At 44.2% G+C, this 71,015-nt stretch overlaps 2 protein-coding genes across 2 annotated transcripts; one reads left to right on the top strand and one right to left on the bottom strand.

Annotated features, from left to right (window-relative positions):
* The first annotated feature begins 784 nt into the window (after window positions 1-784).
* SHFL (shiftless antiviral inhibitor of ribosomal frameshifting) lies at window positions 785-33,260 on the top strand. The gene is made up of 9 exons (XM_087710943.1): window positions 785-954; window positions 13,382-13,523; window positions 14,926-14,975; window positions 18,044-18,088; window positions 19,352-19,384; window positions 23,283-23,432; window positions 27,620-27,723; window positions 30,247-30,398; window positions 32,547-33,260. The coding sequence occupies exons 1-9, from the start codon at window positions 922-924 to the stop codon at window positions 32,759-32,761; spliced, it is 924 nt and encodes a 307-aa protein (XP_087567069.1). The 5' UTR covers window positions 785-921; the 3' UTR covers window positions 32,762-33,260.
* Window positions 33,261-33,360: 100 nt separating this feature from the next.
* Window positions 33,361-59,624, bottom strand: ANGPTL6 (angiopoietin like 6). Its single transcript, XM_087710942.1, has 7 exons — window positions 59,220-59,624; window positions 48,894-49,536; window positions 43,834-44,020; window positions 41,863-42,053; window positions 40,158-40,428; window positions 34,945-36,481; window positions 33,361-34,903 (listed from the first exon to the last, which is right to left on the bottom strand). Exons 2-6 carry the CDS (start codon window positions 49,467-49,469, stop codon window positions 36,288-36,290), a joined length of 1,419 nt encoding a protein of 472 aa, XP_087567068.1. The 5' UTR covers window positions 49,470-49,536; window positions 59,220-59,624; the 3' UTR covers window positions 33,361-34,903; window positions 34,945-36,287.
* Between the last annotated feature and the right edge of the window lie 11,391 nt (window positions 59,625-71,015).

The raw sequence follows: 71,015 nt of genomic DNA on the forward strand, positions 1-71,015 counted from the left end.
GCAGCTATTCTGTCTTTTAAAACACGTTTCTTATACTTTTCACATCCAGAGAAATATGCTGCCTTTTCAATATTTCCTAGGATATTTCATTTTTTTCTGGGAGAGGGCTGGGTGATAACTTCCTACAGTAGTTAAGGAGAATTAACACACATATATGTATCCAAGTAGTTTAAATTTACTAGAGGTAACCAGACAATATAGCAGACAGAGGAGTAAGATAAGAAGGGTTAATAATGGTGAAATACAAATGAAATATAATAGAAGGGGAAACGACATAAGGTGAGCGATATCGATTGGCAATTGCTATTAGAAAGAGCAGGAGGCTCCTGTTCGCATTGCATTGTGTAAATGTGGTGTACGTTTAAGTTTTGTTTGTGTGTATTTTACATGTTTGTAAATTAAAAAAAGGCGATTGCACCGAAACACCCTCGCACGTCAAAACACAGTGACACGCACGGAGATCCGCTCTCCGAGTTAACGGGACAAACGCCAATCCAGGTTTTTCTAAGCGTAAAGTTTCCGCAGAGCCAGGTGGAGAGAGGGAGCACCTGCTGAATTCAATCCCCAATGCAAAAATTGCAAACGGCAAGCAAATAATGGGGGGGAAAAAAAACCTGTTTATTTGGGGGGAGGAGGAGGGGCGGTTTCCGATTGAAAAGTGACTTTCCGAACCTGGTGGCTACCCAAGCCGCCGCTAGGACGAATGGTCTCGCCGGAAAGAAGAAGGAAGTCCGGTGAAACGAAACATCCCCTTGTTTTGAGCGGATTGAAAGTGAAAGCAGCGGTGGCAGGCTGGGTTGGGTTGGGCTGGGCTGGGCTGGGCTTGGTTTTGAGGGCTTCCTGGGCCGCCCTCCGTTGCCCGAGTGGGACGGAGCACCGACCTAAAGCTGGAGAAGGAACCGACCCTCAGCCTTCAGCACCATGTACCGGAGGGAGAAGCAGGACGAGGTGGAGGTAGGCGCGACCCTCTTCGCGGCAGCGAGAGGGCAAAATCTTATTTTAAAGAAAGGGTCTGCAGGAATTGGCAGTATTTTGGCCGATGCCTGCCAAGGAGTTTCCTCCTTGGTTGCAAGAGATTGCAACGCCCTTCATCTGTAATCAACATCAGGTGGTTGATTAAATGGTTGCATCGTTTCCCTGTACGATCTAGAGCAGTGTTTCTCAACCTTAGCAACTTGAAGATGTCTGGACTTCAACACCCAGAATTCCCCAGCCAGTCAGTGTTTCTCAACCTTGGCAACTTGAAGATGTCCGGACTTCAACACCCAGAATTCCCCAGCCAGCGAATGCTGGCTGGGGAATTCTGGGAGTTGAAGTCCGGACATCTTCAAGTTGCCAAGGTTGGGAAACACTGATCTAGACTATGACATGTCCGAGGAAGGCTGTTTCTTGGGTAATACAGTAACTCTTTGGCGAGAAAATACTCGCCTGCAAATCCCTGGAGGGGCACGAGAGGGCAGTAAAGAGGGAACCCACGGATCATTCGGATTTGTGCAGCTACAGTTCTAGGGGCAGGTGATTTTGATAGCAATGTTAATAAAAGTCCTCAGTGTCAAATCAACAGGTCTTATGATTCAGTATCCTGTTTCCCCCCCCAAAATGATAACCAGAACTCTCCGGTTCTGTGTTTGAGTTTATTGGTCTTGTATGCCGCCCACTCCCGAAGGACTCCGGGCGGCTTACAATAAACAAGGGAAGGGGATAAATAAACAAAACAACACTTTAAAATATACAACATTCACAATTGGTTGTGTCCTATCTATAGTATTTGATATTCAGTGTTAAACTGTCTGAGAAATAGATCACTCTATTATTCTGTTAGAATTTCCTTGTTCCTCATTTCTACCTATCGGTAACTTCCCTTCTGCTCCATGGGCCTTACACTAAAGTTTCAATACTGGGGCCACGTTGAAGAAATAATTATTGCTAAAGATTGTAAAATGTTAAAGCTGAAGAGAAACCATCAGAGAAGAACAACAGGACAAAGGAAGAAAGAGCAATAGAAATAAGGCATTCGGGAAGTAGTGAATATTGTATGTTGCACAGAAAGAAAATTTGGTTTTATTTACTTAAGCTGCCATCCTTTGAAACCTGTGTTTGCCCAACCGAGGACAAAGAAAACGCAAGACCAAGTATAACATTTCAATAAAAGACAAACAGAAAAGAGAAGAGCAATTGCATCAGGGGAATAGTCTCAGATTTTTACTATTGCTGCAGAGTGAGGTACAGGAAATAACAGGGTATAGAATTTTATATGTGAGTGGATAGTCCAGGTTTTAACCCAGAATATTTGTAGCCACAGACTGTCAATTATTGGAGAGTTCCTGACTCTACCAGTATAGATGCCTGAATATTCACAGAATTAAATTAAAAATTTATAATTTATAACAATAATTTAATGATATATAGGGATATCAAAAGATATCCTAGAAAGGGCCACCAAACATATCACTCTTTTCCTATAGCTACTCAAAATCATTTCTATGTAGCTCAGGCTACATTTTTCTAAAATATTTAACATAGCTTGGAGAGAATTTTGCCAGCCAGGGACAACTGCTTTCGTTAAAGAAGTTTGTGCAAAACACTAAATTCGAAGTGTCCCCTTCTGATCCATATCTAAGAGGTCTGCTTCAATCATTTTGAGAATGTGTTCAGCTCAAACCAGAGCTGCTTCACATTTGACACATTAGGAAAGTGATTGGCATCGTCTGGGTCTAACGCAAAACAGCTGTGTTCTCCTTGAAACAATTGTTTGGGGCTCAAAATGGCATGTTTTAATACGAAACAGTTTACACGTAGAATGTTTTGCACACTACTGGATATAAATATGTTCCATCAAGGGCAGCGCTGTATGCTTTGTAAATATGCAGTTCCCAGCCATGGGTTTGCTAATGAATATAGGAGAGACAGTTTAGAATCCTCCTGTATATTCCCCCGGATGCTCCCAATTTTCAGCAAATTGGGCCTCTTCCTTCCCTTTATCTTCTCTGTCAGTGGCCTGGAGTTTATCCGAGGGGAAAATATGTTTGCCCCAAGTATTAATAGAACTGCAATATGCGTGCACACTCTCATTCCCTAGAGAAGGAAGTGTACGGTTAAACATAAACTTTTTTAAAAATGTGCAAAAGCTGTTTGTATCCTATGGCCACCTGGCCTTGAAAATGATTTTAAACATAGGGAAATGCTACAGTGAAGAAGGTAGAGGGTCACACAATCATAGTATGTTTGTATGTTTGTATGTTTATTTCATTTATATGCCGCCCTTTCCCCCCGAAGGGGGACTCAGGGCGGCTCACAACTCATACCAGGGAAGGGGGGATACAGACAAATTAACAACAACACAAAAACAATACATGATTTAAAAATGCACAGCAATCATACCATTCGAGACGGGGGGGCAACGGCTCTTTAGCCCCAGGCCTGTCAGAACAGCCAGGTTTTAAGGGCTTTGCGGAAGGCCTGGAGGGTGGTGAGGGTTCGAATCTCCACGGGGAGTTCGTTCCAGAGGGTCGGAGCAGCCACAGAGAAGGCCCTCCTCCGGGTAGTCGCCAGTCGACACTGGCCGGCGGATGGAATTCGGAGGAGGCCTAGTCTGTGGGATCTAATGGGCACCTAGTCTGTGGGCACTGAAATAAAGAAAAGTCTTGTTTTGCAGAATAAATACTGGATGAAGGTGATAATGTTCCCTCTGCCAAGGAAACAGAATATTGCGGTCTCTCTATAGATTACTGTCTGTGAGCTACAGTAGATGTTTATGGAGATTCTCAGTCATCCAGGTTATGCTTGTCCAAGAGATGCTTTTCCAAAGGCAGCAGGATTTTCTTTATCTGTTGAAGACATTTTGCTTCTCATCCCAAGAAGCTTCTTCATTTCTTGTATGAGAAGTAACGTGTCTTTAAGGAAAAACAAAGGAAGTCCAGTTGCTTTTGGAAAAGCACCTTTGGGTCCGTGGCCTAGCTTTGCTCTTTTCTAATGCACAGGCTAAATAGTATCCAAACTCCTAACTTAAAGTTAAATTTAATTATTGCAAATTACAGGCTCCCACTTGGCCTCCAATCCGTTTCATTAGCATTGAAACTTCAAAAACACCAGGCACAAGCACAACCAATATTTTGTAGAAATAGAGGAATCAATTCTTAGCAGATGCACAGACACCAAACACTGATTTTTTTCAGCTCAGTGGATGGATTTGTATTCAGCTGTTGTCAACTAGTTTTGTGTTTATCTTGAGTTAATTGTTCTGGGCTGGGAGGGAGCAAAGGTACAGAAAAATAATCCCTGATGTAACACTGATGCAATCTGTAAATATTGTTCCTTCTTACCAGAAGTGCCAGAGGACAGTGGCACAACAAATATCACAAGCCAAGTGGTCTGTTTATTGTTGGCATCTTATCTTTTTACTCCGGCTAAGTTTCCTCTAGCTATTTGCTTCAGAAAAACCTTTGAAAAATCGGGGAGGACCAGGGACATCAACGGGCAACTGGGTTAATGGGCTTTCCTCTAGTGTTTAAGTTATCAAAAAAAAGGATTCTGGCAGAGACAGCATCTGGGGTTTTCATTTTAGTTGGCTCTATTTAAAGGCATAGTTGGGGGATTCCTCCTCAGCTTCATTTCCCCTTCCCACTGAACATCACAAATTGTTGGATGGAACAGCCTCCGATTGCTCTCCTTAATGTAGTGTTGGGTTAGTGTGGGACAGTGGTGGGTTTCAAAAATTGTCCGAACCTACTCTGTGGGCGTGGCCTCCTTTGTGGGAGTGGCTCGCCGCCCATGTGACCCAATGGGAGTGGCTTGCCACCCATGTGACCGGATATGAAGATGCCGACGACACTTGTCAGAACCACCTTAAATTGCATCACACACAGCACTGGCCTGCATAAGAATAGGATGTAAACTTGTTTTTTTTAAAGGCATCTTTGGTTTGCGTTAAAACAACTTCAACACACGCAATGTTCTGATTGCACCACAAACGCAGTTGTCATTCTTACCTTTCACAGAGGCACTGAGTTTTATAAATATGAGCATGATGGTGTAGAACAGTGTTTCCCAAACTTGGCAACTTTAAGACTTGTGGACTTCAACTCCCAGAATTCTCCAGCTAGCTCTTCTGGCTGGAGAACTCTGGGAGTTGAAGTCCACAAGTCTTAAAGTTGCCAAGTTTGGGAAACACTGGTGTAGAATAATCATATCCAAGGACCAGTGGTGGGTTTCAAAAATTTTTGGAACCTCTTCTGTAGGTGTGGCCTGCTTTCCGGGTCCACTGGTGGAACCTCTTCTAACCGGTTCGGTAGATTTTGACAAACCGGTTCTACCGAATAGGTGCGAACTGGTAGGAACCCACCTCTGGTGTGGGTCGTTATCTGGGATGGAGATTTTAACCAGTTTTCCTTTGCATGAAAAACAGGTTATTGGCATGGAGTTTATCCCCTGTTGGTGATTTGTCACCTGGGCTATTTCTGAATATGTGTGTGGTGCTCTTACGTTCCAAAATATCCTGGGTATAGGAAGGGTGCAGGATGAAGCAGAAGTAGCTCTGTTGTTCATTGGGATAACTTTCATCTAATTTACCCTCACATCCTTCCCCTACTTTGCCAACAGGGGAAGCTCAGCAGCTTAAAAGAACACTAGAAGCTGGGCAGATCCCCTCTGTCCCTGTCATCACCAACCTCATCAGATATTGTTCTGCATCAGGAAAAGCTAAAAACCAATTTAGTATCTAAGCCTCCATGACAGGCCTTAGATGACACAAAGGAGATATCACGAAGACATGACCTTTGAAGAGGATTAGCAAGACTAGTTCAGACCTGGTAAAATTGCATTTCATGCACAAGCCTGTAGCCCCTTGCAACACTTTCAGGAACAAGCGTGGCTTGAAATACCTAGAACAACATAATTAAAAATAAGTTCATGGATCTTTTTAAGATGTAGCAAAGGCCTTTGACAATTCGAACTGGACTTTCGTATTTAAAAATTTGGAAGATATGGGATTCAAAGAGGATTATATTAACTGGGTAAAATCAATTTCTACCTCACAAGAGGCACAGATCATTATAGATGGAGAATTAACGAAACTTTGTGAGATACAGAAAGGGACAAAACAAGAATGTCTCCTGTCATCACTGTTCTTCAAAGTAGTTTCAGATGCATTGAATAGCAGTAAAAGGGAAAATGACAGAATTATTGGAGTCACAATTAAAATAGAAACATAAATTGAAGGTGTTTGCTTTATGAAGTGCCTTTAGGAGGAATAGAAATATTGATAGAAAAACTAAAGGATTTTGGTGTATTATCTGAGTTTAAAATTAATAACCAAAACATGTTAACGAAGAATATAAAAATGGAAAATCAAATGAAACTGATGGGGGGCAAAAACTAACTTTTAGACTAAAAAAGTAAAATTATTGGTTATTACTATGACTAATATGAATTGTACGATGTTTCAGAATAATTTATGTTAAATCATGAAATAAAATTAAGAAGGACATGTTCAGATGGGTGAAATTACAACTGTCATTTTTGGGGAGAATCTCCATGATAAAAATGAATGTATTGGCTGGAATGATGTTTTTGTTTCAAACAACACATATTTTGACAACCGATACATCCTTTACATATATAAATAATGGCAAGGAAAAAAGCCAAGGGTTAAAGCCCTCCAATATGCAAAAGAATGAGGAGAATTGGAATTGCCTGATTTAAAATTGTATTTTGCAACTTCCTTTTTTGATTTGGGGGAAAGACAAAGTGCTTCTGAGAAATAAAAGAATTTTAGCATTAGGCAGAATCTCAGATTTGGATGGCATGATTTTTGATGGCACAATAGAACCAGGCCTGAAAACGCCAGTGTGGGTTTCAGCACAGATAACATTTTATAAGAAAGAAACAGCAGTTAGAGAGAAATGGTTAATCTATCGATATAAGAATATAACATGAAATCAAGAGAACAACTGGTTGCAGAAGGATTTACTTCTCAATGTTTTTTGTATGCACAGTTGAAAAATTCAAGGCAGATAACAGGACATTTGGAATTGAGGAACAGAAGACAGAAGTTGAATTATGTACAAATTATGAGCGTGTAATTGTCAGAATGTATAAACTTGCTGAAATTTGAAATGGAGAACAAGAGAAAGTGTGTATGATAAAATGGGCTAAATTTCCAGGGAAGGCATGGCAAACTGCAGGCGTCTCTTCAAAAGCAGAGCCAATGAATGCATCAAAGACCAAAGAGATACTTAGTAGACCAGTTATTTTGGAACCTTTCCAGATAAGGATGGGAGACCATTCACATGTACTTCAGATGGCTGCTTTTCATGAGGATGTCACAGGACAGCAGTCTTCAGAGGGTTTGAGCGCCAACATACAAAGGGGTTAGTCATCTTGTTCGCACCTTTAGTGGGGCATTTTAAAACAAAGGTTCCCCCCCCCACCCCACCCCCAGGCAGCACCCTGGAACTGGGCTGGGCTGGGATATGTTTGGAATTGGGCTGCACAAGGGCTGGATGATAACTTCCCACAAAAAGACACTTCCATTTGCAACCACCACTTTCTAATCTCTTTCAGAAATTATTAACTTCAGAACAATAAGTGTGCAAAGTTACTGGGTGAGTTTACTTCAAGTCTGAACAACAAAAAAAAACCCCCAATAATTATAAGTTTAAGAACTTAAAAAAATTGAAAGAAACAGCAAAAAGCCAATCAGCGGTCTCACCTTACCTGAAGGGCTTTAAACTAAAGTTGGAGGGAAAGGGAGACAAATTTTAGCAGCTACCGGTAATTCAAAGAAGGGGAACTCAGATACAAATGCAGAGTTAGCCAAAAAGGCCTCAGATGCCTATGCAATAATACTTAAAAGTATGAGGAACAAACAGGGTAAACTTGAAGTCCTAGTACATCAGAGCAAACATGACATTGTTGCCATTACCAAAACATGGGTGGGATGAAACCCATGCTTGGAATGCTAGGAGGATTTTAAATTCTTCAAAAGAAACTGAGTTAACAAAAGACGAGGTGGAGTTGCATTGTATGTAAAAAATGACTACACCTCCATAGAAATGCGGGGGAAAAAAAACACCAATCCAAGGAAGAAAACCTCCTGGCATTGCAATAGGTGTGTCACCAGCCAATCAAATAGATGACCTTTTTCTAACCAGGTGTGCAGGAAGCACACTGCAACAGTAGCTGGGGACTTTAACTACTGTTCTGATCTAGGCTTCCCAAGAGTATGAAGAAAACTCCTTGTCCCGACAAAAAAAACACCTTTTATTAATTTACTGTGAATTCCGCTCATTCACGCTCATTCACGTACAACAACGTCTTTCAAGGGAGGATTTACAGTCACAGACCTTATCTGGCTTGGAGAGCTGACAGGCCAATATCTGCAAAACTTGGCAAGGAGTCTCGGAGAGTCACAAACCAATGAAGTGAACTAATGGTCTCCTGCAAACTCCACTCCCCTTTCGCTCCTCTTTTATTTCCTTTGGGAGGGGCCATTCATCATCCACCTGTGCCCTTACTCCCAAGTCAACCCCTATTCTTTAGCTGTTCCTTTTGTCTGGCAACTCTGTATCTGCACACTGGGAACAGGCTCCAGCTGTTCTTCTGCCTCACTGATGTCCAACTCCGAAGGCAGCTGATAACTGGCATACGGCTCTGGCCCCCTCTCTGCCTCCGACACAGAGTCCTCTTCAGAGTCTTCCCCAGACTCCAGGACTGGCCCATCTTCCTCCCCAACCTCCTCACTGTCCGAATCTGCCGCCGGCTCTGGTGGCGGGCCACAAAAACTACCCTGATATCAACTGGGAGACAAACTCTTCATCAAGTGGTAGGTCAAACAGGTTCCTGACAAACCCAGTAGACAACTTTGCCACCCAAAATATAGAAGAGGGAACTAGAAGGTCAGCTATACCGGACTTGCTAACAAAGATGAAATAATAAAACATTTCTTTTAAATATGTATATAAAACATGTATATAAGCATGTATAAAGCATGTGATCAAAATTCGGATGTTGGGCAACAGTTACAATTTATATTTGTAAATTGTAGTTACGTTGAAATAAAAAAAAACCATTACAATACTATTTTTGCGTTGTATGAAAATTTTTGTTGCTCCGTATAAAATTTTTAATCAACCCCCCCCCCCCGGTCAAAGGTGTCCCTCTTTACCAATCTGAAAATCTGGTCACCTTATTCTTGCCCCTTAGTTACAACCTCAGATTCTTATCCCCCAGTTCCCTCTTCTTCTGATGAACTGCCCCGTGGAACCATTGTGTTCTGACCTAGGTTCCCTGTGAAAGCATAAATGACACTCCTAGTTCCCCAAACCCTCTTTCATTTCATTTTCATTTTCATTTTATTTGTCTTGTATGCCGCCCACTCCCGGAGGACTCCAGGCAGCTCACAATAGACAAGGGAAAGGGGATAAATAGACAAAGACAACACTTTTTGTTTTGTCTCACAACAAAAAAGACGCAACATTCACAATTTCCGTGGGGCTGGATGTTTCACAAGCCCCCCGGCCTGCTGGAGCAGCCAGGACTTGGTGGCTTTGCGGAAGGCCAGGAGGGTAGTAAGGGTCCGGATCTCCACGGGGAGGTCATTCCAGAGGGCTGGAGCTGCAACAGAGAAGGCTCTCCCCCGGGGAGAGCCTTTCATTTGTATGGTTGTGAATTATGGTCATTCACAGCCCATAATGATTCCCAAACAGTCTGTGAAGAGTCCGACAGATGTCTGCTCGAGTTGCCATGGTCTTTCAGGGCAATGTTGATAATAAGCACCCGCCTTTATCTCCCTTGAAACGCTGCCAGAGAAGAGACCTCATTGCCAATTAGTTTTACAAGACCAAAGGCAGCACCAAGTCCGAATTTCTCAGAGCTTGAACGGACCAGATGAACTAATTGCTTCCTGCAAAGGATCACGTCTCCTTCGCTCCTCTTTTGTGTCTTATGGGAGGGGCCAATCATCTCCAAGCCTTACTCCCAAGTTGCCCCTTAGATCTTAACTGCTCTTGCCTTCTGGCAGCTCTGCGCATGCGCACACTGGGAACAGGCTCCAGCTGTTCTTCTGCCCCACTGATGCCTGACTGAAGGCAGCTGATAACTGGCATATGGCTCTGGCCCCCTCTCTGCCTCTGACACAGAGCCCTTACCAGATCCGGTTCCACCACAAATCCGCGAAGCCCTTCTGCGCGGAGACATAAGCACATAGACTAAATCGCGCCGTTCTAAGCGCTAGGGAAAAACGCGACCCTACAGTGATGACATAATCGCGGAGGGCAAAATCGCGCATTCCCAAGCACTCACTACCCTAAACCTAACCCTAAACCTAACCCTAAATCTAACCCTAAACCTAAACCTAACCCTAAAACAAACCCCTAAACCTAATCCTAACACTTACCTTAAATGAAGTCGGCTTTCTGCTGCGGCGCCGTTTTAAAGTGCCCTTATGTTGCCGCGCTGTTGTTGCGGCGGTGATGACACGCGGTGATGACATCGCGGCTTTATCGCCGCGATTTTATCGCCGCGATTTTGACCAGCGCGGTTTTGTCGTGCCACGACCAGATCCTTCCCCAGACTCCAGGACTGGCCCAGGTTCCTCCCCAACCTCCTCACTGTCCGAATCTCCTGACAGCTCCGCAGGCCGCTGGCGGGCCACAACACATTTATCTCTCTCTCTCTCACACACACACACACCAAAGCAAACACCAAGAGCTGGAAACCACTCTGGAGACCAAACCAAAACAAATCCATCCATATTTTAGGACTGGACCATGCGAGGAAAATTACCTCCCAGGCTGGTTCCTGCTAAGCCTCACAGGTGAGGCCACAGTTCCTCTTAGCGTTAGTTGTTACTTCTGCCTCTTCTCTACTTTCAAGCCTTAAATCTCTTGCAGGGAGCCTCCACCTGCCTCTCCCGGAATTAATTTCTATTGCATGCTGAGAATGGGGATCTATTTTGGCCATTAAGATGTCCGATGCAATTCTTATGAACTGCCAAAAAGTGACTGATGACCATTTTTCACTTAGCGACCATTTTCACACTTAGCAACCGTTGCAGCATCCTCATGGTCACGCGATCAAAATTTTGATGTTTGGCAACAGATTCGTATTTATGATGGTTTGTGTCCTGGGGTCATATAATCACCTTTTGACAAAGTCAAATGGGGAAACCAGATTCACTTATGTTACTAACTTATCAGCTGCAGTTATTCACTTAAGAACTGTGGCAAGAAAGGTGGTATAATGGGCTTAGTGACCAAAGTTACAATGGCATTGAAAAAAGTGACTGATGACCATTTTTCACACTTAGCGACCATTGAAGCATCCTCATGGTCACGTGATCAAAATTCGGATGTTTGGCAACAGTTACAATTTATATTTGTAAATTGTAGTTATGTTGAAATAAAAAAAAAATATTACAATACTATTTTTGCGTTGTATGAAAATTTTTGTTGCTCCGTATAAAAATTTTAATCAAACCCCCCCACCCCACCCCCCCGGTCAAAGGTGTCCCTCTTTACCAATCTGAAAATCTGGTCACCTTAATCTAATAGGTCTGTTGGAGGTAATTGGCAGCAGGCGGTCTCTCAAGTACCCAGGTCCAATACCATGAAGGGCTTTATAAGTGACGACTAGCAATCCATGAAAATATGTAGCATCGAGAGAACCACATCTCCAGCATGACCAGGTGGATTATATTGCAGGATTATATAAAGGAGCTGGGGGGGGGGGCATGCTCTCAAAACAGTTCCACCACAAAACCGCGTTCGACTAAAGCGCGCTCGACAAAACCGCGTAGCGGACGTCATCACAGGGCGACAACAGCGCGGAGACAGAAGCACGCTGTAAACGCTAAACCTAAAATTAACCCCTAAACCTAAACCTAACCCCCCTAAACCTAATCCTAAACCTAACCCTAAACCTAACCCTTAACCTAACCCTAACCCTAACCCTAAACCTAACCCTTAACCTAACCCTAAACCTAATCCTAATCCTAATCCTAACCCTTAACCTAACCCTAAACCTAACCCTAACCCTTAACCTAACCCTTAACCTAACCCTTAACCTAACCCTAACCCTAACCCTAAACCTAACCCTTACCTTAACTTGAATCGGCTTGCTTTCAAAGCGCTATTTAAAGCACCCTTCTTTCTCCGCGCTCGCTGTTGTCGCCCTGTTGATGACGTCAGCGACACGGTTTAATCGGGCGCGCTTTAGTCGAGCGCGGTTTTGTCGTGCCACGTCTGAAAACCACTGAATCATATCTTTCAGTGTTCTGGAGCACTGGGGAACTCCCAGAGGACTAGAAAAGAGCTGATGTGGTTCCCATCATCAAAAAAAAAGGGGGGGGGAAATGGATCCAAGATACTACATATCAATCAGTTAGACATTAGTACCTTGGAAGATCCTGGAAAAGATAATCAAATAATTGATCTGCAAACACATAGAAACAAGCAAAACTGTTACTAAAACCAACATGGTTTGTCAAAAACAGATCATGCCAAACAAACATTATATTCTTTGACAAAGTGACTAAATTAGTGGACCAACAAAATGCTGTAGATGTATTTTACATAGAATTCACTAAAGCGTTTGACAAAGTAAACCACAGCCTACTTCTTGCTAAGATAGAAAGATGTGGGATAGATAGCATCACCAGCAGATGGATTCGTAACTGGCTTACAAAGCATGCAGTGGGGTACCCCAAGGTTCTGTCTTAGGCCCAGTATTTTTCAACATCTCCATAGGGGATAGAATGAGAACTTATAATATTTGCAGATGACACCCACCTGGGCGGAATAGCCAACATCTTAAATGATAGATTCAAGATTTAGAAGGATCTTGGCAGAGTTGAAAACTGGGCCCTATCCAACAAAGTGCAATTCAATGGTGAGAAAAGTAAGGTCACATTTAAAAACCAAAAACCAGTGGTGGGATTCAAATAATTTATCAACCAGTTCTCTGCCCTAATGACCAGCTGGGTAGGAGGGGCTCAGTGGTCATGTGATCATGTGGGCATGGCCAAGTCAATGTCACTCAGGTCGATGGGCACTTCGCCTTAGTTGTTACAATGGTAGTAAGGGTTAACTGGAGAGGCAGTTTCTGTAAGCAGGGCAATAAAGATGAGGCTAGAAACAACACCAGAATGTTTCCTTCCTGCCTTCCTTACAGGATTAGCCCTGTAAAGTGGAAAAAAAACAAAAGATTTCTTCCCAAAACCGGTTCTCCGAACTGCTTAGAAAGTTAACAACCGGTTCTCCCGAATAGGTGCGAACTGGCTGAATCCCACCACTGGTTGGCACTAAGAGGAATTCTGCCCTAAAAGAAAATAGGTCAGGTCTCTGAAAATTTTACATTTTAAATTGCTTTCATATTTTCAACGCAGCTAGAAAAAAGTGTCCGCCGACTACGGGAGAAATTCCATGGAAAAGTGAGCATCGTGGACGCGGTGATTCTGATGCGGACGTTCCTCAACGATCATGACATCGTCTGCAAGTACATCATCCTTGATATAAAACAAACAGAAGGTGAATGCTGAACTCTTAGACGGTGTGGGAGCATGGAGAGTTTGCATTGAAATATTTTGGGCCGTTCATGGTGGTTAGGGAGATACATCCACAGAGGAGGGAACAAGCAGAAGGAAGGAAGAAGCTGAGGGATTTCCATAGCCTGGTTGAAGATTCAGACAGTACCTTCTGTATTATAGTTTTTTCTGATGTTTTCAGTCTATTATAATTCTGAAATATCCTTATTCTTCCTGCTTGCAGGTCCAGACACAGGGTTGTTATTATTAATCATATTTGTTTTTATATTTTTACTTCTGCAGCCTGTCCTGCCTCATAGGGCCTGGAGCTGTAGGTATCTTCTCTTTGTCATAAGTGCTGGGGAGAAAAAAGTTTAAAAAATTCTTTCTTAAAAAAAAAAATTGCTTAACCGATCTAAAACGCACATTGCCCAAGTCAGACTAATGATTGGAGTGTGTATTTTCCATTCAACACGTGCCTTGCCTTGCTTCCTTGAGTTTTTTGGATCCTTTTATTAACATATTAACAAAAAGAGCCGAGGTGGCACGGTGGTTAAATGCAGCACTGCAGGCTACTTCAGCTGACTGCTAGATCAGCAGTTCAGCGGTTCAAATCTCACCGGCTCAGGGTTGACTCAGCCTTCCATCCTTCCGAGGTGGGTAAAATGAGGACCCGGATTGTTGTTGGGGGCAATATGCTGACTCTGTAAACCGCTTAGAGAGGGCTGAAAGCCCTATGAAGCGGTATATAAGTCTAACTGCTATTGCTATTGCTATATTCATTGCACCCAACAGGTTTGCAAATATGTGCATGTAGATATTTATTTCTTCTATTTGTTTTGTTTTGCTTTATTTATTATTTGTAAAATGCATTAGCTGCCCAGTTTACTACAAGGCAAATCTGGGCAGTTCACAATATTAAAATTTATATTTATGGCTTCCTCCGGTATCCGAATTGGCAATCTTGGGAGCTGTTGAACCCTATTGGCATAGTTTCCCCCCTTTTTGCGGAGGGAAATCGATAGAAAGTCTTGCATAGATGAGATGAGAGGAAGGAAGGATTACATTCTCTCCATTCCTTAGTCTCACCTAAAGGTTGCCTATTCATGTTGCAATAAAAATGCAGTTGCTTGATTTTAAAGGAATCTAATGTATGGAAAACCACAGAAATGATAACATTTGCAGAGATAATGCTGAGAAAGGATAATCCACGAGCATTAAACGTAGACATCAATTCAAATGATGCCAAGTTGCTTATTTTGTCTTGGCCGTCATCCTCGGTCAACTGTTGCATGTCACATGGATTTCCATAAAGTATGCATTTCCCAAATTCCTAACTAGAAATCTTCATGTTGGCTGTTTGTTTCTTTTAAATCTAACCTGCTCTATGTATTGTTGGTCTTTAGGCGTAGAGCCAGAAGATGGAGAGAAGCTCAGCGGTGATCCGATAGCATTGGTAATAATGATCTGTTTAATTTAGATGCTCTTTTTCATTTAGGCAATGCGAAAGGCCACATTGAAAGGGATACGATGGGCACTAAATTGGGAAAGGGAGTACAAAGAATCAAACTAGTTTAATTTTAGAAGGGAAACCAGCTGCCATTCTACAGATTATCATGCTGTATAGTATTCCAGATGCTTCCCCACCTCCTCTCTTCCTGTTATTTTCTCAGTATAAGGTAAAATTAACTGTTTTAGAAACAATAAGGGTCGTATAGCCCTTATGACTGTTATCCTTAGGTGCTCTGATGTGACTCGGCAGTTCTTGTTTTAATTATTCCACCTCTCCATTGAAGTCAAAAGGAAGGAAATATTTACCCCAGATTTGAAGTTGGCCATTCATGATTAAAGATGTAAGGAGGGGGTAACCCCAGGCAGAGCCGGATTTTCCTATAGGCTAACTAGGCTTCAGCCTAGGGCCTCAAGATCAAGAGGGGCCTACATTCAAATTGTTAGCAAAATTAAAATTACACTATTCTAAAAACAGTGAACACTAAAACACTGAACCGAAAATAAGGAGAAATTCTATGCATATGACTAATAAACAAGCATAAAAATGTATTGGTTAAGATCGTTCCAGTGCCGCGGCAGTTGGGGAGCCCGCCCACGTTCCCGGCACCGGCGGTCGGGCAAGAGGCGCGGCTGCTCCCAGTAGCCGCCCCATCGACGCGGAGCCCACCAGCAGCCAGGCAGGTGAGGGCGAGGGGGCCGAACCAGGCAGCTGAGCGCAGCAAGGGAGGTGGCTGGCCTCGCTGCCTTTGCCGCAGAGCAGAGCCGCCCTCCATCAGGAGGCCAGCTATATATATTGATATATTGATATATATCACAGTAATGATGTATTTTATTTTCTCTCATGCAATTTACAAATTTAAAAATGGGAGGTGAAAGGGTTCCACCACAAAACCGCGTTCGACTAAAGGGCGCTCGACGAAACCGCATAGCTGACGTCATCACAGCGCGACAACAGTGCGGAGAAAAAAGCACGCTGTAAACGCTAAACCTAAAATTAACCCCTAAACCTAAACCTAACCCCCCTAAACCTAATCCTAAACCTAACCCTAAACCTAACCCTTAACCTAACCCTAAACCTAACCCTAAACGTAACCCTTAACTTAACGCTAAACCTAATCCTAACCCTTAACCTAACCCTTAACCTAACCCTAAATGTAACCCTTAACTTAACGCTAAACCTAATCCTAACCCTAAACCTAACCCTTACCTTAACTTGAATCGGCTTGCTTTCAAAGCGCTATTTAAACCGCCCTTCTTTCTCCGCACTCGCTGTTGTCGCCCTGTTGATGATGTCAGCGACGTGGTTTAATCGGGCGCGCTTTAGTCGAGTGCGGTTTTGTCGTGCCATGAGGTGAAAGGGCCTCATAAGTGGAATAGCCTAGGGCCTCTTTTCATCTAAATCTGGCCCTGACCCCAGGTGTGCCTTTCACCTAAGTTGCCCATGCCTTATCCAGAACTCTTCCCCAAAATCTTTTCCCCCCCTCTTTGGAATATACATTTTTTTATATTTAAAATAATATATATTTATAAAATAGTTAAGGGATAGTGATGATATAAATTCAAATACACAAATTTAAAAGAATATAAAAATGTTATACATATAGAAAACTAAAGATAAAGGGTAAATATGAGTGGATAACCAACCAATGTTAAATATGGCATGATTATACCGGTAATATATGCTAATACATCGTTAGAAGTTTTTAATACTTAAGGTATTTTTATACCGTTTTCTAATCAAAACATCTCTATTAAACTTTGCAGGTACCTGATTAACATAGTTCAAATCATTAAAACCAAAGAGTAAGAGAGAAGTTACAGGTGATAGTTGATCTAAGATCGCACAGGATGGGCCTTCTCCAGGTGCCATTAGCTGGACAATGCCGGCTGGCGACGCCTCGGAGTAGGGCCTTCTCTGTTGACCTCTCGATTGAGGTCCAGCCCCACTTAGATTGGGTGCATGTTGTGTTTTTTTTTTAATTTGTCGTGTTTTTATCTGTTTTTAATTTCCTTTAATTTCTGTTTCTGTAAGCCGCCCGGAGTCCTCCGGGATTGGGCGGCCTATAAATCTAATAAACAGTTAAACAGTTAAACAGATACATTAAGACAATACTTTAATATTTTTTTAACTTTTGTATTATGTGTTTCTTTTAATGTTGTATGCCGCCCTGAGTCCTTGGGAGAAGGGCAGCATATAAATCTAATAAACCTAAACCTAAATTATATCTAGACCATGTGTCAAGATATAAATTCTAAAATCTGAATTTTGGATGTAGCACAATTCCATGTATAAAAGTGTAATATAAAAATGGAAACAGAAATGAATTCTATACAGCATTACTTTACTTTTTAAATAACAAGTTCTTCTAGGCTTCAAATTCCTACAGTTTAGTTCTTTTACTATTAAACCTTCACCAGCTTCATATTCTGCCATTATATCTGAGCTATTCTACCCATCTATCAGTTCCAGATCTTACATCCTAGGTAGGTTTGGTTTACTCATTCAATTTCTTACCATTCTCATTTCCTGTCAAGAGTATATTCATAGACTGGAATAGGCAACGCCAGCCAATGAATAAATATGATGACAAGTCAACCAATGGGGACTGTTTGGAAACTGAAACAGTATTTGCTGGAGACAGCTATATAGCCAGGGCATTGTCTTAGTTTAACTTCTGTGCTAAAGCGAAAATTAGTCAGTCTGCCACTGGAACAAAAGCTGGAAACTGTTCTCTCTTCTTCTTGTGTTGGCTTGTACTTTCTACCATACTGGAAGAACCACTTGTGGTATTGTATATTTACTTATGTGTTATATTCTATATAAAGAGATGTTAATGAATCCTGCTGAATCAGTTACCTGTGTGTACTCTCTGGATTTGATTGCTGCAACAGACTCTGACAATATGTTTTTGTGACTTGGAAACTGTTCTTTGTTGCATGGTAATAATTTCATAGTTAGGTGCGTATTTATGCTGTCTACTTTTTCACTGTAACTTTTCTATGTGTTTTTAGAAAGTAGTGAATAAACTGAAGAAAGAAGAGGAGCAGAATAAACAGGTAATTAAGGGAGGAGTACAGGCAGCTACAATTGATGAAGATTACTTTGGTAACATTCTTTTTTTCTACTTTATTTAGATCAGATTCTCTGAGAAGTTGGACTGTCAGTTTGAAGTTTTAAGGAGAGAATAATCACAGTTATTATTTTTTTTTAGGCAGATCTAAAATGTCTGCCTTTGTCAATCCCCTTTAACAGTTAATAGACTGGTTAGCAGTTTAATCATTTGGCATGAAGAATTTATCAATTGTTGATGAGTAGCTCTTAAATCATAGGTGTTCAATGCAAGCCCTGTGCTCAGAAGCAATTTTCTTAACATTTTCCACCTGCTTCTAAGTTTTTTTTAAAATTTGAAAAAGAAATTAAATGGAAACCTAAGATATCGAAAAGCAAATCATTAGTCTCTCAGCATCATTATTTCCAGCTGTGCCTCTGAAGCCCCATAGAATATACAGACATTATTGGAAAATTAAAGAATAAGTAACTACGTCTCTCTGTGGTCTATGCATTAAAAAAAGAAAGAAAGTGGAATGAGAAAGAACACCCAGGGGGTCTATATTGTAGAAGCCATAGAGCAACCTTTGTCCTTGTGTAAATGTGTTTTTATTTTCCATTTTCATTTTCGTACAGTCACATATATACTGTGCATAACCGGGGCCATATAACATTAAACAATAAACACAGCCATTCCTCTTGTCAACAATACCCCCCAAAATAGAAACCCAATGTACCTCTTCGACCCTCCATACACCCTTTCTTTCGCCCCCCCTCCAACTTTCCATCTTCCCTCCATCATTCCCCTCTACCCTACTTCCCCTCCCCCTCTACCACTCCTCTCTCCCGATACACTCCCTCCCTTCCTTCTCCCCCTCCCTCCAGTCCTCTCTCCCACCCTCTCTCCCCCTCTTTCTTCTATCCCTCTATTCCTCCCTTCGGTGTATTTCTACAATCTATTAATATATTCAGCTTGTCTTATTTTTACAGTGGAATTAAAGAGCAACAGTATACAAGTGCAGTCACGTTACCTTAAAATCTAACACATACTATGTATCCCCCCATCCCCCCTCCCCCCCTAACACCTCACCTCCCTTCCCCCCCGACTTCCCAGAGCCCGTAAATGGTATAGATTTTTAACACAGTCTACAATATATTAATAAAAAATATATTGTAAAAAATTGCCATAGAGCAACCTTATCAATTGTTTCCAAAGTTACAATTTAACACTGCTATGTATGAAGTTTAATATAATTTATTTTTTTTGGCAGGACAAGAAGGGCAAGGATAATAAGAAAATTAAGGTGAGACTAAAAATGCTAGAATATGATGGAACAGATTTCTCAGTACTCCTCGTGACAGGCAGGTGTAACATAATTCCCAGTTCAGCCCCTCTCAGAAGTAATCCATCAGGATCAACTAGGGCCAGGCTTCGGAACTCCTGGATATAGGCAGTGATGGGCCGTTTCCTCTGTTAGATGATCTTAATTTGGTTGGCAACTTGCTGGTCTGCCAGAAGGCCTTCAGAATGTTGTCTTAGGTCTCGCATGAAGTGGCCGAACAATTGTGGCCCAGCAGGAGCTGTTGGAGCTGCCACCAGACTCCGACAGCGAGGGGCCCTATGAGTCGGCTCTGGAGGATGTGGAGGACTCTGGACAGGGTTCCGACTCCGAGCAGGGTGCAGAGAGGCTGGTTGGCCACCAGGAGGTGCCTGAGCCTTCGGCCAGTGGGGAGGAGACAAAGGGGAGTGAGCTGGACGCCAGCAATGAGTTGTTCCTGAATGCCCGGCACCGAAGAGCTAATAGGCATAAGGAACAGTTGTGCAGTTACAGGAGGTAATTGCACTCAGCTGGTGGTCATTAGGCTCCTCTCCAGACTATAAAAAGACTACTTGTGCACACGCCCCTCTTGCAGAAGTCAACGCAGGAACGAATGTCGGAGAACATTATTGTGAGCTTGGCAGGCTGGATTGCTGCCAAGCCTTATCTGTACCGATTTGCTGCCAAGGACCTGTCTGTCTGTTAATTAAATGCCGTAACTTATCTTTGGCTCGGAGTGTGTGTTGGTGTGGGACGAGGGAGGGTCAGAACAGGGCCCTATGCCATTAAATGAAATTTAATGTGGAGAAAAGCAAGGTTTTACACTTAGGCAGGAAAAAGCAAAAGTAAAAGTTCCTATTAGGCAAAGAATGGCTCAAAAACGAGCAACTATGAGAGGGACCTTGGAGTCCTAGTGCACCATTACTTAAATATCAGCCAGCAGTGTAGGGTAGCAGCCAAAAAAGCTAATGCAGTTCTTGCTTGTATAAATGGAGGCATAGAATAACTGTGACCCGTCAAAACCGCGCTCGATTAAACCGCGTCGCTAACATCATCAACAGGGCGACAACAGCCAGCGCGGAGAAAGAAGGGCGCTTTAAATAGCGCTTTGAAAGCAAGCCGATTCAACTTAAGGTAAGGGTTAGGTTTAGGGTTAGCTTTAGGGTTAGGTTAAGGGTTAGGGTTAGGTTTAGGGTTAGGTTAAGAGTTAGGATTAGGGTTAGGGTTAGGTTAAGGGTTAGGTTTAGGGTTAGGTTTAGGATTAGGTTTAGGGTGGTTAGGTTTAGGTTTAGGGGTTAATTTTAGGTTTAGGGTTTACAGCGTGCTTCTGTCTCCGCGCTGTTGTCGCCCTGTTGATGACGTCAGCTACACGGTTTAGTCGGACGCGGTTTAGTCGAGCGCGGTTTTGTGGTGGAACCTAGAATAACAATCATGTAAAGTAGTACCGCTTTATAAAGCCATAATAAAGCCACACTTGGAATATTGCATCCAGTTTTGGTTACGAAAAAGATGTTGAGACTTTGGAAAAAGTACAAAGAAGAGCAACTAAAATGATTAAAGGCCTGGAGATTAAAACATGTAAAGAACGGTTGCAGGATTTGGCTTTGGCTAATCTAGAGAAAAGAAGGAATAGCAGTGACATGATAGCAGTATTCCAGTATTTGAGGGGCTGCCACAAAGAAGAGGTGGTCAATTTATTTTCCAAAGCACCAGAGAGTGGGACAAGGAACGGGGAGAGGTTGGACTAGAAGACCTCCAAGGTATCTTCCAGCTCCTTTCTGATTGATTGATTGATTGATATAATGCCAGCCCCAAAAGTGGCCTAGTTGTTTCAGGCTTCAATCATACTTCACCCTCAAGGAGGATGGTTGGCGTTCTCCCTGACCAGGGAGGATGACTGGTTCTGGGGGTGTGAATGGGGCAGGGTAGCAGTTGGGGCTGGTTCAGAAGTAGAGTGCTGGTTGGGCGGCCAGTGCTGCCAGGACAGATAGTTCTAGCTGGATCTGGTACCACTGCCATGGCCAGGCTGGTAGCTAGGCCTTGTTCCACCAGGATGCGTCGGTCACATATACCGAACTCAAGGAATCTCCCTCTCAGATAGTTGAGTTCTTAGTCAAACGCCACAGCTTAGGGGCCCTCTTTCAACAGTTTCAGCCCAATCCGGAGGCCAGCGAGTTTGACCCCTGGCGCCTCACACAACATTGAACCCCAGAGGGAGTTCTTATGGTTCCTGCATTCTTCCAACTCCCCACAACCAACAGGGTGTTGCCCCTCCCAGTGAGCCCTCCTGCCAGTCCTCCGGTATCATGGGTAGGGGCATTGGTCTCTCTCACCTTCAATCAGAGACCAAACTCAAGCTGGCCACCCCCAGGCTCCCTGCTGGGGTACCAGGGTTTCAGGTTCTTTCTTTGCTCCTCCAACTCTTCTGAGTCCTTCTCTGGTAAGGACATAGTCACAGATTCGGCTTAATATCAGCCGTCCCAACTTGGTCAATGAGAAAGAAAGACTCAGCTCCATTATTAATGAAAGTTCACCAAAGCCAAATTATAGTGTAGCAAAGCCAGATCTGAGTTTTCACACCCAAAGCATCTGGTTGACTCTTCCCCTCTTTCCCCCTTGGTTATCTCTAACTGCCAATTACCGTATTTTTCCCACTATAAGGCGCACTTCCCCCGTCTCAAAAAAGTGGGTGGAACCATGTCTGTGCGTCTTATAGAGTGAATATTGTGGTGGGGGTGAAGGGGGTTGGTTCTCCATCACTGGAGAACGCTGGAGCCTTCGCTGCCGAGCAGCTGATTGGCAATTGGATCGGCCTACCAGAATACCGCTGATCAGCTTTCCTAGGTGGCAGGGATCGCCGATAGCCTCCCTCCCCCCAGTGTATATGGCAGACTGGCAGCTGACGAAGCATGGCTGGTACAGTAGGATGGCGGTTCTGCCATCAGCCCTATTGTTCCCTAATCCAACCTGAGAGAATTTAGTTCCCATTAGTGCTTTCCTGGGCAATAGATCTCAGAAATTAGGGCTGGTAGGCTCCTGTATGTGTATAGTCATTACTCTCTGGAGAATAACTCCAATGCCTAGCCAAATATCAGAGCACTGAAAGAATTAAAACAGGAAAGCTATGTAAGAGTTGGAACAGCCAATTATTTCATCTATTCATGACAATACCTTTGGATATTTAATGGTGAAGTAAAGGAATATTTATTGATGTTCCAACACATTGCAAAATAAAACATATTTACAAATATGTTGGAAGCTCTGTTAAATAGCTTCCTTCCTTCCTAATCCATAGTATGTGTCAGCCTCTGCTTTGCTGCTGCTTCGGCTGCCATTGAAACGGGGAGGGGGGGCATGGTATTTGGGAGGGGATTACTAATTGTGCTGGAGGAAGATTCTGGAGTTCTGCTGCCTGTCGGACTGCGCATGCGGAGGAGGTTTCCCGCCAAGGCCAACGGCACCGACATTCCATCTTGGTGATGCCTTTCGAAGTTATCTCGCACGTGACACTTGGGAGAATTATGATTGGACTGCAACTGGGATGCCAAGGGGTGGGGAATGGGTTATTCTATATATCACTCGCTTTCGCGCCTAAATAATCAGTCTTCGCTTTGCTATGCTTCTGATCATTTATAATTAGTAAAAGTACACTTGATTTCTATCAATGGAGTATTGTTTTCTTTCCTAATTACTCGATGAAGGAGTGCTGACAGTACGTTTCTCTGCAGCATCAGTCAGAACTTCCATGTCCAAAGCCTTTCCCTTCCTTCCTTTCTCTAGTTGATGAGACACGTTAATTTAATCTATGGAGAAAATACTTGGATGTTTAGTATTTTAGAGCACTTGGGATTACTTCCGTGTCTTTCCTTTGTGTTTTCCTTAGGAGGTTGCTAAACAGCTGATGCCCTTGACCATGGAGAACTTACAGATGTTCAATAATGCCGAAAACAATCGCATCCCTCCAGTTAATTGCCAGTTTTCCTGCCAACTCTGCGACCAGATGTGGTGGCGTAGGGTCCCGGAGAGAAAACAGGTCGGTGTGATGGCCTTAAGGCAAGATCCTATCTGATAAATAATGATTGCTTAGCCCTCAAAGGAAAGTGGTCTAAGAAAGTTGACTTCTAACTAGACCAGGGGTAATCAACCTTTTTATACCTACCGCCCACTTTTGTATTTCTGGTAGTATTAAAATTTTCGCCCACCGGTTCCACAGTCATGGTGATTTATAAAGTAGGGAAGTAACTTTAATTTATAAAATTTATAAAGCAGAGCTACAGCAAAACCCCTACCGCCCACCATGAAAGCTGGAACGCCCACTAGTGGGCGGTAGGGACCAGGTTGACTACCACTGGACTAGACTGTTCTCGTGGCCTCACTGTCTTCCTTGCTGTTTTCCACTCTTGCCTAAATTGAAAAGAAAAAGACCATGCAAGTATGAGATAGAACAGTCCTCCACTATGCTCTGTGGAGCATGGAGATTAGTATGCTCACCTGTCCTTCTCATTTTAAAAAGAATTGGAGCAAATGTGTTTGCAACACATTTTTTTAAGAGCCGAGGTGGCGCAGTGGTTAGGGTGCAGCACTGCAGGCCACTTCAGCTGACTGCTATCTGCAGTTCGGCGGTTCAAATCTCACCGGCTCAAGGTTGACTCAGCCTTCCATCCTTCCGAGGTGGGTGAAATGAGGACCCGGATTGTTGTTGGGGGCAATATGCTGACTCTGTAAACCGCTTAGAGAGGGCTGAAAGCCCTAAGAAGCGGTATATAAGTTTAACTGCTATTGCTATTGTTTTTAAAAAAAGAACCTGTAGACTCCTGCAGTGTAATGGCTCCTTGGGTTGTTGAACTGATTATCTGACCAGAGGAACAGAACCCATTTTTTGAAGCTGTGTGCTGTTGGTCCCAGAAATCCTTCACACAGCAGGTGGTGTCCAAAATGCCTCTCTGCCTTAGGCAGAGTTTATTTGGCTTTTATACAGTTTCAACAAGCAAAGCAAGAGCATAGGTAGCAACAGAACCTTATTGGCTTATTCTCCTTGTATTGTATTGTATTGTATTTGGTTTATTTGTATGCCGCCCTTCTCCAGGAGGGACTCAGGGCGGCGAACAACTCAGGGGGGAAAGGGAACATAAACACAATACACATAATTAAAATATACGAAAATCACACAGCTATACCAGTCGAGAGGGGAGGGGAACTCATCAGCCCCAGGCCTGCCGGCACAGCCAGGTTTTGACGGCTTTCCGGAAGGCCTGGAGAGAGGTGAGGGTCCGGATTTCCGCGGGGAGTTCATTCCAAAGGGCTGGAGCTGCTACAGAGAAGGCCCTCCCCCGGGTAGTAGCCAGATGGCATTGGCTGGTGGATGGAACCCGGAGGAGGCCGACCCTGTGAGATCTAACGGGTCTTTGGGAGGTAATTGGCAGCAGGCGGTCTCTCAAGTACCCAGGTCCAATACCATGAAGGGCTTTATAAGTTACAATTAGCACTTTGAAGCGTATCCGGAGACCGATCGGTAGCCAGTGCAGCTCGCGGAGGATAGGTGTAACGTGGGTGTACCGAGGTGCACCCACAATCGCTCGCGCGGCTGCATTCTGGACGAGTTGAAGTCTCCGAATACTCTTCAAAGGCTGCCCCATGTCAATCTCTAAGACCATCCCAGCCAAGGTAGAATCCCACATAACACAACAGTTCCTGGTACAGACTGGCTCTCGTAATTAGGTGAGGTCATAGATGTTGAGGTAATCGGTTACTGAGATCATGGCAGTTTGCTGCGCATGTCTGTACATAACCTTTCCTCTTATTCCTACATGTTCCTTTGGGTTTTAGAGTTTTTTTCAAAAGCAAAATAGGTACATTAAAGTTATTGGACTCTTTTACCCCTTATTTTAAAGAAATATTTACAAGGAGACTTTCCTCTTTGATACTGAAAATCAGCAATTTCCTGCCGAAGATGAGCAGTGTGTCCTCCAGAGAGCTTCCAGGAGCTAGAAAAATCAGGCTGGGCGTTGCCTGAGGACTATGAATTATTCAGCCTTGCTACAATTTCTTGGGGATGGAAAACTGTAGCATAAGTAACTTGGGGACGTGTCTGTGAGCTTTTCCTGTCTTTCATCCTTTATCTCATAGCCATTCCAAGGATGAGTTGGGGTGAACTCATCCCAGGGTCCACTCCAAAGCTGCATTTTCCTGTAGGGATTCAATATCTGAGTTGTGTCTGCTGTTGTTGCGTCTAATTTGATCCTTTCCTTCCTTCCTTTTATGAGACGTGAAACTCACCATGATCTACACAGCTTCCAAATTTTGCATTGCTATAATAAAAGTTATGAAAATAATGACTAAAAAAAATCGTAATTTCTAAATTGAGATCATAATATGCATATTTATACAGGAAGTCCTTGAGTTATCACCATTTGGTCAGCAACTCCTCGGAGTTATGACAATGCTAAACGAGGGAGATTCACAATGACTTGTAAGCTTACACTCCTCATTTAATGATGGCACCCTTGCCTGCTAGAATTGCCTACTCTAAGTGATGTAGTCACGTGCTTTACAACTGGATCGCTCTGCAACACAGTTCCCAGTGCTGTTGCAACTGGTTCCACCACAAAACCGTGTTCGACTAAACCGCGCTCGACTAAACCGCGTAGCTGACGTCATCAACAGGGCGACAACAGCGCGGAGACAGAAGCACGCTGTAAACGCTAAACCTAAAATTAACCCCTAAACCTAACCCCCCTAAACCTAATCCTAAACCTAACCCTAAACCTAACCCTTAACCTAACTCTAAACCTAACCGTTAACCTAACCCTAAACCTAACCGTTAACCTAACCCTAAACCTAACCGTTAACCTAACCCTAAACCTAAAGCTAACCCTAAAGCTAACCCTAAAGCTAACCCTTACCTTAAGTTGAATAAGCTTGCTTTCAAATCGCTATTTAAAGCGCCCTTCTTTCTCCGCGCTGGCTGTTGTCGCCCTGTTGATGACGTCAGCGACGCGGTTTAATCGGGCGCGGTTTAGTCGAGCGCGGTTTTGACGGGTCACGGTTGCAACTCAAGGGCTCCTTGTAATCACTTCACACACTTCATTTGAAGCAATGTGCATTTACTTTACAAACTGTTATTTTAGATTCTATTTGATAGTTTATTGTTCTGCATCACCGTAGTAGTTTAGGTTGCATTTTAGTACACAGACTTTCTGCCATGCTGGTATTTTACCTTATTCGTTTTGATCTGATGTGTTGTATGTGATCTATATTATTACTGGTCATTGACTGAATAAATACGTTGCATCTGCTTCTGGATAGATCCCATAAAATCATGTGGTATTGACTCCTAGCAATAGCAATAGCAGTTAGATTTATATACCGCTCCATAGGGCTTTCAGCCCTCTCTAAGCGGTTTACAGAGTCAGCATATCGCCCCCAACAATCCGGGTCCTCATTTCACCCACCTCGGAAGGATGGAAGGCTGAGTCAACCTTGAGCCAGTGAGATTTGAACCGCCGAACTGCTGATAGCAGTCAGCTGAAGTGGCCTGCAGTACTGCACCCTAACCACTGCGCCACCTCGGCTCTCCTAACCCAACATTTGGAGCTTGCAACCTCAAGAAACAAGCTTTTTCCCACTACTTCCTGCGCTACTGCATTGGATGAAATATACATTCCAACACATTTTTCTTCCTATATTTTCCCCATGAAATAGACGGATTGTCAACTTTCTCCCCTGTTTCTCAGCCCACATTTTGTACTAACCCCATATGGGGCTTATGAGTTCTTGAAAATGTCCATGATTCCCATTGGTAAGGCCAAAACAGAATCACCAAGAATGGTAAATGGTAAATGGTAAATTTATTTATAGGCCGCCCTTTTCCCTGGGGGGACTCAGGGCGGCTTACAACAGATAGGGCGGGAAGACACACAATGACATATATAAATAACATATAATTAAAATAAAAGCAATAAAAGCAACATTCATTCATCATTCGGGTGGAGAAGTGGGTTGGAATTACAGGACCTTGGTTGCCACTTGCCAATGAAACAGATTGCCATGTGGTAGGTCTCCAGGAAAGAAATTGCTGGATTTAATCAGCCTTAGCACAACGGTCACAGCAACAATGCACTGATACACAACTCTTGACAGAATTCCTCCTCTTCTTACTATTATTGAGATTATTTTGGGAGTTAGAAGCTTGCTCAGCTCTTCGTTTGGTATCGTTCACAGGTGTCCCGTTGCTACCGATGTAAGACCCGCTATGATCCGGTGCCATATGATAAAATGTGGGGCACAGCAGAGTTTAAATGTTTATCGTGTGGCCATACTTTCAGGTGAGAGGCAAATCCTGCGTGGCCTGGTATAGTTACCATTCCCAAGTCTTAGAAAGCCACATATTTGTTAAATCTAGCAAGCCAAAATTATACAGCATGTTAGTTGATCATCTTTTGTTAGGCCATTTGATATCCAGACCTCAGGATGATGTGTGTCAGAGGTGGGTTCCTACCAGTTCGCACCAGTTCGGTAGAACCGGTTCGTCAAATCTACCGAACCGGTTTGAAGAGGTTCCACCAGTGGACCCGGAAAGCAGCCCACACCTACAGAAGAGGTTCCAAAAATTTTTGAAACCCACCACTGACACACACACACACACACACACACACACACACACAGACTCACATGAGAGAGAAAGAGAAAGAAAGGAAGAAAGAAATAAAGGAAGAAAGAAAAAAAGAAAGAAAAAGTGAGAGAGAGATGAAAGAAAAAAAGGAAAAAGGGACAGAGAGACAAAAGGAAGGAAAGAGAGAGAGAGGGAGAGAGAGAGAACACATAGCCGGCAAGCCACTCCCACCAGGTCACATGGCTGGCAAGCCACTCCCACAAAGGAGGCCACACCCACAGAGTAGGTTCGAAATTTTTTTGAAACCCACCACTGATGTGTGTTGACATATCCTGAATTACAAGATGTGGAGGCCTTCAAATCTTTCCTTGGTAGCTAGAACAGAAGAAGAGCTATCTGAATTTTGAGAAAAGCAGCCTCCTTTCCTTCGCGGAGTATTCAAAGATACCCAGTTTGACTCTCAGAAATTGGATGCTCTGTGTGTTTCTAACTTGAGCAAGTAAGAACCTGGGACGGCGCTTTTTAGAATCTTCAGTCTGTACGTAGAACACTCCCACACCTAAGAAGCATCTGTTTGCGTTATCGTGATCATCAGAGAGTCAGGTATCTTGGTGAAAGTGCTAGCCTAGAAACTAGAAAACTGAATTCTAGGCCACCCTTACGCCTGAAAGCTGGCTGGGTGACATTGGGCCAGTCACTCTATCTCAGCCCAACCCAGCTCCCAGAGTGGTGGTGGTGATGGGGGGGGCAGGTAGTTGCTGTGAGTTAGGTAACCATAGCTCTAGTAAAGGATCCTTGGTGTTTTCTGAGTCTGCTTGTTTTCTTACAGACATTTCATTACCATAACTAGGTAACATCTAGTGACTAGCACTGACGATGTTATCTAGTTAGGGCAGTGGTGGGATTCAAATACTTTAACAACCAGTTCTCTGCCCTAATGACCAACGGGGTAGATGGGGCTCGGTGGTCATGTGACTGGGCGGGCGTGGCCAACTCAACATCACTCAGGTCGATGGGCGCTTCGCCTCAGCTGTTACAATGTCATAAGGGTTAACCGGAGAGGCAGTTTCTGTAAGCAGGGCAACAAAGATGAGGCTAGAAACAACACCAGAATGTTTCCTCCCTGCCTTCCTTACAGGATTAGCCCTGGAAAGTGGGGAAAAAAACAAAAGGAGATTTCTTCCAACAACCGGTTCTCTGAACTGCTTAGAAAGTTACCAACCGGTTCTCCCGAATAGGTGCGAACTGGCTGAATCCCACCACTGAGTTAGGGTCATGAAATGTCTTCAAGAAAACAAGCAAGCTCAGAGAGCACCCAGGACCCCTCATTTCAACCCTGAGCTACAAATATTCACCTTTATTAATAGTTCTAATATTTCTTATCACACTGGGAGCAATGAAGGTGGAGGCTGCCCATTGGTATTGTTAAGCTAGTTTGCGTCTTCCACGTTCTGGGCAATGTGTATTTATTTTGCAAAATTTGCCGGTTGCAGAATCTGTACAGTCTCACAACACATTGTGAATCATTAAAAGTTATCTTTCCTCTTTAGTTCGGTGGCCTGAGGAAAAGTTATAAAAGACAGTGCTATGAATTATAATAAAACTAGGCCCTGGGGATGGGGTAGAATGAACAGGCCATAAAGTTTTATAGTAAGCTGCCCACAGTCACATATGTCAGATAGGTGGCTGTTGTGGCCCAGCAGGAGCCGTTGGAGCTGCCACCAGACTCCGACAGCGAGGGGCCCTATGAGTCGGCTCTGGAGGATGTGGAGGACCCTGGACCCGACTCCGAGCAGGGCGTTTGGCCACCAGGAGGCGCATGAGCCTTGGACCAGTGGGGAGGAGACAAGGGAGTGTGATCCGGACGTCAGCAGTGGGGAGGAGCCAAGGAAGTTGTTCCTGAATGCCCGGCACCGGAGAGCTAATAGGCGTAAAGAACAGTTGCTCAGTAACAGGAGGTAATTGCACTCAGCTGGTGGTCATTAGGCTCCTCTCAAGACTATAAAAGGAATCCTTGTGCACACACCCCTTGGAGAACTGTAGTGTTAGCTTGGCAGGCTGGATTGCTGCCAAGGCCTGTCTGTGCTGGATTGCTGCCAAGGACCTGTCTGTCTGTTAATAAATTCCGTAAAGTATCTTTGGCTCGGCGTGCTTTGGTGTGGGACGAGGTGGGGTCAGAATAGGTGGCTATATAAATCAAATAAATAAAGGACCTACTTCTGCCTACCCCATACAGGGGATCAGCTCAGATGGGGGCACCATCTCCTTGCTTCCAGTGCCATACACCTGTACTCCCAAGTCGTATCCTCCCACCTCGAAAGTTCCATGGAGGACCCCGAGGCAGACAGCAGCATTCTTGCTTTGCAGAAGATTGCTACAACCGATCAGGTGAGATTGGCCGTGCCCTGAATCTTCAGAATCCCTGCCATGTTCAACAGGCAGTATGCGCGTTATCTTCCGGGATGCTACACCAAATTGATGTCGGTCATTGTCAGCAAAAAGGCAGTGAAAACGTGATTTTCATTTTTCTTTATTTAGCTGGTTTTAATACCTTATTAAAAAAAAAATACAGCACCTTCTGCAGGGTTGTTTGGAATACTTTCTGGGGATAAATACAAAAATATCACAGCAGGCAGGCAATTTTTGGGGGGCTCACAGGATTGTTCTGGTTATGGATTCCATGCCCTCTATCTGAGTCAGCACCGGGGCGTGGAAAGGATCTTACTGCTACAGTGACATGCGGTGAGCTTTATGGCTGGTGAGGCAAGCGGGCAAAAGCCACCGTATGTCTATCGCCCTCTGTCTGCCAGCATCGGGGCTTCGGCGGGGCTTTTGGAAAGCCCCGCCAAAGCCCTGGCACAGCTTTCCAAAAGCCCCACTGAAACACCACCGCTGTGTCCGCCATACAGGCAGGATGCGTCCCGCTCTATGGCAGACACAGCGGCAGGGCTTTAAAGCCTCGGCGCTGTGTCTGCCATACAGGCGGGACGCGTCCCGCTCTATAGCGGACACAGTGCTGGGGCTTCGGCGGGGCTTTCCGAAAGGGCAGCACTCCGAATGCGGCCTAAACCACAGCCAGGGCAGAGGGGAAAGCGGCGGCAGCAGAGGAAGCGGTAGCGATGGCCGATGAAGTTCCTGCGATGCAAAGTGCCCCGCCGCTGCCGAGGCTGACATTCACGCCGCCGCCGATGCTGCGGGCGGGCGGCAGCGGGGCACTTTGCATCGCCGGAGCCGCCAAGCGCCTTTGCTGCATACCCGGGTCTGCAGCAAAGGCGCTTGGCGGCTCCCGATCTGCTCCCGATCGGCTCCCGATGCAAAATGCCCCGCCACCGCCGAGGCCGCTGCCCGCCCGCTGCCCCAGCCTGCAGCCAGCCTAGCAGTTACATCTGTGGGCTTTACTTCTCAGTAGCCCCATATTCGCTTACCATGTTTGTTGGCCATAAATTCCCAAGTGGCTTCCATATGCAGATTGTTTAATTTCTCATGTCGGGGATGATAATAACAATGTCTTAATGTAGACTTAATCATTCTTAAGGGAGAGATTTTGAAATAAGAGACCTCTAAGTCTTCTGATGGTTCTGCTCTTGGCGGCTCCCGCGATGCAAAGTGGAGAGTTGAACTTGCTCGGCGCATGAACTTTTCCAACACAGGCGCGTTTTACAAGCAAGGCTCCTGCTGCTAGATTGCGCAGTTGCTCAACTGCAAGGAAGGCATGATTCGCTGCTCCCAGATCAGGAGGCGGGGAGAATCACGTGCCTCCTTTGCATACGAAATTTTTCGCTTTTTAACCCTTGCTTAACTCTTGAAAGGCGAAAAATTCCTTAGGCACAGGAGGCCCATAGTTCTCTCGCCTCCTCCTATAGTTAACACTAAGCAGACTCCAAGTCACTGTGACTTGGAATCTGGCAGCAACTACCTTGGCTTTAATTATTTTTTAAAAAAATCTTTAAAATTCTTTCCTTTTCCTCATGACTGGTGAGGCCACGCCGCCCCTGCCTCTAGTGACTGCACGTCCCTGTACTGCTATCTAGAAAAGGTGGAAGTAGTAGGTTCCACCACAAAACCGCGTTCGACTAAAGCGCGCTCGACGAAACCGCGTAGCTGACGTCATCACAGCGCGACGAAAAAAGCACGCTGTAAACGCTAAAGCTAAAATTAACCCCTAACCCTAACCCTAACCCCCCTAAACCTAATCCTAAACCTAACCCTTAACCTAACCCTTAACCTAATGCTAAACCTAATCCTAACCCTTAACCTAACCCTAAACCTAACCCTTACCTTAACTTGAATCGGCTTGCTTTCAAAGCGCTATTTAAAGCGCCCTTTTTTCTCCTCGGTCGCTGTTGTCGCCCTGCTGATGACATCAGCGACGCGGTTTAATCGGGCACACTTTAGTGGAGCGCGGTTTTGTCGTGCCACGGAAGTAGTAGGGGTAGGGAAGCAAGTTAAGCTAGGGTTTCGGGTTATCAAAAAATAGATCTCCAGTTTGATCACAGGGGCAGCAGTCAGCCGTTATTCTCTTCTCTTCTCCTGCAGAGCCTCATATTCCTGGAACCTATTGTGTTCATCCACAAAGCCGGATAAGGAATCGCTTGCCAAAAGTCATCTGTCCCAGCCTAGTGCACGATAGCACTGGTTCCACAGTAGCCACTTGCATAAGCCAAGGCAGCCTATGTGTGGACATTGACGACCTCATCTTAGAGGATCTGAAGGAACAGGATGAGGAGAACGACAGCGAGGGCAGCAATTAGCCATCTGCAGGCTTGAGATGCCAGCCATCTTGCGAGAGATGGACAGAAGGTTGCAAATTAGGGGAAATGGTATTTGTATGGGATCTTACTTTACATTCTCCGGAGTTCTGTCCCTTTCTGTTTTAATCATGGAAAGCAATTTGTTCGAGTCCAACTTTCAACTGGGGAAGCTTCGTCATCACCATTAAGCTCATAGAGGTGCACTTTATGCGACCAAAGTATTAAAGATCATGGAATTGGAACTGGGGGATCCATGTGGCAAGCAATAACCCAATAGATGAAAAGAATAATTCTCATTGTGATATATTTTAATTCTTGAAATATGAAACCAAACGATCAAATATTTTTCTTAATTAAAAAGGACAAGCAACCACTCTTCAAAGTACTTGCATAATAATAATAATAATGCTATTGAAGTATAACTTATACCATATATAAACCGTTTTTCTCTGTAAATATTAGAACAGGACCGTCAAATTTGCGGCTGGCAGGCCAAATGCGTCCACGCCAGGTTTAGCAGAGGGGGGGGGGGAAGTCCCAATACATCACGTGGCAACGTGAGAATTATCCTTTTTAAAGGGCATGAGAGTGGGGAGGGAACCTAATATATACAATGCCTTACAATTGAGAGCATACTTCCTGATTTTAAAATTGAAAGCGTTAGTATGTCTCCTACTGTGCTGATCTTTTTTTTTTAATCAGTGATGAATGCACATAACAAATTGCAATGTATCTTTTGTTGCCCTGGTATATTAAAATGCAAATTAAAATATTTTTCATATGAAAATTGTCTGATTTCACCAACCAATACAGTATCCTTAGTATTAGTCTAAGATCAATCAGAAGTTGCCTGCTATATCACCTGAGAGGGGGTGTTGAGAAGCTCACAGTATCTTGAGCGCAACCATTCTCTTGCAGTTACTAAGTGGAACAGCAATTCTTTAAGAATCCTAAGGGTTGGTTTGAAGAGACAAATGTCCCAGATTCCGTTGCAGGCATTTTCATATGGCAGCTGAAGTGGATATGTCCTTGGATATGATTATTCTACACCATCATGCTCCTATTTATAAAACTCAGTGCCTCTGTGAAAGGTAAGGATGACTACTGTGTTTGTGGTGCAATCAGAACATTGCATGTGTTGAAGTTGTTTTAACGCAAACCAAAGATGCCTTTTAAAAAACAAGTTTACATCCTATTCTTATGCATGCCAGTGCTGTGTGTGAGGGAATTTAAGGTGGTTGCGATAAGTGTCGTCGGCATCTTCATATCCGGTCACATGGGCGGCAAGCCACTCCCATCCGGTCACATGGGTGGCAAGCCACTCCCACAAAGGAGGCCACACCCACAGAGTAGGTTCGAACAATTTTTGAAACCCACCACTGATGTGTAGGATCTCTGCAGGAGACTCCAGGGATCCTCACTCCCTCAGAATAGGCATTGTATGCTAGATGTCCAAGTTCTAATATAAAACACTTCGATCTGGACTCAATTGTATGCATAACATAGTTGTATGCCTTGACCTCATTCTTACTAGGGGAGAGCTGAGATGAAGACTTGCAGAGGGAAGTTCATTGTAGGGTGACACACAGATCTGCCTTAGAGTCCCTTATTTTTGCTACAGCTTTGTGATTGGACCCCCTGAACGGAAGGAACTGTCCCTGTGCTTCTTTTGAGTAGCTGTTAAGCCATTGCACCTTTTAATGGAACAAAGATCTAGGAGGAGTTAAAAGGATCCTTGAAAAAACAAGTGGACAAGTCAGTGTTATCCATAATAAATTCATCTGGCCTTCATTTGCAGGATTTGTGTTTGCATGTTTTTATGTTCAGGATTTTATTTTCTTTGAAATAGAATTTTAATCTGAGCAGGCAAGGGAAATAGAATATGAGCCACATGAAATGATAAAAGATCCAGCAGAGTTAATAAAAGGGTTCCACCACAAAACCGCTGTAGACTAAAGCGCGCTCGATGAAAGCGCGTACGTGACGTCATCACAGCGCGACGAAAACAGCACGCTGTGAGCGGTAAACTTAAAATTAACGCGTAAATCTAAACCTAACCCCCCCAAAACTTAACCCTAAACCTAACCCTATACCTAACCCTTAACCTAACGCTAAACCTAACGCTAACCCTTAATCCTAAACCTAACCCTAACGCTTAATGTAACCTAAACCTAACCCTTAACCTAACCCTAACCCTAAACCTAACCCTTACCTTTATGTGAATCGGCTTGCTTTAAAAGCGCTTTTTAAAGCGCCCTTTTTTCTCCGCGGTCGTATTTGTCGCGCTGCTGATGACATCATGTACGCACTTTAATCGGGTGCGCTTTAGTGGACCGCGGTTTTGTCGTGCCACGAATAAAAGCACCCTTGAAAAATAAACCCTGGGATGACAATATATTTTCCAGGAAGTAAGACAGTGACCCAAGCAATCTCCACTTCATTGCTGGGTGAAGACCAGTTTTACTTCCGGTTTCTATCTGTAAAAACTGGTCAGGAAGACCAGCTCTTAATGTCCAAAAGTGTACAGAGCATGCAGGAAAGTTGGAAATGACTTGCATTCTCATTGCAAGACCCCAGTTGAAGCCAGATTGGAGCACTTGAGTGAATTTCGCCTTGCACAATGCCAGGATAAGGATGAAGGTGCATTTTCAAAGCTATGTCCCCCACGTGCACTTAAACACAGGAGAAACTTGCCCTGGGAACATTTTTTCGTGCCCTACCTTTTCAACTCTACCTTGTGCGTAAGTCAAAATCTAAGTTGTCTTTTCGTGTTCTGGTGATGAAAATATTTTTCTTTTACCCTGACACTTTCCAAGTATCGTTTTTTTTTAAAAAAATCAATTCAAAGGTGGGTGACGAGAACTATATCAGGAAAAAGCCGAAAATATTTTTCAAATGTGATTCTTTCACTTCTGCAGAATGTTGTTTTCTGCCACATGGGGTCTCAATATACTTTTTCTTTCTTTCTTTTTTTGGTCAGATTTCAAGGACTTTTGAATGGTTTAAAGTCCTACTTCGAGCTGAGATGGCGCAGTGGTTAAATGCAGCACTGCAGGCTACTTCAGCTGACTGCAGTTCTGCAGTTCCGCTGTTCAAATCTCACCGTCTCAGGGTTGACTCAGCCTTCCATCCTTCCGAGGTGGGTGAAATGAGGACCCGGATTGTTGTTGGGGGCGATATGCTGACTCTGTAAACCGCTTAGAGAGGGCTGAAAGCCCTATGAAGCGGTATATAAGTCTAACTGCTATTGCTATTGAGATATCTTTGGCATTTTTCTTCTTTTGATGAAAGATAAAAGCAATACTTTTTATGGAAGCTGCAAAATGGCTGAGACGCAAGAATCTGGGAAGCACAAGGCTCTCAGCCAATCTGTGTATTGCATAGACAAGTTAAAGATGTTTCTCCTGAGGTCAGCTAATAAAAAAAAGGCACTGTGTGTTTCCAGAGTTCAGTGAATTCTTTTGTAAAGTACATCCATCTGGATTTCGGTCTGCTTTGTCATCTTTTCAGCGGATAAGAAGGGAGCTTAGCTGCCTTGTGTAGACCGGATCATCATTACTACCTTACGGATGGAGTAGGCACCACCACGAAACTCTGCCCAGTAGACTCCATCCTGATAACGGCTTCGGTAATGACCCCCTTTGTACCAGATGCCATTGAGATTGGAATGGGCACACATATTGTACCACCAGCCACCTTTCTGGTAATGGGCACAGTTCCCTAGGCAGAAAGAATAGGGGTTTAGGTTTATTGACATTTGTATGCCGCCCACTCCCTAGGGACTCTGGGCGGCTTACAGAGAAGACAAGGGGACATCTAAGATTAAAAATAAAGTACAATTTTTAAAAATTACACATCATGCATACTGCTTAGAGTGGGGCTGGATAATAACAGCCCCAGGCCTGCCGGAACAGCCAGGTCTTCGTAGCTTTACGGAAGGCCGGAAGGGTAGTAAGGGTCCGGATCTCTACGGGGAGATCATTCCATAGGGCCGGAGCAGCAACAGAGAAGGCCCTCCCCCGGGGAGCCGCCAACCGACATTGACCGGCCGATGGCACCCAGAGGAGGCCCAATCTGTGCAATGTTATCGGTTTTTGGGAGGTAAATGGCAGGAGGGGGAGGGCAGGGGGGGGGAGGAGATCAAACCATGAATTAAGATGCCATAAATTTTTGGTAACTTAGAGCAAAACTGGGAAGCCACTGTGTCACATAGAACTTAATTGATGCGCCTTGGCCTAATTGAAATTACTTTTGAAGGTAACACATTCAAACATCAAGCAAATCCAGCAAATGTTAGGGAAGGAAGGAGGGAATAACTGGTTTTTGGCCCTGCCTTCCACTGGCTTCAGCCCAATCTAGTGTTAGCATGTAATGCAATCTCTAAAAAAAATAATACAGAAAATATTGCCTTTCCTTAGCAGGGAAAGGCTGCTCACAATCTCTTAAGACCTTCAAAGGCTTCTATCCATGCTTATCTTTAGTAAGCAATTGCTAAACCGGTAGGATCCCACCCCTGGTGCAGTGTGTTTCTTTCTAGTTTTGCAGCATTTGGAATGAACATAACTTCAATTATTGGAAGGGGGGGGAGGGAGAAAGAGTTAGAACCAACTTTGCAATGGGTGAAGACAAATGAGACAGAGAGAAAAATAATCAATCAAAAGTGAAATCCTTTAAACCAGGCTCCCTTCTAGAAATCTGAGGCAGAATTAAGCAAGTTTACTAATGCTGCAGAAATATTAATCTGCTTCAGAGGTGGGTTCCTACCAGTTCGCACCTATTCGGTAGAACCGGTTCGTCAAATCTACCGAACCGGTTAGAAGAGGTTCCACCAGTGGACCCGGAAAGCAGGCCACACCTACAGAAGAGGTTCCAAAAATTTTTTGAAACCCACCACTGGTCCTTGGATATGATTATTCTACACCATCATGCTCATATTTATAAAACTCAGTGCCTCTGTGAAAGGTAAGGATGACTACTGCGTTTGTGGTGCAATCAGAACATTGCGTGTGTTGAAGTTGTTTTAACACAAACAAAAGATGCCTTTTAAAAAACAAGTTTACATCCTATTCTTATGCACGCCAGGGCTGTGTGTGAGGTAATTTAAGGTGGTTCTGACAAGTGTCGTCGGCATCTTCATATCCGGTCACATAGGTGGCAAGCCACTCCCATCCGGTCACATGGGTGGCAAGCCACTCCCACAAAGGAGGCCACACCCACAGAGTAGGTTCGAACAATTTTTGAAACCCACCACTGATCTGCTTCCCACCTAAGTTCTCCTTTAATGTCTTGTGAACTGCACATTCTAGACACTCAGTATTCTTTTATGTAGCACAATTCTTGCTCTTCCCCCTCCACAACAAATTGGAAAATAAGAGCCAACACTACCTTTCAAAGACATTAATAAAACCAATTGACCCGACTGAAAGCTAATATGATATACCTTGGGCCAGAATACACGTCAGCTGCTAAATCATAAAACAGACAAGGGTTTTATTTTGCAGCCATTCTGCCTCCAATAGAAAATTCTGTCTAGGCAATTTTGTGCTAGCTTGCTATTTCTATCTCGGTTTTTTCCTATTATGGTTCAGATAAATTACAACATAAAGTCTTCAAGAGGAAAAGACAGATTAGTTGCATGGGGCCTTTTGAGTCTTCTTCCTGGAAATCTTTGATTTTCCAGAAATAAATTGGAAAAAAAAAAGTTTTGTCTCCTAAAAATGAAAGTTTCTGCTGAGGCAGCATACCTAATCATAATGCATTTTGCAGGAGAATAGAAGCCTCCAAGTCTCCTTGATGTACACAAGACAACATATGAATTTTATAGGTCAAAATATTTTAAACTGGCTGAAATCTGACTATAAATGTAATCATGGTCTTGGGACCAGTTTCATCTCTTACTACATTTAACAATCTGGGCTTTTTTTGAATTAAAGATATGAAAAACACATACACTTATTGTGTCATTTTGGAAAAACAAAGCTAACCCTTTAACCATTCTCTTCAGAGACGGAACAATCATCTTTCACAATACTCCATCCTTACGATCTGCACATGTTGATTTAGCTTAGGAATCCATGAGGTGAAGTGAGTGCCATATTTTGGCCACAAATTTATATTGCTGATTCTAGATCAGTGGTGGGTTTCAAAAACATTTTGGAACCTCTTCTGTAGGTGTGGCCTGCTTTCCGGGTCCACTGGTGGAACCTCTTCTAACCGGTTCGGTAGATTTGACGAACCGGTTCTACCGAATAGGTGCGAACTGGTAGGAACCCACCTCTGTTCTAGATGGTATAGTTCTGCCTCCGCGTCCCATCACAATGGCTTTCTCCTGCTTTACCATCATGTGGAAGCAACCAGCGGGATGCCCCCTTGGCCAGCAGGTTCTGATAGCTGCCTCAGCCCAGCTGGCTGATGTTGAGCTGGAGCTTTCCTCGCAGTTTTCACGAGGAAACAAATAGAAGGCTCCCACCCATCAATCTGCGCTCCAAGGAGAATGAAAGGGATTCAAATACAATGTGCATAAACTCTTCTCTATACAATCCATGGTGACATCAGAGGTGGGTTCCTACCAGTTCGCACCTATTCGGTAGAACCGGTTCGTCAAATCTACCGAACCGGTTAGAAGAGGTTCCCGTGACCCGTCAAAACCGCGGACCACAAAAGCGCGATCGACAAAATCGCGCATTTGACGTCATCACAGCGCGACGAAAAAGATCGAAAAATTGAAATAAAAATTAATAAAAATTAAATTACAGCAAGCCGATTCACATAAAGGTAAGGGTTAGGTTTAGGGTTAGGGTTAAGGTTAGGTTAAGGGTTAGGGTTAGCTTTAGAGCATTAGCGTTACGTTTAGCATTAGGTTAAGGGTTAGCGCGTTACGTTTTTCGTTAGGTTAAGGGTTAGGTTTAGGGTTAGGTTAAGGGTTAGGTTTAGGGTTAGGTTTGGGGGGGTTAGGGTAAGGTTTTCGCTTTATTTTTACATTTTTCGATCTTTTTCGTCGCGCTGTGATGATGTCACATACGCGCTTTTGTCGACCGCGATTTTGTCGTCCGCGGTTTTGTGGTGGAACCAAGGTTCCACCAGTGGACCCGGAAAGCAGGCCACACCTACAGAAGAGGGTCCAAACATTTTTGAAACCCACCACTGGGTGACATCCACAAGGCTCCTTTCTCCTATTTTCCTCACAACACTGAGGTGATTTGGGCTGAGAAAGAATAACTGGCCCAAGTCACCGAGCTAGATTTCCTGGCTCTTGGAAGATTGTAACTTAAGCCTTCTGGTTTCCAGTCCACCTCCTTAAACATTACACCAAACTATTTGTTATATCAATAGTCCTTCCTGCTCAGTTTTTGATGCGTCCTTCCAGCAGTTTCTGTCAGCAATTATGCCCTCTTACCTGAGTAAGCATCGTGGTCATGATCAAGGGTGCTGAACTGTCGGCCATTGTGCCAGGAGAGAGAGTCTCCAGCACTGCCTTGATATTTTCCCAGCTGTAGCCGATAGAAATCACTCTCGGGCTCCAGAGCAAAGGTACTGTATTCAGCCTGTACCTGTCGCCCACTCCAGTCTTCCATTAATATACGCAGCATGTATGAGCCCTGGTGGGTCAGCAAGTGAATGGATTCCAGGCCCAGCCAGTGCTCCCCTTCCAGGTTTCCAAAACCATTCTAAGAAAAACACAGCAAGCAAATGATTAGCAACGTGCCATTAATAGCAATAGCAATAGCAGTTAGACTTATATACCGCTTCATAGGGCTTTCAGCCCTCTCTAAGCGGTTTACAGAGTCAGCATATCGCCCCCCACAGTCTGGGTCCTCATTTCACCTACCTCGGAAGGATGGAAGGCTGAGTTAACCTTGAGCCGGTGAGATTAGAACCGCTGAACTGCAGATAACAGTCAGCTGTAGTGACCTTCAGTACTGCACCCTAACCACTGCGCCACCTCGGCTCTAGGGCAGATGACTCTCTCTGGAGTACATCTGTAGTGGGAAATTAGGAATTTCACTCACAGAACATGCACTCGTACAATGCCAGGTCAATATCCAGATCTCCTGGCATTTCTGGAACCATCAGGATGCTTAAGAGAACATCCCTATGTCTCTGGTATGCTACTAAGGCAAAATGTGTATCTTTGTCTTAATGTGTTTTGTGTACCATGATATTTGTGTACCCTATGGAACGATCTCCCCGTGGAGATCCGGACCCTTACTACTCTTCCGGCCTCCCGCAAAGCGATTAAGATCTGGCTGTTCCGGCAGGCCTAGGGCTATTGATTTATCCAGCCCCATTCTAAGCTATACGAATGTTGTGAAATTTTAATGTCTGTTCTTTTTAATTTTTATATAACAATAGTAATAGCAATAGCAGTTAGACTTATATACCGCTTCATAGGGCTTTCAGCCCTCTCTAGGCGGTTTACAGAGTCAGCATATTGCCCCCACAGTCTGGGTCCTCATTTTACCCACCTCGGAAGGATGGAAGGCTGAGTCAACCCTGAGCCGGTGAGATTTGAACAGCCGAACTGCAGAACTGCAGTCAGCTGAAGTAGCCTGCAGTGCTGCATTTAACCACTGCGCCACCTCGGCTCTGTGTTCCCCCTTCCTGCTTTTATCTGTAAGCCGCCCTGAGTCTCTCGAGAGTGGGCGGCATACAAATCCTAATAAATCGAAATCGAAACCGAAAGCTTAACATTATGGAAGAATCCATTCATTAAGGCTTTCTCAAGATCTAAAGTACAAACAATCTTAGCTTGGATAACCCAATTCCTTCTCATGGAAGATAAATATAAATTTATAACCATTTTTCTATAACGCTAACCAGGTCCCAAAGTCTTCTGCTTTGAGGTTCGTGATTGCTATTTATAACCATCCACTGAAGTTCAGTTTATGAACCTGCCTCCTAGCTTCATCATGTATAGCTCTTCATCCTCAGCCTTGCTGTGTGACTTCAGCTCTCTAATGCTAACTTCAAGTAAGCATGCATCCTGCGATTCTCTCCACCCAACTGTAACCCACAATTTGATTCTCTCCACCCAACTGTAACCCACAATCCACCTCACAGCTCCTCCCTTTGTGCGGGCACCAGGAGCCACATCCTCCAACCTTGTAATGCTGCCAAGTGGTAAAGAAATTGACGGATCCATCCTGGCGCCGCTGAATGACTGTCCAACCACCTCCATCATATTCCTGGTCACACCAGACCTGGATGATACCCTGGGCATGAGCTGGTTGTAGCATGATGATGCCAGTGGATTGCCCATCCTGTTGAGCTGCTTGGCAGTCAGACCAAGGCCCTGCCCAGGAAACAAAATAAAGCTTATTCCAGAGTGACTGATGCTGTTGTGGCTTCTAGAAAAACACTACATTTTGGTCTAAGGCAGTGGTTCCCAAACTTGGCGACTTTAAGACTTGTGGACTTCAACTCCCAGAATTCTCCAGCCAGCAGAAGTCCACAAGTCTTAAAGTCACCAAGTTTGGGAACCACTGGTCTAAGGAACCACTGTTGATATTTTGCTTTGTGGCAGGCATGCTTTTAACCATAAACCACATTTTCCGTAGAAAGACAGAGGGAATGTCTTCCTGCACTAAGGGCCTCCTATATACTAGGAAGCCATGCTCTGGCAGTTAGGTCCTTGTCAGTTTTGAAAGCCTACCAACAAATCATTGGTTTCTCTTAGCAAATACTATTTGATGCTTAGCCAGGCTAGAACATCAGATCAAGAGCTTAGGTCTCCAAGATGGAAAGGATGGGATGTAGTTTCAATGTAGACTGCAATCTTTTTTTTTTTTTTAATTTGGTTCTGGTCAACAGATGCTTTGTGGAAGAAGCAGGAGGCCCCATGAATAAGTAAGGGTGAACAGTATTGGGTGGGGAGAGGCTATAAAGCCAACACTCTGCATTGAGAGTATGAATACTTCTTCTAAACTATAATAAGCTATTCATGGTGGTTTATAATTGTACTTCAACTTTCAAAACCAAACTAATACATCTGCGGAATGGAACATCCCTTAGTCGGCAGTCTAAACGTATGCTAGGAATAGCATGAAACACTTGCAGTTTATATTTTGGGCCAGGGGATAAGGCAGTGCTGAGAAAAGGGGCAAATTGTTTACAAGATAAAGAAGACTTGGAATGTCTATGCTTTGTCTGGCATGAACATCCCAAGAATTCTACATGTTAATCTGTATTTCACACAGATAAGTAACATTAAACTGTTCCTGGACTGCTTTACTTCAAATTATGGGTGGAGTCAGGGCCGGATTTTCCTATAGGCTAACTAGGCTTCAGCCTAGGGCCTCAAGGTCAAGAGGGGCCTACATTCAAATTGTTAGCAAAATTAAAATTACACTATTCTAAAAACAGGGAACACTAAAACACTGAACCGAAAATAAGGAGAAATTCTACGCATATGACTAAGAAACAAACATAAAAATGTATTGGTTAAGATCGTTCCAGCGCCGCGGCAGTTGGGGAGCCCGCCCACGTTCCCGGCACTGGCGGTCGGCCGAGAGGCGCAGCCGCTCCCAGTAGTCGCCCCGTCGACGCGGAGCCCACCAGCGGCCAGGCAAGTGAGGGCAAGGGGGCCGAGCCGGGCAGCTGAGCGCAGCAAGGGAGGCGGCTGGCCTCGCTGCCTTTGCCGCAGAGCAGAGCCGCCCACCGTCGGGAGGCCAGCTATATATATTGATATATATTGATATATATCACAGTAATGATGTATTTTATTGTCTCTCATGTAATTTACAAACTTAAAAATGGGAGGTGAAAAGGCCTCATAAGTGGAATAGCCTAGGGCCTCTTTTCATCTAAATCCGGCCCTGGGTGGAGTAACTGTATAGCTGAACCCTACAGAAAATGAAACATAAATCATCATGCCAATATCATATAGAAATGTAACTCAGATTTCTCTCACTGGTGGGTGGAGAGGAAATAAAGGAACACTGCACTATCCACTTTAGGAATAGATTATTACCTCCCCATTTGGGTTACCTAGGATCTGGTCACTTCCCCCCCATGGCAACAGACTGCTAAGCACAACTTTAGCTGTGTCTTTTGGCAGTTGTATGCTCCCTCACCTGTAGATTTGGTGGGCCCAATAGCAGGGAGCAGAGGAGTGTCATCCAGTGGAGAGGGAGCCTTGTCCGACCAGTGTTGAGCAGATGCTGTCTGGTCTCGCTGGATATCATTGATGGTGTCAATGTGGGCTCTGCTTTCATTGGAGGTGCTCGCAGGGTTGTGGGGTACCACTGGTGCCAAAGGTGGCTGTGTGAAGAGGAGGGGCAATCTCATGAGAGAGACCGCTTGAGAGACCGCCTACTGCCAATCACCTCCACTCGACCTATTAGATCCCATAGATTAGGCCTCCTCCGAGTCCCATCTGCCGGTCAATGTCGACTGGCAACCACGCGGAGGAGAGCCTTCTCGGTGGCAGCTCCGACCCTATGGAACGATCTCCCCGTGGAGATTCGTACCCTCACCACCCTCCAGACCTTCCGCACAGCCCTCAAAATCTGGCTATCCCGTCAGGTCTGGGGCTAAAGACTGTAACCCACCCGAATGGTATGAATGTTGTGTTTTTTAATGACGTACTGTCCTACGTGTTAAATGTTTGTTCCCCCCCCCCTTTTCGAGTTGTAAGCCGCCCTGAGTCCCCCCAGGGAAAAGGGCGGCATATAAATAAACTTCTCAAATCTCAAATCTCAAATCTCATGCCAACAATCATATCCTCAAGGAGCAACATCCAATTTAGATCATCTCATCTGAACTCTAAAACTCTTCCAGTTATGATTTTTTTTGGGGGGGGGGGGAAATGGATGACTCATGGATAAGGCAGACTTGCTGTTTGCTGCCTATGACATAACCAGTTACAGAGAGCAACCCAAATCTTTTCGATTTGTGGGGGAAGGTGGGGCTACAATACATGTATAGAAGTCCATCCTTCCTTCGTCTGGTGCTCTCCAAAAGACATTCGGAAAGCATGACATTGGTGAAGGCTAGTTTTTTGAAGAAACCAAAAGGTCCCCCCAACCATACAGCAGTGCTTTTGAAGAACATTATGCCCCCATAGCAGTGGTGGGTTTCAAAATTTTGAGAACCTATTCTGTAGGTGTGGCCTGTTTTGTGGGGGTGGCTCGGTGGTCATGTGACTGGGTGGGCGTGGCTTGGTGGGCATGTGACTGGGTGGGCGTGGCCAACTTGGAAAATGCAGTGAAACTCACTTAACAATGCTCTTGCTTAGCAACCAAAATTTGGGGCTCAATTGTCGTCATAAGTTCTCTTTCTTTCTCTCTCTCTCTCTCTCTCTCTCTCTCTCTCTCTCTCTCTCTCTCTCTCTCTCTCTCTCTCTCTCTCACACACACACACACACACACACACACACACACTTTCTTTCCTTCCTTCCTTCCCTTTGTCTCTCTCCCCCTCTTTCTTTCTTTCTTTCTTTCTTTCTTTCTTTCTTTCTTTCTTTCTTTCTTTCTTTCTTTCTTTCTTTCTTCTGTCTCTCCCACTTCTTTTTTCTTTCTCTTTCTATCTTTGTCTCTTTTTTCTCTCACTCTCCCTCCATTCCTTCCTTCCTTCCTTCCTTCCTTCCTTCCTTCCTTCCTTCCTTTCTTGTATGTATCTCTTCCTTTCCTGTGTGTATCTCTCCCCCTTCCTTCCTTCCTTTGGAACAGGTTCCAAAAGGTACGCTAAATTTCACGAGCCGGTTCTGGCGTACCGGTGCGAACCAGGAGAAACCCACCCCTGCCCCATAGAATAGCTGTGTATATTTTGTTTCTAAACAATATTTAAGTAGATGATTAAAATGAAAGCAAGATGCTAGATCTGAAGTGTGGAGGGGGAAGTCTTCTGCTCATCCCACGCTGGTGGTCTGAAAACAGATTAACTTGGAATGCTGAAAATGTGGGTGGTGCAAATCACATCGGCTTTCACCCTGTGATTACTGTCACACAGGTTTCCTGTGGGTTCATAGGAGTTGATGGATAACACAGTGTAACAACGTCTTTGGGTTTCCGGATGGGGGTAATTTATTAAGAAAACATATCAAGGCTAATGGCACCAATTTGTTTAGTCTCTCTCAGCCTAGCCCTGGAAGCAGAATTTACATTTAGCTATCTCGGTTTCAGTGTTTGCTTCCAGTAATGCTGCCACATGGTTTTTAAATTGCAGGGAGAATCAAGTATCGTAGTCTTAAGTTTTCTCTAAATGCATGTACTGCTTGCAGGCAATAATGTTATTTTAACAGAAATCTCCACACAGTCATTTTGAATTGTTCAGGAAATAAGGAAAGGGCAAATCATATGCTGGCCAGCGTGCATTCACTGTCAATCCAGAGAAAGATTTCTGCCTTGGATCTGACATGTCTTTCCTTTTATCTTCTTCAATCCCTCCAATCGGTTGAGTAGAAAAAACTCCTCTCTTTTTGGAACTTCAGTGAGTCCAATGGTATCCATGGCAGAGGATCCTTCCTACCAGTTCGGACAGTTTCTGCCAAGTAGGTAGTAACTCGGCTGGCCACGCCCTCGAACCAGTTCTATCAGTGGCACCATTGGCGCCGCCATCTTGTTTTTTGCTTATGCGAATGCGCAGAAGTAATTTTTTACTACTACACATCAAGTGCACATAGCGCGCGTCAAGCATGCACACGAAGCACATCCCTGAGCAAACCAGCAGTAACAGAAGCCGGAACCAACCCCTGATCCATGGGTGGCTGGAGTCAAAACCAGCAAGAATGGTGGATGGTGCATTGTACTGCAAGCCTCTGTTCCTTCTGAATCGGTACATGACACACTTGCAAAAGATAGCAGTTTTAACTGTGATGCTCCATCTCCTATTTTGTTGATTTGACACTAGCAAAATTGCCAAGTAAAAACTTTCAGATGTCATCCCTTTATCAGTTTCCTTGGAATTGTTGTCAGACACAGAATCTTCAGTAACATAACACTACCCAGTCCTATATAAGTTGATTAGCCTTGATTAATCTTTATTAAAACAACATATCCAGCGTTTCCCAACCTATGGAGATACCAATTAGCTTTGGGAAACCTTTCCCAACTTTTAAGACTGGACTTCAATTCCCGGAATTCCCCAACAAGTTGGAAACTGAACTCCACAAATCTTAAAAGTTGCCAAGATTAAAAAAGTCTGATCTAAATGCAACTTATTTTTAGATTCTTCCAGCCCTTACACTTCGTCCACCAAAATTATCTTTCTAGTTCTTTCCAGATTTCTTTCTGGTATTCTAAAAACTCTGTAAAGGCAGCTCAACAGCCCTTTCTTCTCCTGTGAGAAAGTGGGAAACTAAACTATCCATTCACTATATGAACAACCAGTAGGCTGCTGTGACTGAATGCAGGCTGTCACAATTACCATTTTAGTTCCTCTGAGCCTGGACTTATAGAATCAAAAGCAATAGCAATAGCAGTTAGACTTATATACCGCTTCATAGGGCTTTCAGCCCTCTCTAAGCGGTTTACAGAGTCAGCATATCGCCCCCACAGTCTGGGTCCTCATTTCACTCACCTCAGAAGGATGGAAGGCTGAGTCAACCTTGAGCCAGTGAGATTAGAACCACTGAACTGCAGTTAGCAGTCAGCTGAAGTGGCTGCAGTGCTGCACTCTAACCACTGCACCACCTCGGCTCTTAGCCCACCCAAATGTTCAGCAGGTAACAACATGGGAATTATTTTATAATTGGTTAAACGACAGATATTGACCTTAGAGGAATGGAATGAGGTGAAATATGGTCTACATGAGAAAGAAAAACAGATGAGTAAATACCTTGATGATTGTATATGATTTGAAATTGCATTTTAAAATGACATGTTACATTAATGACATGGAAAAAGATGTTGTACTGAACATACACAAGAAACCAGCTGATGCCTTACCCTGTTTTTCCGAAAATAAGACCTCCCTGAATAATTAGCCCAATCAGGCTTTTGAGCTCATGTGCTAAAATAAGCCATCCCCTGAAACTAAACCCTCCCCGAAAATATTGCAACACAACAGCAGCCATGAGGTGACCACGCTCTCCTCCTCCTGCACCTGAAAAATAATAAGACTTCTCCGAAAATAAAGCCAAGTGCTTATTTTGTGAGTGAAAAGAAAATAAGACCCTGTCTTATTTTCGGGGAAACACAGTAATAATTAAAAGGGATAAACAAATAACAAACCAAGAAATAATTTTCCAATATTGGTTTTACAAAAGAGGCTTATTAAAGCTATGGAGAAGTTTTCTGAAAAGAGATAAACAAACAAATAAATAAGATTCAAGCCTTAGGACATTATGTAACAGGACTAAAGTTCAAGAGTGTTAAAAGTAAAAGGAAGGATTATAAAGTTGATTTTTTGATCAAGGTTAAAATAGATCTGTTGTTAACCCCTAATGGATTTTGCTGACATCAGGGCTGAAACGATGCGATTTTATGGATTCGCTAATTTTTCATGGAGAAAGTACGATTTTAGAAAATTCCAGTTTCAGAAGAAAAAAAAAACCAGCTGCTATTATTCTCATAATCCTGAAACCGTGCTTCTTTCTACTCTGCCTACCCTCTTGTCCTCCCTCTGGTTCCTGAGTCCCGGTTCCCTCTGATATCGGGTGTATCTAGGTACACCCATGTTACACCTATCCTCCGCGAGCTGCACTGGCTTCCCATCGGTCTCCGAACACACTTCAAGGTGCTGGTTATTACCTTACATGGCTTGGGACCTGGATATCTGCGGGACCGCCTCCTGCCACATATCTCCCAACGACCCATAAGATCTCACAGGCTGGGCCTCCTTCGGGTACCGTCGACCAGGCAATGCCGGTTGGCGACTACTCGGGGGGAGGACTTTCTCTGTAGCTGCCCCGGCCCTGTGGAATGATCTACCCGCAGAGATCCGGACCCTTCCCACTCTCTCGGCCTTCCGGAAAGCCGTTAAAACGTGGCTGTTCCAGCAGGCCTGGGGCTGTTGACCCCAAAATATGGTCCAGCCCCATTTAGAACGGAGTGCCTGGTCTACTGTTTTTAAATATATCTTTTCTTTCTCTGTATTTTTTTTTAATTTATTTCTGTACTGTAAGCCGCCTGGAGTCCTACGGGATTGGGCGGCATATAAATGTTATTAAACTTGCAAACTTGCAAACCAGTACCTGTGGGGGCATCTCCCTGCCTGCTCTTCCTTGCTGGCACTCTCTCTCTAGGCGGCTGATGAGGGCACTCTGATTGTTGACAAGGACTGCCAAAGCATTGTACTTCCCCTCCAGTTGACGATAACTGGCCGCCACGCGTGCGGCCTCAGCAGAAGCATTGGCTACCCGCCATTCAAGCTGAGTGGTCTGCACTGGTCGTTCTCGGCGTTGAAGGATCTCGTGAAGCAGCTGAGTGTAGAGCTGGGTCACCCGGGCATTCACATTGCGGCTTTCCTTACGTAATGCCTTGACCTCGGTCACCATAGCCCCATCCACCTCCACCAGTCGCCGTAGTTCATCCATTTGGGCCTTCTGCCGGCTCAGCTGGACATGGAGCTCTTCCACCTCACTACGATTGAGACCTGGAGGTTCAGCGGGAGGACGTACACTGCTCCAGCACACTGCTCCTGTGAACTTCTGCTGGGGCAAGATGAAGGTGTAGGTACATCTTGGTCCAGTGATTGGTTCAGGACCTGAGAGAATTGGCCTGGCCAGGCTCAGTAACAGCAGCACCGACACGGAGGACCGAGGCTCCATATTTGTGGGAAAAGAGGCAAAAGCCGTCAGCAGGGTGGATCGGAAACAAGTCCTCCTCTCAGAAGGCCTACAAAGCAGAGGATGAACAGCTTCAAATCCAATAAGGCCTTAGCAGCAAAGAATGCACAATAAATAGCAATAGCAATAGCAGTTAGACTTATATACCGCTTCACAGGGCTTTCAGCCCTCTCTAAGCGGTTTACAGAGTCAGCATATCACCCCCCACAGTCTGGGTCCTCATTTCACCCACCTCGAAAGGATGGAAGGCTGAGTCAACCTTGAGCTGGTGAGATTTGAACCGCCGAACTGCAGATAACAGTTAGCTGAAGTGGCCTGCAATCCTGCACCCTAACCACTGCGCCACCTGCTTACACAAATGATATAAAACTTGCATTGGGCTTTTTTGTTATCGTAACTCATGAGAGGAGAAAACTTAGGAGAGGGCTGTTCCAGGTTCGCCTGGGTTTGGACAATCCTCTAGCAAAGATTCTGCGCGGTTCGGCAAACCCCCAAATCCCACTCCTGGCTGGGCCCACTCACCCCTCCTCTCCCAGGAGTCTCCACGAGGCCTGTTTTGGATGCCAGGTAAGTGCAGAACTCGCACGGAGGCTTCGGGAGAGCAAAAAAATGGGCCTCCCGGAGGCTCTAGAAAGCTGTTTTCACCCTCCCGGAGGCTCAAGGAAAACCTCCAGAGTCCGGGGATGGCAAAAAATGGGTCTCCCGCCATGGTGGAGGAGGCCGATTAGGTCACGCCCACCACACCCATGCACACCCAGCAACCGGGCAGAGAACCCGTTGCTAAAATTTTTGAAGTCCACCCCTGAGAAAACTACACTTTGCAAGTCAGTATTTGGAGCCAACTGAAAACAAAACTGATATAAGTCTCACACGTGAGATGGCTCAGTTTCTCAGACATCTCTCTTCTGGGAGTGAGAAGCAACGAAGACAGAAACCAGGGTGTTCCCATCTTACAAACTTCACAACTGGCATACCGCCAGTTTAGGTTCGGATTAACAATTGCAATGGGGTTTGAGAAGGAAGGAGAGCAAGAGATAAACCCTGGACAGATGAAGCTTCCAGTTCCTGTATAAACAGAGTTCCACTCCCAGGCCCCTTGGGCAGTTCCATCTGGATTTCATCACAGCTTCTTTAACCCCCCCACCCCCCAACCGCTTCTCCCTGTCCCTGTTCTCATGCTGGCTTTTAAGAGCAGAAGAAGAGATTAAAATAGCTGCGGGCAATTATTGTTAGCAGTGGGAGATCCGGAACCAGCCAACATGATTACTTTCAGACAAGTTGGTTAAGGAAGGACAGAAAATCACTACACCGTCTTCCAGTCTCTGTCAGCCAGCTAGTGCATAAAATTTATTTTTTATTTATTTGTTTGTTTGTTTATTTCATCAAGCATGAATTGGATAACAGATATAAGTATAATCGTGATTATGAATACGTGAAATGAATACGAATACAAGGGAATATTAGAACAGGAACGGTAGGCACACTGGTGCACTTACTCAGTTAGTTACTTAGTTACTCAGTAGAGAGTTACTCAGGAGTAAGTCTGAATGGAGTAAAAGGACATGAGATTCTTGCAAAACTCGGGAAATCCTTGTAGGTATTAAAATTTTACTTTGAACAAAAAAGACTCAAAGAAGAACATAAGGTCCTTGCAAGCCTAGCCGTGAGAGCTGGCAATTATTAACACATAAGGACCAGTGGGAATCTCCCATTTGCCAAATAATTTCATTTCAAGCAAATCATTCTATTTTTTCCGAGACACGCCTTGCAAGAGATCAGATACAAGCCAGTTACAGCTGAAATCCCATGCACCTGCTCTCCAAGCCACATTTAATTAGCCACGCATTGCACAATAAGAGCCAAAAATATGTATCTACACTTAATGCGTATCACCTTCAGTTGTTTTTAAACGTCAGTTGGAAAGGGACTGATCACTATTAAGTTTATGTCTGCAACAGATTTTTAACATACCTTTCTTAAGCGGCCTTGAGGAGGATACTTTCTCTGAAACCCATATAGGTAGTCCTTGACTTACAACCATACATTTAGTGACTGTCCAAAGTTACAACAGCACTGAAATAAGTGACATGATGTTTTTCATGCTTACCTGTTCTCACCCCCCCTTCTCCGCTCGTTCAAAGACAACAGGTAGACAGACTTAAAAGGAAATAACTTTATCAGTCCTCGGCTCAGACTGGCTGCGAGCCCAAAATAAACATAAATAAAGTCTCTGGCAAGAAGATAACAGAATGCAAAAACAAAGATCTCTTACGGCAGAACCAGGTGTTCAGGAAGAAAGCAAATCACTTCTCCAAGTGTGTCTTTGAATCAGGGTTACAGAGAGCAAATCACTTATCCAAGTGCCTCTCACAAACAAACCACGACCGATGAACGATGAACCACGAACGAACGATGAACGTTGACTTCTGCAACCAGGGCATGGCACCACCCGTCTTTTTATCTCCAGAAGACGCCACTAACGAGCCCCAGCTGCATTGTTATTCCTGCATCCCGACTCAACTCACAGCAAACTTCTGCAACACTTACCCTTGCCAACTGGCATGTCTTTATGACCGCTGCATTGTCTTGAGGCCAAATGACCACCATCTGTAACCTTTCTAGTTGGTTCCTGGCATGCAAAGTGAATGGGGGGAAGCCAGATTCACTTAACAACTGTGGCAAAAAAAAATGGGGCAAAACTCCCTTAGCAACTGTCTTGTTTAGCAACTGAAATCAACTGTGGTCATAAGTCGAGGGCTACCTGTATTGCTTAGAGGAAAGTTGCTCTATTGGTGCCGTTGACCAATATTCTTCCATCAAATATCAGAGAAGGATTTCCCCCCCACCCTCTTTCAAGATTGCAGCACAGGAGGAAAAGCATCGAATTCCGGCCCTTCCCCTAATACACCTCTTATCTCTAATCAGTTAGCATTCAATAATCGGAATGCCGGTCATCAGTTGGCATTCATTTGATAGTATTTGCATTCATTTGATAGTATTTGCATGGAAACATTATCTTATACATTAAGACAATGTATACCTTAAAGTGGAAGATGCATTTAATATTACACCATTTGGCAGTTTTTCTTGAAATGCGGTCCTAGGATCTCTCAAGGGGTTCTCATGTCCTCTCAGAGGTCTGAGAAATCAAAAATTTACGCCAGCCTACATTGAAAAATAATAAACATTAAAATTCCATCAAGCACTAGTGGTAGCAGTGGGGGGATTCAAATAATTTAACAATCAGTTCTCTGCCATAATGACCAGCTGGGTAGGCAGAGCTCGGTAGTCATGTGACAATGGGGCTGTGGCCAACTCATGACGATGGGTGCTTCGCCTTAGCTGTGACAATGTAATAAGATTCACTTAACAACTGTGAAATGCGAAAAGATCCCATATAGCCACCTTGGTTGCGTCCGCTGAGTCCCGCCCAGCCGCCCTGTTTAAGATAACCCGCTCCCTATTAAATAAAAGGGAGGCGGGGGAACCCTTACAGGGCAGAGCTGAGGATTATGCCCAATTCTTAGCGGACAAAATTGCTCGGTTTCGGTCGGACTTGGACTCCACCCCTGCAGTTCCAGCCGAGGCACAAGAGGATCAGATGGAACACCTCTGGGTTGAGTTTCAGGATGTTACCCCCGGGGATGTGGACAAGGCCATGAGGGCTGTGAATGCCTCCACCTGCGTACTGGACCCGTGTCCCTCATGGCTGGTTACCAGCAGCAGTGAGGTGACACGAGGCTGGATCCAGGCGGTCGTGACCGCCTCTCTTCGGGAGGGGAACTTCCCCGCCGCACTGAAAGCGGCGGTGGTGAGACCCCTCCTAAAGAAGCCATCTTTGGATCCAGCTGTCCTTAATAACTATCGTCCAGTCTCCAACCTTCCCTTTCTTGGGAAGGTTGTTGAGAAGGTGGTGGCCTTTCAGCTCCAGCGGTCCTTGGAGGAAGCAAACTATCTCGACCCCTTCCAGTCAGGCTTCAGACCCGGTTACAGCACTGAAACCGCTTTGGTCGCATTGACTGATGATCTATGGAGAGCCAGAGATGGAGGACATTCCTCCATCCTGGTTCTCCTTGACCTCTCAGCGGCTTTCGATACCATCGACCATGGTATCCTTCTGCGACGACTGCGGGAGGTGGGGGTGGGAGGCACCGTGTTGCGGTGGTTCTCTTCCTACCTCTCGGACAGGTCGCAGTCGGTGTTAGTGGGGGGGCAGAGATCGTCCCCTAGGCCCCTAACATATGGGGTGCCTCAGGGCTCGGTCTTATCCCCCCTACTATTCAACATCTACATGAAACCGCTGGGAGAGATCATCCGCAGGCACGGGATTAGATACCATCAATATGCGGACGATACTCAACTGTATCTGTCCGCCCCGTGCCAACTCAATGAAGCGGCAGACGTGATGAGCCGGGGTCTGGAGGCGGTTATGGACTGGATGAGGGCTAACAAGCTTGTGCTCAACCCAGAAAAGACCGAGTGGCTGTTGTGTTTCCCTCCCAAGGATTCCACCAATATTCCATCTCTCAGGCTGGGGGGCCAAACTCTATACCCCTCAGAGAGGGTCCGCAACTTGGGAGTCCTCCTAGATCCACAGCTATCATTCGACCACCATTTGACGGCTGTGGCTAGGGGGGCATTCGCCCAGGTACGCCTGGTGCGCCAGTTGCGACCCTACCTGAATCGGGAGGCACTCACAACAGTCACTCGGGCCCTCGTGACCTCTAGGCTGGAATACTGCAATGTGCTCTACATGGGGCTGCCCTTGAAGAGCATCCGGCGTCTTCAGCTAGTGCAGAACGCAGCCGCGCGAGCGATAGTGGGTGCACCGCGGTTCACCCACATTACACCTATCCTCCGCGAGCTGCGCTGGCTACCTGTCGACTTCCGGATGCGCTTCAAGGTGCTGTTAATCACCCATAAAGCCCTACATGGTAGTGGATCTGGATACTTGAGAGACCGCCTTCTGCCAATTACCTCCCTGCGACCAATAAGATCACACAGATTGGGCCTCCTCCGTATTCCATCGGCCAGCCAGTGTCGGCTGGCAACTACAAGGAGGAGGGCCTTCTCAGTAGTCGCCCCGACCCTTTGGAACGAACTCCCCGTGGAGATTCGTACCCTCACCACCGTCCAGGCCTTCCGCACAGCCTTGAAGAACTGGCTAGCCCGTCAGGCCTGGGGATGAAGATAGTTGCCCCCCCCCGAATGATGAATGCATGTTGGTTACTGTTTTTATTATATGTGTCTTTGTTATTGTCTGTATTTCCCCTTCCCCGATTTTATGTGAGCCGCCCTGAGTCCCCTCAGGGAAAAGGGCGGCCTACAAATCTCAATAAAATCACAAAAATCACAAAATCACAAATAAGGGTTAACCGGAGAGGCAGTTTCTGTAAGCAGGGCAATAAATATTAGGCTAGAAACAACACCAGAATGTTTCCTTCCTGCCTTCCTTACAGGATTAGCCCTGTAAAGTGGAAAAAAATAAAAGATTTCTTCCAACAATTGGTTCTCTGAACTACTTCGAAAGTTACCAACCGGTTCTCCCAAATAGGTGCGAACTGGCTGAATCCCACCACTGATATAGAGTATCATTTTCTTGGAACTGAATTTTTCCTTCTCCTTCCAAGATTTTACATGGGATGACTTTAAGTAAAGGCACATCTTAAACATCTACTAATGCAGTTAAAGGCAGTGGGTTTGAAACTAGGAGACTTTTTGATTTAATTTGCCTTAGGCATGAATCCAACTACTTTTGGGCCAACCATTTTCTCTCAACCCTATGAAAAAGGCAATGGAAAACTAATTACACTATGTTGGGACTCAACATCATCTTAAATAAGGTTCAGTGTAAAATCTTTCTTTAAAAAAAACATCATCATTATGACAATGAAGTCTGTATAGTGGATAGTATCTGGAGATAACAGAATGTAAAAGAAAAGGATTAATAATTAATAATGGGAAACTATTCTTGAAATTCTGGATGATTGGTGACATTATGGTTAATTGAAAATATCAATGTAAATTATTCTTTGTTCCAATCTTCGCTTTTCCTCCTTAGAGATAGGTGATACTATAATACTTTAAAGACTTATTGTTATTTGATAGATAATTATGAATTGAAGGAAATAAGGATTGTTACAAATGAAAGAATATGAATGGCAATTTGAACACATAATGCTCAATGACAGTGAAACATTCAGTTTATGTTTAATGTAAACCAGTGATGTTAACCCTGAGTTTAAGAATTTCATGCACAAAAACTTGTAATAGCAATAGCAATAGCAGTTAGACTTATATACCGCTTCATAGGGCTTTCAGCCCTCTCTAAGCGGTTTACAGAGTCAGCATAACGCCCCCACAGTCTGGGTCCTCATTTCACCCACCTCGGAAGGATGGAAGGCTGAGTCAAGCTTGAGCCGGTGAGATTTGAACCGCTGAACTGCAGGTGACAGTCAGCTGAATTGGCTTGCAGTACTGCACCCTAACCACTGCGCCATCTTGGTTCAGTATAACCAAACGACATGCTTGATGATATGGAGGAAAATTGTTCTTTTTTCTTCTCTTGCTTTGTTTTGTATGTGTTGTTTTGTTTAAAAAGAATAAAAATATATCTAAATATAAAGAATGTAAAAGAAAAAAAAATAGCAATAGCAATAGCAATAGCAGTAGACTTATATACTGCTTCATAGGGCTTTCAGCCCTCTCTAAGCGGTTTACAGAGAGTCAGCATATTGCCCCCAACAATCCGGGTCCTCATTTTACCCACCTCGGAAGGATGGAAGGCTGAGTCAACCCTGAGCCGGTGAGATTTGAACCGCTGAACTGCTGATCTAGCAGTAGCCTGCAGTGCTGCATTTAACCACTGCGCCACCTCGGCGCAGACAAATAGCAAACCTCAAAGACCTGCAAAATAAAATTATTGCACCAATAGTAACAGGGGCCTGGGGTGGAACCCCAAAACTCCCAGAGCACCACTTGAATACCATCCACATTGACAAAATCACCAATCAGTCAATGGCAAGTGGGGGTTCTTGGAACAGCTTAACCTCCTGTGACAAGACCCTTAACAACGTCAAGCAACAGAATCTGCCTATCCAGGGTCCTTGTAAAGGACTTGATAGGTGGATAAAAATGCCAAATACAGTCTGAGTGTCTAGCTAACTTCTGCAATGAACCATAATACAGGTTGTTCTCTACTTACAACAGTTCACTTAATGACCTTTCAAAGTTACAGCACTGAAAAAACCCGACAGGACCATTTTTCACATTTATGACCGTTGCAGCATTCCCACGATCACATGTTCCAAATTCCAACAATTGGAAACTGACTCATATTTATGACGGTTGCAGATTCCCAGCATCACGTGATCAACTTTTGTCACTTTCTGGCAAGCAAAGTCAATGGGGAGACCAGGTTCACTTAACGACCATGTTACTAATTTAACAAATGCAGTGATTCACCTAACAAATGTGCAAGAAAAGTCATACATAGAAGGGGAAAAAGCTCACTTAACAAGTTTCTCACAGCAACATAAATTTTGGACTCAGTCGGGGTCATAAGTTGAGGACAATCTTTATTACCCGCACATCAAAAAAAAAGTCTATCTATCAATTGCAAAAGACTATACTATACTCTTAGATTTTGCACAGATACGACGCTGATGCATTACAACATCTTAGGTTCTTGGAAAGAATTTGATGAATATTAGCTAAAGAATTGGCAGCTGTGACTTCACATTGTTATGAACAGATAATAATAATAATAATTTATTATGCATATCTGCCTTCCATTATGCATGTGAGAAATTCTCTTTCACATACTTATAAAAATGAACTGACCAAACTCTAAACAGACCCACAAATGCTACCCAGGGGAAATTTATTTTATTTTATTATTGTACTAGCAAATTGTTTTCAACTCTAGGAATCCCACAGATTTTTATGCTGTCTAATAGCTTAGTGGTTCTCAACCTTTTCTTCACCACACACCCCTTGGCAGACCCCCTGTGATGACATCACAGCCCCCCAGGAGTCTGCAGATCACAGGTGGGACAACTACTGCAATAAAACTTATATCCTGCCTCTTCTTAGGCATCTAGGTACCTCTAGATAAAAGATAGACTATATAAAACAAAGATTCTAACCATCAAAATAAAACCCATTGTATTGGCCACACGATAGTCCACCTTGGATTGGCTGCATCCATTTGGTTCACCGACAAATGCACGCACGACAAATGCACGGCGAGAAAACCGCAATGTTGAAATCGCACCCACACCCACGTGCCGACAACAGCGCGCCGACAAAAGCGTGCCATCAACAAACAACGCGAAAACAACGTAATAACCCTATCCCTATTCCTATCCCTAACCTAACCCTAACCCTAACCCTAACCTAACCCTAATGCTAACCCTAAACCTAATCCTAATCCTAGCCCTAGCCCTAGCCGTAGCCCCAGCCCCAGCCCTAGCCCTAGCCCTAGCCCCAGCCCCAGCCCCAGCCCCAGCCCCAACCCCAACCCCAACCCCAACCCTAACCCTAACCCTAACCCTAACCCTAACCCTAACCCTAACCTTAACCCTAACCCTAACCCTTATCTTAACCGTAATTGCGCTTTTGTGGGTGCGCTGTTGTGGGCACGATTTTGACATTGTGGTTTTCTCGCCGCGGTTTTGTCAGCACGCTTTTGTTGGGCGCGCATTTGTCGGGTCACGCGTCCATTTAACTTGCATCTTCAGCCCTGAATCCCTGAAGGAAATGTCTTGAGATCTTCCAGAAACAGCAACATAACTTCACCGATATGCAATTAGGATAGATGGGTAGGTAGGTAGAATTCCCCAGTGAACGGTCTGCCATTGAGAAGGTCAGATTCCTGACTCTCTCTCCCCTTTGACCTTTCCTGAAAGATGGTTTCTCAGTCTGTATCCCTCAAACTGTCTTTTACACATGGGCAGACACTGCCTGGCTCAGGTAGAAATGTTGATATTGGTTCAATATTTTACTGTCATTTGAATTCCTACTTCTGAACGGAGAATTGAGCCTGTAGGATGTAAGACTGGGGAGAAGCAATCAACACTATCACCAATCTGCCACAGTGGTAGGTTCCTACTGGTTCGGCTGAACTGGTAGTAGCTTGGCGGCCTGGGTGGCTGGAACTGGCAGCGGTTCTCCCGGCGTTGCCACAGGCGCACCATAGGCGTCACTGTAGACACCGCCATCTTGGTTTTTTTGCTTTTGCGCATGTGCGGAACAATTTTAGTTGACGGCCCATGCGTGTGCGCGTGTCTCTGGCGGAACCCACCCCTGGTCCGCCACCAACGTGACATGAGACAACCCCATATGAGCAATGCCATGGAAGGAAGTGCAAGCAAGGAGACTTTCAAGAATTGAGTCTACCTGGGCATTGGTTGGGTATGGAAAGCTAATTCCCTACTAATTATTTTCATGTTACTCAATTCCATTTTGTCGTGAAGATTAAACAGCGATGCACACACACCCCACCACCGATATTTATAAACCGAATGGATTATTTCCTGCATAGACACACTGCTCCTTGTACACAAAGCTTCTCCAAACCAAAAGTCAAAAGGAATTTAAAAAAATAGCCCACATTAATAACCTTGTTCTATATATAGATTAGAATTGGCAGGGTTTTTTCTGAAACTGCTAGAGAAGGACTTGTGTGTAACTTGTCCTCTCGGTCTATTATTCAATGTCCCACTGTCTTACCTGCATGCTGGTCACCTCCGCATTCAAAACAATAATCCAGCTCTTTCGTTGTGTTAACCCATGTTCTTTGCTGAAGCAATGACACGAACCCTCAAATCCTAGACTTCAACCTCTCAGCAGATCCCGTCTGTCTCTCACGTCAAGCGTCCTGCCAGCGCCAGGAAAAAGTGTTAAATTCCTTCTGCTGCGCACTGCAGACCATCAGGATATGATTTCCAGCTTCCTCTTAAGGCAGTCATAGGACTGTTTATAATAAGAATTAAAGGCACGGAGTGTGCTCCCTTCCCCTTGCTGCTCTCCAGATAGTTTGTCGAATTAACCCTTTTTCTGCATTCACACGATATTCTGAATTGGGAAGCAGGCAAATGGGCTGGGTTTTCACAACTTTTTCACTCTCACACCAGTGGTGGGTTTCAAAAATTGTTTGAACCTACTCTGTGGGTGTGGCCTCCTTTGTGGGGGTGGCTTGCCACCCATGTGACCGGATATGAAGATGCCGACGACACTTGTCAGAACCACCTTAAATTACCTCACACACAGCACTGGCATGCATAAGAATAGGATGCAAACTTGTTTTTTAAAAGGCATCTTTGGTTTGCGTTAAAACAACTTCAACACACGCAATGTTCTGATTGCACCACAAACGCAGTAGTCCTCCTTACCTTTCACAGAGGCACTGAGTTTTATAAATAGGAGCATGATAGTGTAGAATAATCATCTCCAAGGACCAGTGGTGGGTTTCACAAACTTTTGGAATCTCTTCTGTAGGTGTGGCCTGCTTTCCGGGTCCACTGGTGGAACCTCTTCTAACCGGTTTGGTAGATTTGACGAACCGGTTCTACCGAATAGGTGCGAACTGGTAGGAACCCACCTCTGTCTCACACATAACTAACTAAATGAGCATGTTGTTTAAATATAGCCACTGGGTCTTTAGCTACCAAGTGAAGTATATGTTATTTATTTCTTAACGTACAATGGCGATTCTGACCAGATTTTTCCATTGATGCGGTCATAAAGCAAAGTGTGCAAAAAGTGCGGGTCCAAGCAGGGAATTTTAAAGGAGGGTCATAACCACCACATGACGCCTTGATAACTCCAACTGGCCGCTGAATGAATGGTAAGTCAAAGACTCACATGTTAGTAACAATACATTTGTGTTCTGACCCCCCTCCTTCCACCCCAAAGCACACTCCGAGCCAGAGATAAATTATGGCATTTAATTAACAAAGAGGTCCTTGGCAGCAACCCAGCACAGACAAGCTTGGGCAGCAATAAACACAGATAACGCTTGGCAGTAATCCAGCCTGCCAAGCTCATAACAAAGTTCTCCGACATTTGATTCTGTGTTGACTTCTGCAAAGAGGGGCGTGTGCACAAGTAACTTTTTATAGTCTGGAGAGGAGCCTAATGACCACCAGCTGAGTGCAATCACCTCCTGTAATTGCATAATTGTTCCTGATGCCTATTAGCGCCTCGATGGCGTGCATCCAGGAACAACTTATTACTGGCTTCCGGCTCACTCTCCCTTGTCTCCTCCCCACTGGTCCAGGGCTCAGGTGCCTCCTAGTGGCCAACCAGCCTCTCTGCGCCTTGCTAGAAGTTGGAACCCTGTCCATGGTCCTTCACATCCTCCAGAACCGACTCAGAGGGCCCCTCGCTGTCGGAGTCTGGTGGCAGCTCCAATGGCTCCTGCTGGGCCACAACACATTTGTGTACACCTAGGCATCTATTCTATTTGGGAGACAAAGAACCCATCATCTAGAACACAAATGTCAGAGAGAAAGAAAGAAGGCAACAAGGGAAACTAAAAATCATGCTTAGGTAAACTCATCTAAGGTAGGAATATATATACCAAGTAAAATATGCTCTGTTTCAATCTTTATCGGAAACAATTTCCAATGGAAACATTAAACAGACAATTTGGGAAGGTAAATTGGACTTACGTTCTCCGTTGTGGCTCCCCTGAGAAAGAGGTCTTCCATTTACTGTTCTTTTGCATTTAAATGCCCTCAAGAGGTTTTCCAATCTGTTGATATATTTTTGCAGTCTTTTCTTTTTGAGCAAGGAAGTGAGTCTATCAGACTTCATCTCTTCCTAACGTTGAACTGCTAGGAATGAAGCGTCCAAATTTGCCCCCACCAATTTTCTTGTAAATCCCTATGTAGGAAGTTATCACCCAGCCCTCTCCCAGAAAAAATGAAATATCCTAGGAAATATTGAAAAGGCAGAATATTTCTCTGGATGTGAAAAGGAAGAAACAGGTTTTAAAATACAGAATAGCTGCCTGTAGCTTCCTGCCCATCCCCACTTTGTCAATGGGCCATTAAGAAGGCCAAGCTAGTCCACTTTACATAATAAAGAGTTCTCCACCAGCTCCAGGGGGAATGGGATTAAAGCATGATAATATTGGCACTTTACCCAACTCGCCACATGGCATCTGAGAACTCAACCAAACCTGGATTCAAAACACAGCCTAGAGAGTTGTCTCTGCATGGCACTATGGGAGTCTGACAACCAATCAGAATACATTTCTTACACAGGAACAGGAAACAGAGAGGTGGGACTGAACAGGTTATAAAAAGCCTAGCAAGCCCCTCCCTCAGCCCTTCTCTTCTTCTCCACCAACACTGAAGCATGTGGTCACCTTTTCTGTTCAGGACCTCAAGCCATGTGGTCCTGTCCACCAATAAACCATCTTTCCAAGCAGCCTCCATGTCTCCAGTGTCTTTTTCCCCACTTGGAGCCGAACCCAGAAGGACGTTTCTTTCAACACCTACCTTAAATCTTGCATTCTCTAAACGCCCAGATTTATTTCCTTGGAAAAAATGAAGCAAGTCTTTCGCACTGCAGTTCTCAGTGGGAACCAATATGTGCCCACAGCAACTCCTTTGGCATTCATTAAGTTCCCTTCCCTCCTATTCATGTTTAATTTGGTAGTATTTTAACTGGGAAGGATCCTGGAAGTTGACAGACCTGGTTTTGATCTTATTTGGGGCTTGGAAGCTAAGCAGTCTCGGTTTCGAATAACATTTGCATGGGAGACTACCAGGGTATAGTAGAGCTGTAGATTAGACTGGGAAGTAGAAAACCATCTGGACAAGACAAAGGCAAAGGAACAGACAGATGAGCTTCATTGCGGGACTTTATGCTTTCCTTCAAGAACATGAAGATATGGGGTGTTCCTCTAAGCCTCTGCCAAAGTGGACACCGTTCGGCAGTGGTGGGTTTCAAAAATTGTTCAAACCTACTCTGTGGGTGTGGCCTCCTTTGTGGGAGTGGCTTGCCGCCCATGTGACCGGATGGGAGTGGCTTGCCGCCCATGTGACCGGATATGAAGATGCCAACGACACTTGTCAGAACCACCTTAAATGACCTCACACACAGCACTGGCATGCATAAGAATATGATGTGAACTTGTTTTTTAAAAGGCATCTTTGCGTTAAAACAACTTCAACACACGCAATGTTCTGATTGCACCACAAACGCAGTAGTCATCCTTACCTTTCACAGAGGCACTGAGTTTTATAAATATGTGATAGTGTAGAATAATCATATCCAAGGACCAGTGGTGGGTTTCAAAAAAATTTTGGAACCTCTTCTGTAGGTGTGGCCTGCTTTCCGGGTCCACAGGTGGAACCTCTTCTAACCGGCTCGGTAGATTTGACGAACCGGTTCTACCGAATAGGTGCAAACTGATAGGAACCCACCTCGGCCGTTCGGTTTCGTAGGGGCAAATCTGTGGATTCATTTTGAACCTCAGACTTTATTCCTCCCTTGAGCATAATTTCTTGGCCAAATTATACTGGGGTCTTGGGGTTAAGTGAACTTGGTTTTCTTTTTGCAGCTCTGGGAAACCAGTATCCAAACATTTTAACTTTGAGCTAGACAAATTCTCCACGGCTGCAAATTATTTTCGGACTCCTCTCGTAAGTTCTGGTTTAAGTAGGACGGTGCTGTTGGGAACATGCATTTGCGGTTTCAAAAAAGCAGTTTTCGGGAGTAGCGAAGCAACTTCTGACCTGATTTGGGGTCTTTATCGATTTATTTGGCTTTTAGCCTCTTTAAGTTTGGTGCTGGGAAAGGTGTGTTTTGTAAATAGCTTTATTTGTGAATGTAAGCACTTTCTGGCAAATTCCAACAAATAAAATTCCCTTAAAATTTCAGATGTCTCTCTGCCCACAAATGGTGTGGATGGCTCTTTACAGAGATGTACAGTGGGAAAATCTCCAGTATAAATAGCACTCACACTCACTCTCTCTCTCTCTCTCTCTCTCTCTTCTCTCTCTCTCTCTCTCTCTCCCTCCCTCCCTCCCTCCCTCTCTCTCTCTCTCTCTCTCTCGGGGCTGCCCCTGAAGAGTGTTCAAAGACTACAATTGGTCCAGAATGCTGCCGCGCGAGCGATATGGGGTGTATCTAGATACACCCATGTTACACCTATCCTCCGCGAGCTGCACTGGCTCCCCATTGGTCTCCGGACGTGCTTCAAGATGCTAGTCGTTACTTTTAAAGCCCTACATGGTTTAGGACCTGGCTACCTGAGAGACCGCCTCCTGCCACTTACCTCCCAACGACCAACAAGATCCCACAGGTTGGGCCTCCTCCAGGTGCCGTCAACCGGACAATGCCGGCTGGTGGCCCCCCAGAGGAGGGCCTTCTCTGTTGCTGCGCCGGCCCTGTGGAACGATTTACCCGTAGAGATCCAGACCCTTCCCACTCTCCCGGCCTTGCGTAAAGCCGTCAAGACCTGGCTGTTCCGGCAGGCCTGGGGCTGTTGATTGATATCCAGCCCCGCTTAGATGGAATGGATGGTGTGGAATTTTAATTGTATTTTTTATTCTCAAATTTTAAATGTTTCTTTGTCTTGTTGTGAGCCCCCCAGAATCCCAATGGGAGTGGGCGGCATACAAATTTTATTAAACTCTTAAACTCTTAAACTCTCTCCCTCCCTCCCTCCCTCCCCCTCTCTCTTTCCTCTACTTTGAAATCAATTGTTTTCACCAATGAACATAAAGGCTCCATTGTGTTTGAATGCAACTACTTCCATCTCTCTGTAAAGGGAAGTGACCATTTTTCTTTTCATCTTTATTAGAACTGCATTGGAAAGAATATGAAAAAAGAAAATGGGAAAATAAGATGTGATGCTGCTGTTGAAGAGGAGCTGAAAGAATCTCATGCTGACAAGGGAGTAATGTGTGGCCGGGACATGCTGTCAGGGGAGGCAGGGGAGGCAGAGCCTCACCACTGTCATCCTGAAAAGAAAAAAAAATGTAAAAGGAAAAAGGCAAGAGCTGAGGTCAGGCTGAGCTAGTTGCTCCCAGAGTCACCATGGATGACTCTGCTTAACTGTTTAGAAAAGCCTCTTAAAAAGTGCCCTCTACAGGAAGAGGCAGGAGAACGACGTGCCTCATCTAGTCTGAATTTAGGCATTTTATGATCACTCGAGCAGACTTAAGCAAGGGTTAAAAGCTGAAAAATTCCTGACGTAGGTGAGGCACGTCATTCTTCTGCCTCCTCCTGCAGAGGGCACTTTTTAGAGACTTTTAGTTCTCTAAAGTTAAGCAGAGTCATTCACGGTGACTCTGGCAACAACTAGCTCAGCCTGACCTCAGCTCTTGCCTTTTTCCTTTTACTTTTTTTTTCTTTTCATGATGGCAGGCAAGAGCAGAGTTGAAATCCTCTCTGAAACAGCTGGAAAAGGTACGTGTGGGTCGGAGGGAGGAGGAGGAATTCAAACTTCATCCTCAAGTGTAGATCCCTCCCCAAGTGTAGTTTGATTGCAGGCATAGCCACGTTGCCTTTTCAAACACACACACACACACACACACACACACCTGGATAAAACTATATATGCCCAGCTTCACTGATTACAAGTTTGAAAAGGCAACGTGGCTCCGCCTGCAATCAAAGGCTCGGATTGGCTCCCCTCTGGCTTCTCTGCCTCTTCTCTCACCCCAGCCTGCAAGCAGGAGGTGAGTGGGTGGGTGGGCTTTATTGCATTTCAGGCATTTCCCACCCAGACAGCAAGCTACATTTGCAATGGTGGAGGTGTTTGGGGAAGACAGCAGGGGAATTGGGGGGGGGTATGGCAGAGGAGCTGCTTTCAAGCCGTTGGAAAATATATCCAATCCAAATTCTGTGTTTGTGTTTGTTTGAGAGTGAGTGAGAGAGAGAGGGAAGGGGGTAGGAGAGATATCCAATCCAACTTCTCTGTGTGCGTGTGTCTGTTTGAGGGATGGGGGAGGGAGGGAGAGAGGAAGGAAGGAGGGGAAGGGAGAAGAAAAAGAATGAAGGAAACTTTTTCGCAAAGGAGAAAAACAAATGCTGTCGCTTTAAATCGGAACTGAGCATGCCTGGCTGTAGAATTCTGGGAGTTGAAGTCCACAAGTCTAAAAAAATTTGAAGCCCACCACTGTGTCAGTGCCTCACCAGCCATAAACCTCACTGCACATCACTGATGTGTGGTCCTTTGTTGTCTCACCTTTTGGATTCCAGTTTAAAGCATATTTATTTCCTTGATAGAATTTATCCAGTACAAATTGGCATGTGTTTTATACTAGAAGACTTACGTTGGGATTTATTGTTTGCTGAAGCTGCCATTAATTTTTTCCCCATACACGTCCCAGGGAGAGAATCAATCACATGCCTATTTTAAACCATGACATTCTTGGGATAAAAACCTTTTTGCAGAAAAGTCGGGAGGTTTGGCTACAGTGGTATGATAGGTAGTGCTGAGTGATGGAGAATCCAGCTTTGAACAACTGAATTTATAGAATAATTTTTCCAGATCCTCGCTAAACTTACTCTGTCCTAGAAATGTGTTTTTGCTGGCAATGAGATAAAAAAAAATTACCACATTCATTTCTGGCAAAGGATATCTCAAAAGAGTGGTAATTCCCAATAACTCATTCTGTTGGCCTGGGTTGCTATGACTTTAACATAGAACACTGAACATTTAATTTAAATGTGGAAATCTACAGATTTCCTTTGCTTTATGTGAATTTATTTATGCCATTTATAATTTGCATCCAAGAATTTGCTTTATTTAGGAGAGAAGGGAAAGGAGAGGAGGAAGGAAGGAAGGAGAGAAGAAAGAGAAGAAAGGGGGGAAGGAAGGAGGGAAGGAAGGAGGGAGGGAAGCAAGGAGGGAAGGAAGGAGGGAAGGAAAGAGAGAAGGAGAGAAGAAAGGAGGGAAGGAAGAAGAGAAGGAGAGAAGAAAGGAGGGAAGGAAGGAGAGAATGCAGGAGAGAAGGAAGGGGGGAAGGAAGGAGGAAAGGAAGGAGGAAAGGAAGGAGGAAAGGAAGGAGAGAAGGAGAAAAGAAGCAAGGAGGGAAGGAAGGAGGAAAGGAAGGAGAGAAGGAGAGAAGGAAGGAGGGAAGGAAGGAGAGAAGGAGAGAAGAAAGGAGGGAAGGAAGGAGAGAATGCAGGAGAGAAGGAAGGGGGGAAGGAAGGAGGAAAGGAAGGAGAGAAGGAGAAAGGAGGGAGGGAAGGGGGAAGGAGGGAAGGAAGGAAGGAGGGAAGGAAGGAGAGAAGGAGAGAAGAAAGGAGGGAAGGAAGGAGGGAAGGAAGGAAGTAGAAGTAGGATTGTTGTAAGATAAGATGGGTTTATGGGATGGTAAGAAAGCAATTTCAAGTATATTGTCAACTGTAGGGCAGAAAAATTGTTACAAATACATATTATTAATAACAGTTATGAGATCATATAATTGTGAATGTATATATGAGAAATAAATTTTTAAAAAAATTTTTTTTAAAAAGAATTTGCTTTATGCAAAAATACTAAGCAATTTGCACCAAAGGTCTTAAACATACCAAAACAACTTCCCCAAAACTTGAATATTTTTCCTCCAAAACCTCTTTCTGTTCTCAGTCATATGTTTACTGTTATGTTGTGCAATTGTTCCAGTTCTGTGTCCAGCCCCCTGCTTATTTCCATCGTTGTAATAGTTACAACTGTTACCATGGAGTCAAAATTGCTTTGAACATCTTGTTCAACCATCTTATCTAAAATAAAAAAGGAAACATTCTGTCTAACATAGGAACAAAGCTGGGCATATTCCATTACTTATACCAAAGTTGGTGAATGGCCTCTAGCCTAGGACAAACTTTTAACCTGGGAAAAACACAAAAACTACAAAAGTACAGGGCGTTTAAAAAAACAACCAACAGCCACACTATTTGAGAGGGGAAGGGAACTCATCGACCCCAAGCCTGCCGACACAGCCAGGTTTTAACGGCTTTTCGGAAGGCCTGGAGAGAGGTGAGGGTCCGAATCTCTGCGGGGAGCTCGTTCCAAAGGGCCGGAGCTGCCACAGAGAAGGCCCTCCCCCGGGTAGTAGCCAGATGACATTGGCTGGTAGACGGAACCCGGAGAAGGCCTACTCTGTGTGATCTAATGGGTCTTTGGGAGGTAATTGGCAGCAGGCGGTCTCAAGTACCCAGGTCCAATACCATGAAGGGCTTTATAATTGACGACTAGCACGTTGAAGCGTATCCGGAGACCAATCGGTAACCAGTGCAGCTCGCGGAGGATAGGTGTGACGTGGGTGTACCGAGGTGCACCCACAATCGCTCGCGCGGCTGCATTCTGGACGAGCTGAAGTCTCCGAATGCTCTTCAAGGGCTGCCCCATGTAGAGCGCATTGCAGTAGTCCAGTCTTGAGGTCACGAGGGCATGAGTGACTGTTGCGAGTGCTTCCCGGTTCAGGTAGGGACGCAATTGGTGCATCAGGCGAACCTGGGCAAATGCCCCCCTGGTCACAGCCGACAAATGATGTTCTAATCTACTATGATGTTGCTCTATCAGGTGCTTTCATTTTGATTTTTGTAGGCCTTTGAGATTTTAAAATGACCAATTACATGAATGAATAGTTTCGGTGGTAATGCTGTTACTTTACATAAAAGAAGACAGCCATATGGACAATGTCATCATGTAATTCAGCCACTACATCGAACACGTTTTTATTTTTCGTATCTTGCAGATTCCAATTCTTCCTCTTTCTTTCTTTTTTTCTGCTAACGGGAAATAACAGTGATAGCAACAGCACTTAGACTTATATGCTGCTTCACAGTGCTTTTACAGGGCTCTTTAAGTGGTTTACAGAGTCAGCCTATTGCCCCCAACAATCTGGGTCCTCGTTTTACCCACTGTGGAAGGATGGAAGGCTGAATCAACCTTGAGCCTGATGAGATTTGATCTGACAAATTGCAGTCAGTTGGCAAGCAGCAATAGCAATAGCAATAGCAGTTAGACTTATATACCGCTTCATAGGGCTTTCAGCCCTCTCTAAGCGGTTTACAGAGTCAGCATATCGCCCCCACAGTCTGGGTCCTCATTTCACCCACCTCGGAAGGATGGAAGGCTGAGTCAACCCTGAGCCGGTGAGATTTGAACCGCTGAACTGCAGATAACAGTCAGCTGAAGTGGCCTGCAGTACTGCACCCTAACCACTGTGCCACCTTGGCTCAAGCATTTCTTCTGTCACTTATTGATAACTAGTTCCTCTCTGTTTATTGTTCTTTCTCTTGTTCTAATATATCTGAATGGAATTTCACAACTGAGTGTTCTAGAACAACCTTAAGGCCCTTTAGACATCAACTTCCATTTTTCTCAGTTGTTATAAAAAGCAGGGAAGGAATAACATCCAACACATTTGAAGAGCACCAAATTGGGAAAACCCGCCCTGGTGGCCCAGGCTTCTTAGATTAAGTGCTATTTGTTGGGGTTTTTTTTAATTTTAGGCAGCAAAATGTTTGTTTTCACAATCGCCACAAATCTTGCTTCACATAGTGTTATACCGTAGAGATTCATGAAGATGGCTTTGTGGCAGCGGTGGGTTTCAAAAATTTTTTGAACCTACTCTGTGAGTGTGGCCTCATTTGTGGGAGTGGCTTGCCCGCCATGTGACCTGGTGGGAGTGGCTTGCCAGACATGTGTTTTCTTTCTTTCTTTCTTTCTTTCTTTCTTTCTTTCTTTCTTTCTTTCTTTCTTTCTCTCTCTCTCTCTCTCTCTCTCTCTCTCTTTCCTTCCTTTTGTCTCTCTGTCCCTTTTTCCTTTTTTTCTTTCATCTCTCTCTCACTTTTTCTTTCTTTTTTCTTTATTTCTTTATTTCTTTCTTCCTTTCTCTTTCTCTTTCTCTTTCTCTCTCTCTCTCTCTCTCTCTCTCTCTCTCTCTCTCTCTCTCTGTGTGTGTGTGTGTGTGTGTGTGTGTGTGTGTGTGGTGGGTTTCAAAAAAAGTTTGGAACCTCTTCTGTAGGTGTGGCCTGCTTTCCAGGTCCACTGGTGGAACCTCTTCTAACCGGTTCGGTAGATTTGACGAACCGGTTCTACCGAACTGGTGCGAACTGGTAGGAACCCACCTCTGCTTTGTGGGAAATGTTCCGAAGCTATCAGAAAGATGAAGAGGGGAGAAACTTTCCTTGAGTCCTCTTGGAAAGAAGTAATATTAGAAACAGACTCAGGTTGACTCCTCCCTGGCTCACTGCTGCATAAGAGGAAGAGGGGGAAGAAGAAAATTGGATTTGGAAGATTCTGTTAATGTAGCCTATCTTATAAAGTGGAGTTCCAGTCCTCTTTTTTTAAAAAAAATTTTTTTTATTACATAGACAATACATATACACAACCATAACAAAAACAAAACAAAACAAAACAAAAAAAAACATCATCACATACAGCATGTCGTTTGGTTACAGGTGTTTTAACATCCATATTCTCGAATAATATTTACCATCTCAGATTTTTCATCTAGTATAACTAAATACCTCACTTTTATTGTACAGTATATGTTCAGTTACAATTAGTGTTATTTTTTTCCAGTAAATCATGATTCCCTTACATTCTTGATTGTCTATTTGATAATCTTTATATAATCCCATGTGATAGAATTTTTTTTACCAACCATTTATATTTGTATATCACTATTTTCAATTATGCATAATTCCACCAATCGACTATCAGGTATGCTTATGTTCATTATTATCCTTGTACATCATACATTCAAACAGAAATCTTATTCCTTCATTTTTCAACAAAATATTCTAAATAGTCGCTACATACATACATACATACATACATACATACATACATACATACATATATATATATACCAATTTTCCATTATTCCCTTATTAAGATTATTTATCAACAAAAAGATATCATTGTAGTATGTTCTTAACGTTATACATTATATCACCAGTCCTCTATCAAGTATACATAAAATCGTTATTATCCTTATCCTTTTTAAAGCAGAAAATTCTAAAGTATTCAATTCATAGATATATTAGTTTTTCATTGTATCCTTGTTAATTTATTTCACAGCATGATTGTGTTATCATTTAACTGGAGTTCCAGTCCTCTGGTGGAGTCTGTTCTATACAACTTCAAATGACTGAGAAGGATCTCCAGAAGCCTGATGTTTTTCACAGGCCCTATCCGAAGCAATGAAGATTTTAAAAATTGGCCTCCAATGCTATGAAAAAAGTTCATTGACCACTGGACTCACGGACCATGAACCATTATCTGTATGGAATGTAAAATTACACAGACATGCTTAAATGCAGTTAATTACAGGGCATCGGATTATGCTTGGAATTTTGCTGACTGAGGTTTGGTCCATTCCACGCAAAGCTGGGAACGTTTCCTGATAGCAGTTGAATTGCCCCCGAGTTTATTTTCCCAGGCAGTGGAACTTTTCTTTGAACCTGTGTCTAAAGAAGCCGTTTCTTGCATTTTAATAACTAGTTGTTATTTATACTGGCTAGATGCGGTTGTTCGTATTTCTTCTTCAAAGCAACTAAGGC

The sequence above is a fragment of the Thamnophis sirtalis genome, unplaced genomic scaffold (genome assembly GCF_051295495.1).
Source record: "Thamnophis sirtalis isolate CommonGarterSnake01/CBP01778 unplaced genomic scaffold, rThaSir2_p1.2 scaffold_3, whole genome shotgun sequence".
Taxonomy (NCBI): Eukaryota; Metazoa; Chordata; class Lepidosauria; order Squamata; family Natricidae; genus Thamnophis; species Thamnophis sirtalis.

Excerpts from the sequence above, each read along its gene's own strand:
- SHFL (XM_087710943.1), top strand. The coding sequence starts at position 922 with ATGTACCGGAGGGAGAAGCAGGACGAGGTGGAG. Across the intron at positions 13,524-14,925 it reads TGATATAAAACAAACAGAAG|GCGTAGAGCCAGAAGATGGA; the intron begins GTGAATGCTGAA and ends GTTGGTCTTTAG. Across the intron at positions 18,089-19,351 it reads AAGAGGAGCAGAATAAACAG|GACAAGAAGGGCAAGGATAA; the intron begins GTAATTAAGGGA and ends TTTTTTTGGCAG.
- ANGPTL6 (XM_087710942.1), bottom strand. The coding sequence starts at position 49,469 with ATGGAGCCTCGGTCCTCCGTGTCGGTGCTGCTGTTACTGAGCCTGGCC. Across the intron at positions 44,021-48,893 it reads GCAGGGAGATGCCCCCACAG|CCACCTTTGGCACCAGTGGT; the intron begins GTACTGGTTTGC and ends CTCTTCACACAG. Across the intron at positions 40,429-41,862 it reads CCACTTGGCAGCATTACAAG|AATGGTTTTGGAAACCTGGA; the intron begins GTTGGAGGATGT and ends TGTTTTTCTTAG.